General features: G+C 47.4%; 1 protein-coding gene across 1 annotated transcript; it reads right to left on the reverse strand.

Annotated features, from left to right (window-relative positions):
* Window positions 1-1041: 1041 nt before the first annotated feature.
* Tamm41 (TAM41 mitochondrial translocator assembly and maintenance homolog) lies at window positions 1042-38650 on the reverse strand. The gene is made up of 8 exons (XM_051155110.1): window positions 38426-38650; window positions 35797-35979; window positions 31659-31751; window positions 24765-24915; window positions 14339-14484; window positions 9425-9590; window positions 8086-8148; window positions 1042-1194 (listed from the first exon to the last, which is right to left on the reverse strand). The coding sequence occupies exons 1-8, from the start codon at window positions 38558-38560 to the stop codon at window positions 1118-1120; spliced, it is 1014 nt and encodes a 337-aa protein (XP_051011067.1). The 5' UTR covers window positions 38561-38650; the 3' UTR covers window positions 1042-1117.
* Between the last annotated feature and the right edge of the window lie 32954 nt (window positions 38651-71604).

Consider the following 71604-nt stretch of genomic DNA (forward strand, 5'->3'; position numbering starts at 1 on the left):
GGTTGCAATGAGATGGACTCTAAGGCAGAAGAAGACCTATGTTGTCAGAATCGAGGGTCCGAGCTGAAGCACTGAGCAGTGGAAACTGTGAGGTGGACAGAGAGGACACAAGGTTACAAAGACCCTGAGGTTTGATGGGACAGATAAGACATAAGGTTGGTGATGTAACCGCTTCCTGGTGTCCTTCCTCCTCCCAGCCTGCCAGCTGAGCAGGCAAGTGGCTCAGGTTTGAGCTGATGAAGCTGGCTCTGCTCTTTGGCCAGTTATTCACACCAGCACCGACAGAGAACTGCAGGGGCTGTGAATCTCTGAGTTCGAGGCCAGCCTGGTCTACAATGAGAGTTCCAAGACAGCCAGGGCTACACAGAGAAACCTTGTCTCAAGGGAAAAAAAAGTCTCTGTTTTCCCAGATGTGGATAGCACTTAAGCTGTAAGCAGTCTGCTATCAGGAGATGAGCCAGCCTTAGTGGGATGCCGACACAACAAGGGCAGAGAGAGGAGAGGAGAGGAGAGGAGAGGAGGGCAGGTGAATCAGTCGGTGTTACTGGGTTCCAGCAGGCAGAGTCTGCAAAAGGTTGTCTTGGGCTCTGCAACCAAAGTCATTCTTTCATATAAACAGGCAGCAAAACAAAACAACACAAACGTATGGGGGAGGGGCACTATGAAGAGAGCCCAGCGCATGCACCTGGGAGTCTTTCCAGGCTGCAAGTTCACAAGCACAGTGGCACTTGTCATGCCTCACTCTGTGTGTCCTCAAAGACAGAGCCTCTTACCCTACACGGACCACAAAGCACCCTCACAACTCTGTACATAGAGGACTTTTTTTGAGATGCAAAGTTCAAGTATAGTCAGGCATGGTAGCTCACACCTTTAATCCCAGCACTCAGGAGGTAGAGGTAGATGGCCCTCTGTGAGTTTGAGGCCAGCCAGGGCTACAAAGTGAGATCTTGTCTAATAAAAAAAAAAACCAAAAACCAAAACCCAAAAACAAACCCTGTTAAGTACGATGCAAACCTTGGTCTCTTCAATTTCAAGCAGTCGGAGTGACAAATAAAGCTCTATCAAAAAGCACGGAGCCATTTATTCATAGTCTACACATAACACAGAACCAGCCAAGTCAGGATGCTTTTCTCAGCCACCCTTTCCACATTTTGTTCAGTTTCCGTGAACTATAAACCACTGACTTCTTCACACCTGCAAGAGAAAAGAACCGTGCGTGAGACAATCTGAGCCCTGGCCGGTGGGCATGCAGCTGGAGGCCTAGTGCCACTGCTCAGAGGCTTGTCTTCAGTCGGGCTATGACGGGCTGACTGGGGCATTCTAGAAGACCTGTGGGTTGGAGGCTATTAAAGGCCAGAAGCAACGTGTTTCAGACTCTGAGGTGGGCCTCTGTTACGCAGTACCATGCTGCTCACTTGACTGGGCTTCCTGGGATAGCAAGTCTTTTGAGTTATGGGGTTCTGGCAGCCACTGAGTTTTTTTTTTTTTTTTTTTTCGACAGGGTTTCTCTGTGTAGCTGTTGTTGTCCTAGACTCCCTTTGTAGAACTAACAGCGATCCACCTGCCTCTGCCTCCTGAGTGCTGGGATTGAAGGCGTGTGCCACCACGCCTGGCCTGCCACTGAGTTTTATAGGTCTTTCCTAATGGAGGAGGCACAGCAGCTCGTGGCTTTCTGTGTGTCGCATGCCTGCCACCTGTCTGCCTACAACTAATGTTATTCCAACTGCTTCCTGCTTAGTGTACATGCCAGGTTGCTCTCTCATGCTTGGTTGCTCATCTCTCTCACAGAGCATTTAACCACCGCACAGTGCGTGTAGCAGATTCTCCTGCCTCCCTGCCTGGGCTGACAGCTCCCCCAGGACAGGGACTTTGTTCTAGTCACCCTATATCCCTTTCACCTGGTGCAGTGGCTGGTACACATCAGCACACAGTAGGTGCCTAGCTGAATCCTCTGACAACCGGCCCTCATAGCCCCCTCCCTTCATCCCACAAGATCCCAGAGAAGAGGCTCCGAGGCTTATGGGAAACACGAACAATGGGGTAAACAGAAAGCTAGCTCTTCGCCCTGCTGCGGATGGTATTAGGGATCGGACTTCCTTGTGCTGAAGGTGAGCTCTGGTTGGGGCTTGAGGGTGTGGCCTGAGGAACTGAAGTCTTTTTCTCTTTGAGCTGCACACCGTGGTCTGTGCTGTGGGTTAGAGGTGGCAGGAGTCATTCCAGGGAGCAGTCTTTTAAACTACCTGGCCCTGTTACTTGGATGCTGTCTGTCTGCTTAGAACCTGTGGGTACTGCAGGCAGTGACAGAGAGAAAGGCAGGGTTCTCAAAATCATTAGCAGACGGGCGTCTGGATGCATGCTCTCAGCTTGACATGATCTTATTGAGAAACTCGGGGTTTTTCACTGTCTCTACCCCTCTTAATTTTCTCCCTGGAGCAACAACTCTGGCCAGCCTCACCCACCTGAACACTAGGGCTGGAAGATCATTACATAAGGTGCAGTTTTCAGTTCCAGAGGAACCAATGAGAAGACAGAGCAGAAGTCAGGCAGTCAGTCACACATGCAAGGCTCATTGCAGCAAGCCCAGGCTGCTGAGTCATGGCTGGGAGCCGACTCACCTTCTGAAAGCTTAGTGACAAGCTCCTTGGAGCGTCAGGTAAATACTGATCGTGGCTGAGCAGCCCTGGGTGCCACACTCAGCTGCTTAGAGCATTAGAAACTTCCCTTGACTGAACAGAAAGACTGCAGCAGGGAACAGTGCTACAAAGAACACTGGGAAATGATTAAGAGGCCCCTGGATGGATGATGGTACAACAGTGACTCTCCCCTCTGGCCTCAGTTGCTCATCTGTAGGATGCTCGCCTAGGTAACAAAAGGTCCACAAGCCAGGCGTGGCTGTGAATCTGAGCTCCTCAAAGCTATGGGAATGTCTGCAGTGCAAGAGTTTATGTACCCTGCCATGCAGAAGGGCCGGGTTAGATTTTCACGGGCTCTGTCTGTAGCCATCTGACCCTGATGTGCGCAGTCCCACCAGGTTCTCACAGGAGCTGCGGTTTGCATCAGGTGAAGAAAGAACAAACAGAGTAATTTCAGCAAAGGTTTTAAAATTTTCAACCAACAATTTCCTACAACTGAAACAGACAGTGCTCTTCAAAGGACAGCGAGGGCTTCGGAGGCACGGGGACAGGTGGGGGAACCTGACTCCAGAAGTGATTCTATACAGAGTGCAGAGTGGCACCCCCAGGGCAGGAGTTGTTTGTGTTAGCTACAGCCAACAGGACTGCGGTCTAGGGGCTGGTGTAGTTCTGAGTGTCTGCTCAGCATGAAAGGGGCCCTGGTCTAATAAACAAAGACAGGCTGAAAGGAAGAAAAACAGCCATCTACACCACACATTGAATTCAGAAAGAAACCATTAGCGGACAGAATTGTCCCGCCAACACACCATAATTCTATATTCCCACCTTTGCTGAGGAAGTCAGTAGACCTCCAAACACTCACAGTGAGCTTCTATGTGGCCTGTCCACAAGGAAAAGCTCATCTGAGGCAGAGCTACAACTTAATTTGACAAGTTTTAGACTTAGTTGGGTATGGCAGTGCACACTTACTATCCTAAAATTCAGAGACCAAAGCCAGAAGAACAGGGTTCCCAGCAGCCTCAGCTACAGAGACCGTGTTAGAACTGAGGGAGGGAAGGAGAGAGGCAGGGAGGGAGAGAGAGAATGCTCAAGCTTGAGTGACAAACACATCATTAGAAAGATGATGTAAGACAAAAGTAACGATTGGCTCAACTGTGTTTCAGGAAAGGGCTGAGGAGCAATGAGGCATGCTGGGATATTTCTTTGGGACAAGACTAAACCTGTCTTGTTAATTCAGCTGACTCTTTTGAAGTTGGAGAGGGATCTGCCCCCAGAGCTAATGCTGATTGACTATAAAGACAGGTGGGGAAAATTAGACTCACTAGCCCCCCCAAGCCCCCCAGCACCTCAGAGGGTGGCCCCTCTGCCTCTGAGGCAGCACTCTGGGAACTGTGTCTCCCTTGTGCTTGCCTGCTTTACTCCTGTGTCCTGCACACTCCACTCTGGGCTCTTCTCTTGTCTGTGCAGCCTGGGCTTGGGCTGCAGGGGTCCCTCAGCTGGCTGGCTGGCTTTATCTCTATCTCTATCTGCTGGTCTCTCTGGCAACAGCTCTCCCTGTCTTCCTTGCATCCTTCAGTGGCTCCTCTCTGCCCCCAGGGAAGCTCTGCATCCCTTGAATGCTGAGTGCAGCATTGGGACCATCCTCGGTGCCGTTCTGGCTTATGTTTCTTTTTTTGTTTGTTTGTTTTTTGAGACAGGGTCTCTCTGTGTAGCCTTGGCTGTCCTAGACTCACTTTGCAGACTAAGCTGGCCTCAAACTCACATCGATCAACCTGTCTCTGCCTCCCGAGTCCTGGGATTAAAGGCGTGCGCCACCATGCCTGGCATCTGGCTTATGTTTCAGGCTGGTCACTGAGTCTCTCATTTCCTACCTTCTGGTCCTCACACCAGCTCACTCAGGCTGCTGTGGCTCAAAGTTTCCAGGCCAGGCAGAGACTCTATAAAGGGCTGCTGCTCAGACAAAGATAGATGGCTTAACTTGTCTTTTGTGAACAGAGATGTGATGCCCTCAACAGCAAAGCACTTTCTGCAAGGGCTAGGGAAATTGAAGAGAGCCCTGCGGCTCTGCTCTGCTAACAACAGAGTTGGAGACCAGCTCCTAAAGAAGAAGCTTCCACAGAAATGGGACAGAGCATTATCTGAGTTCAAACTAGAACATGCGTATATCTGACAGTGAGAAATGCAAAGGGAGGCCATGAAGATAGAGGGTCAGGCTGCTCAGGAACACACCACACTGCCATGCTTCTCAACACAGTCGGCAGGGTGTTTCCAGATGTCACACCATACACAGAGAGGCCAGGAGCAAGGTCACAAGACCCACAGACTGCAGGATCACCATTCTCTGCTGTTTCTGCTGCCTATGCACCCCAACAGTACAGTGCAGGAGGGAAGTGGGGTGGGGTGGGGTGGGGGGCTTGGAAGTGAAGCAAGTCCTTGCTGGGGAAGCAGCATAGAGCTCCCGGTGCAGAGCTCCACAGCCCTGCAGGAACCTGGGCGGCAGGTTCTGTCACCACTGCCCTCTGCTGGCAAATGGGAGAAATTAGTGGAGAAGGACCCAGGGCCTGTCTCAGGAGATGGTGCTGGGATTCACACTGATTTTTTTTTCCCACTTCTGTCTAGTCTTCACTATTCAAATAGAAAAGTAATTTTAGGTTTATTTGGGTGGGGCTCATGACAGTACTGTCATTCAGTTTTTACAGTCAGAGGCTGCTCCTCCAGTTAAGATATTGCCACAACTGAAGGTACTTTTATTAAAACCAGGCACATGATGGAACAGAGCCCTTCAGTTTCTCTGTTGTTTGGACCCAAAGGGCCACAAGGCTTTAAGTGACCAAAAGTTTAGTTTAACCCAATGAGAAGTGTAAAGCTTCTCATTGATTAAAGGAGGCCAATGAAGAAAATCAGGTTGGTTTTCCTACAATTTCCTACCCATGACTACAAAAAATTAAACATATGCACAAACTGACATTAACAGACAGAGATTCCGAGGCTAAGCCGGAGGATCCTCCTGGACTACACAGCAATATTCTGCCTCAAAACCCAAACAAGGGCTGCATGTGGCTCAGTCAGAGCACTCGCCTAGCATGGATGAAGCCCTGGATTTGGTCAGCACTAAAACCAGGTGTGGTGGTGCAAACCTGTTATCCCAGCACACGAGCGTGGAGACAGGAGGATTGAGAGTTCGAGGCTGGCCAGGGATATGTGATGCCCCGTCTTAAATATGATTATAAAAATCCTGACAGGATAACAGAACGCTGATACAGCCCTACCTATCTTTATTGCGTTGCAACAACACATCAGCTCAGAAACAATCCAGAATCCACTTCTGCCACCACGAAGCAAATCCCAGGCATTGTGTTATTATCCATAAGTATTTTAGCATGTCTTTCTGAAAGACTCAGATTTAAAAAGAAAACAGACCCAAATAATAGCGTTATCACAACTAAAAGCATTAAAATGTTCCTTCTAGCAGGGAAGCCCAGCTCAAGGAAACCAAAGGAGCAGCCAGCGCTGTGGGCACAACACAAGAGCCTGACTCACGCAAGCAAACCAACCAACACCCTCCCCCCCATGTCAGCCTTGCCAGACACCAGCAGGAGCAGCGGATAAAGGACTACCTTAGTTAGAAACACAAAGCTGCGCAGTGCTGAGTTGTGGGAGATCTTTTCTGCAGCTGACTTGGTGGTTAGTGCTGCTGAAACCTGGCCAGATCTTTCCACAGACCCAGGAGGGCAATGTTGCATGCTGCGAGCAGGGCAGTCTCACACCCAAGGAGCAGGTGCAGGGTGAAAGGTCACTCTGCATCATTTCCAGTAACATGTGTGTCTGTCTCCGTCCCCAGCTCAAGAGGCAGGAAGGCCAATGCCCACTTTCATATCCCGAGCAGCCAGCACAGGACAGATGTTCAACGCATGGGTCCGTGAACAAAGACAGAGCTACAAAAGGCATTTGCTTGATGATGCCAAGTGCTGGAAAGCGTGGGGAGAGAGGAGGTTCCCCACACCCTACTCATCAACAGAGTGACTTTAGTTGGCGACATCTAAGGCTATACTTGACGGGAGGGCTGGAAACAAAAAGTAAAGGAGCACGGTCCAGGAGAGTTACTCAGTGGGAAAGTGGTTGCAGTGTGTGTGATACCCAATACCCCAAACACACAGACGGACTTGCAGGGTCACAACTAAAGTTGAGAAACCTCCCAGAGAGCAGAGGAAAAGAGCATGAGGTAACACATATGAGACAAAAGGAGGAGCGAAACCCCTAGTCTAGGAGTGCTAGCATCTGGATAGAGGACTTTCAGAATGAAAACTTAAAAAAAAAAAAAAAAAAAAAAAAAAAAAAAAAAGGAAAAATGAAAGAATACTCTGGGTTTTCCCACTTAGAGAGATCAAACAGTCACGTCACAGCATGCCACCGGGACTCCACAGCCCGGGGAGAATGAAGACTCTGCAAGCTTCCAGAAAGAACACACACGATGGACTAAGGATCAAAATGGCTTTGAACTTCAACAGTAGTCCAGAAAGTGAGAAATTAATTGCAGTAATTATTTCAAAATTCTGTCCTCCCCCTACCCCTTGCTTAGAGACAGGGTCTTGTTATGAAGACAAGCATGGCCTTGAACTCGTGCTAGGATTATGGGTGTGCATCACCAAACCCTACAACCTCCAGGTTCGAAGGGAAATTATTTTTACTCTGTCCTAGATATTGACCACACGTGAGGGTAGGGAAAGGAGTTTCAAATACAGTCTCCAAATTAATTCTTTTTCAGGAACCTGCTCATCTAAATGACACTATGCACCAAGAGAGTGAAAGGCGTAGACAAAGAGGACCAGAAAGTCCCGACAGGGCAGAGGAAGACACAGCCTGGGCAGGGCGGGAAAAGCAGACCATGTGCCTTATCTCAGGGTTAAGTTTTCAATAGTGACTTAGCCCAAACTGCAAGTGTGGGAAGGAGGGAGCACATGAGCGGGCTGGCCTGGCAGGAGCATGGAGAGAGGGGAGGACGTGAGCGTGTGGCTAAAGCACTGCCTGCCAGTAGCACATAGGGAGCAGAAGAATGGCAACATAAATACATTACTCAGGAAACAGCAGTGAAAACAAAAATACCTTATTTACCAAGAGAAAGAAGGAGGTGTCTGTGAAAATGGGGCAAAGGGGAGGGAGCACCCGGCACTGCTGGTTTTGCAGTGCTTTGTAGGTGTGATTTCAATATAGAAAGTTGAGGAACAAACTCCACACAGGAGTTATTTGAGGAACTGAGAGGAGAGGCCAAGCATCCTGCTAGCGCGTCAGTTGGTGACTGAGCCTATGGTACTGCAGTGTTGGGGTGTATGGCTGTGAAGGGTCAGAACTGTACAAGGGAGATGCAGATGCAAAGCTTTGTGTTTCAAGCAACAGCATTGGTGCACTCCTGTCCGGCAGGTGCACCACAGGTGCCTGTTTCTGAAGCTCTTACCAGCAGTAAAAAGGCCTTTGGTGCTCTGACTGATGCTCGAAGGTCTGACGATTGATGAGACCCCTGCAAAACACAGAAACAGAAAGGGTACCAAGAGAAGCCCACCAGATAGAGGGCTGCCATCTTAGTGGTCTTAAAAACCTGGAACTAAACTTCCAGCTATTCAACAGAAGTAGTTGGAGGGTGCTGACCCTGTGGGAAGTGACACTGAAGAGCGTGTTGGAGCAGAGGCTGTCATCAGGCCCAGCAGTGTGAGCACTAGCAAAGGCCTGGACTGCTCGCAATGTGGCCTCCTTAAATCCAGAGGGGTGGTAGGTGACCCTCAAAGGTCACCGTAGGAATTTAAAGCTGCTTCTGTCTTCTACTTCTCAGTTCCAAGACGCAGGAAGATTTAAAGAGATCTTTCTTGTTTATCTAGCAGCAAAGCGTCTACCACAGAAGTAAACGAAGAGAGCATTTACCCTAAGACACAGGGCCCAGGCCTTCCCGACCCACCAACAGCCTGCCCTGGCTGCAGCGGAGCGAGCACACTCCAGCACACGGTGCAGCTTCCTGAGAGGGCCAGTGGAGCCACCCACCAAATTCCTCACGGCAAACTCCATTTCCAATGAACAAATATTTACTGAGGGAAATCGAGACAATGAATTCATCTGAGAGACAGGGTCACTTTCAGTTTTATAGTTATTTCTTCCCCTCCTGTCCTTTGCTACTCCAAAGAAGTGGGTCTCTCAAGAAAAGGTTGAGACTTTCTGTTGTTTTTAGAGACAGAGTCTTGCTTTGTGAGTTAACCTAGGATGATCCCGAGCTCACTTACGTAGCCCAAGCTGGCTTTAAACTACTAGCAAATCCCTTGCCCCAGCCTCCTGAGTGCTGGGAACATGGGTCTGCAGTGCCACACGGGGTTGGATCTTTTGATAAACATTAGGGAGGCCCTGGAGTGGATGTGGAGAAACACGACCTGAGGGCCCTGAGATGGTAGCTGGCTGGGCACAGCCTGGGACCAGTCAGAGAGAAGCTGGAGATGCCAGCAAAACAAAAATATCACTCTCTTTTCTTCTTCTCGGGCCACCACAAGGGACAGACACGTCTTTCAAATAATGTAGAAGTTAAGCTCTTAAAACCCAAATTGGCGTGGCTTCAGCCACTGGCCGTCGCTTTCCCATTGCTCGCTTCTGAGATTTGGAAAACCCTGAATTGTTCAAGCTTTTCTTCTCCCCAGACACAATCTCTCTCTTGGATCTCGTTAGGCAAGAAGGAAAAAAAATAATGTGTCTGAAGGACACAAAGGCTGCTTTTACCCACAGCCAGCCCTTGTGCAACACCAAACCCGTGCACACACCTAGCCGCACCACGTCAGCGCAGTCAGGGTCCTGAGCCACTTGCAGTAATGTCTCCTCCACATCCCTGTTTCTCCCAGGAGGGTCCATGATGTGATTGATTTGCTGCTGTAAGGTTCTGGGCAATGTCATCAGCTGAGTGAACAGTCCTTCTGGGCTTTTATCTATCTGGGAAAAAAAGAGAGGGATGACGTCTTTGTAAGCACCCTGAAGTCTAGACACAGTCAGACACATGGCTTCTATTTAAAAATCACATAAGCAAGAGTCTCATATTATGCAGGACTCCCATGTATACATCTGTACCTAAAAAAGGCTTTCCTTCCTCTGATGCATATACCACTTCTACATGAGATTTGAAGAAAAGTCTCTTTACATTTTATTTTATGTTTTGGTGTTTTGAATGAACGCATGTATGTGCACCGTGTGTGTGCCGAGAGCCCAGAATTGAGTATCAGACCCCTCAGAGTTAGAGTTATAGACAGTTTTGAGCCACTATGTGGGTGCTGGAAACTGAACCCAGGTCCTCTGCAAGAACAGCTCTTAAAGACTGAGCCACCTCGCCAGCTCCAGCAGAAACTTCTTTAGAGGGTCAGTTTCTGACTTGCAGTTTACAATGTCCTACTTAAGCCAGCAGCTAAAGGAGGCAGGGCTAAGCCAACGAGTCCAGATCCGATGCAGGGAGTCGGGTTCTCCTGCCCTCTGTGAATGCTGTGACCTGAATGTGTGCCCCTGCTCTGGGGGCCTCTTCCATACAATGCTGCACGTTACAAATGACTGCAGGGCTACACCGAGGCCAGTCTCACTCTAAGTCCTCTGGAACACAGAGAGTCAATTAGCAACTGACCAACATAACTTAGCTGTCATTACTTGCTCCATAGGACTGAGCTACTCAGCTGGTGCCGTTCTAATGTTGCCTAAGTACATTAAGTTGCTCAAGGACAAAGACATAAAGGAAACTGTTTATTGCCTGGAGATCACTGAAACAAAAGTTAGCCCACCGCTGAGACCAGACGAGCTCCCCAATACAGTGTATTTTGTTTCAAAGAATTAAAAAAAAAAAAAAAAAACATGGAAGCTACCTGCGAGGGATGCTGCCGACTCCATGCAGAAGCAGCAACTCTTGCCTCAGCAGCTCCTTCACAGTATTTTTCAAGTAAGGATCTGCCTTGAATTCTTTTAACCAATGTTTAGGTTTTAGGATGAAAGAAAAGAAGAGCTTCCAGGGCAGGTGAGATGGCTCAACAGCCTGGTGACCTGGTCCACTCCCAGGACCCATGCCAAGGCAGCAGCAAACCAACTCCACAAAGTCATGTGGGATCATGTAAGTTCAGGGCCACCCCAGCCTCCATAGTGAGTTCCCCAGGGCTACACGGTGAGCCCTGTCTGTAAACAGTAACAACAAACAGCACAGAACAGTCTTAGGAGGAGGGCCTTCATCCTACTTGTTGGCTCAGCGCCCTCTGAGAGCTGCCCTCAGGCGTGGACAGCTACCTGTATCCACTAAGTGGGGAAACGCAGGGTAAAGACCCAGCCTCCTGCCCGGAGCTCTATAGCACCCTCACAGAGCCAGAGGGAGCCACTGGGTGCAGATGCCCCAAACATGAAGACTGGCACTAGGAGTGTTCCAGTGAGCAAACTCCTCAGAGGCAAGTGTGAACTCACACTTTGAAGATGTAAGGTGTGGTGGCCATTCTGTGTGCCTTGAATAATCTGCAGTGCTCAGCCACTTGGTCATTTTGACGATGCAGTTAACACTTAGGTGAGTAGAGTATGAATAAGCTGATCCCCCCATCCTAGTAGGGAAGGCTCGTCTACCAGCTGAAGGATACAGGAGAAAAGCCCAAGGTCCTTTGAGGAAGGTGGTCTGCCTCTAGACTCAAGGCTGTAGCGCTTGCCTCTTCCCTGGGTCTCCAGCCTGCTAGCCTGCTCTACAGACTGGAATTCGCCTCACAGATCCATGAACTATAAACTGGTCTCTCTCCTACCCATTTCCATCACCCAAACTGTGCGATCTCTCTAGACAGCCCCAGCAAAGAAAGTGTTGATGGCCCTCATCCTGTCCCCAGGACGTCTGGCCTTTACAAGAACTAAGTGACTCCTAGTGGGTTACAGCACAGACTGCAAACCCCAGCAAGCCGAAATCCTGAGGCAGAATCTACATCCCTAGGTGCAGCAGATTATCTGAGAGTCTCATAGAGCCACAGCTGTGTGTGGGGCTATCAGCCTGGGGAGCAATGGACTGCTCTCCATCCCTGCTGGGAAAGAGGGTCAGAATCAGCTCAGAGTCAACAACAGTCAGTCCGGCGGCGGTGGTGGTGGCGGCGGTGGTGGTGGTGGTGGTGGCGGCGGCGGCGGCGCATGCCTTTCAATCCCAGCACTTGGGAAACAGAGGCAGGTGGATCTCTGTGAATTCGAGGCCAGCCTGGTCTACAAAGTGAGTACAGGAGAGCCATGGCCACAGAGAAACCCTGTCTTGAAAAACCAAACCAAAAGTAACAAGTTATACCTTGGGGCTTATCTCAAGGATGGGTTCGTGTTTACAACCCCTGTGATGAGATGTTTGAAGCAAACAGGAAACTTGGATGTCATGTTTGTCTACCATATCAAAGGCAGAACGTCCTTCCCTTCTTCTCTCTCTCTCTTTTTTATAATTAAATTTTAGTTATGTATGGGTATGGGTGCACATACCACATGGGCATGTGGCGGCCAGAGACAACTTGTGGAGGTGGCTCTCTCTTTCCACCATGTGGGCTCCTGGGGCTTAACTCTCTCTGGTCATCAGGCTTGGAAGATGTCTTTACCCACTGAACCATCCTGCCAGCCCAATCAATTAAATAGCATTAATGTCACCTGGTGAGCAATATAAGGTCGGAATAGCAACAAATGGTCTAACGAACCAAAGTCCTCAAGACCTGGCATTGCCTTGGCTCCTGAGTGCTTCCTCAAGGAGTCTAACACAGGTGTGGCTGGTCTTTTTTTATTTTGTGGGTTCTTTTTTCCACTCTTCATATTCCCCTAGTTTCACCCCCTAACACTAGATAGGAAAGAAACAAGGATAGAGGGGAGAGATGAATTAGGAAAAACCCCTAAATCTAACTTCTTTGTTTTTTGTTTTTTCTTTGACCACGGACTGTACTAGCAAATCGCAACCAACCTCACTAAATGACCAACAACCACTGGACCCTGCCTCTCGGGGCCTTCAAATTTATACACCCTCTGAAAAGTTCCCAGAGTTCTAAATGTCATACTATTTCAAAAATTATCTGCAGCTGTCAAAACCACACTTCTGCTCAAGAATGAGGCAAATCATAGTCACCTACTGCGGACAATCTGAAGCAGCCTTATATCCCTACACCTGGGATTAAAATGAAAACACATTCTTATAATATTTTTTTGTTTTTAAAGAAACTGAAATTCCAAACTGCCACTACACACAGGAACCTTTGACACAGCCATCTTACTGCTGCACTGCTCACCCTAGCCAGAAAACAGAACCAGCTGTGCTATTCACCCGCAGACGAATGGATGAAGAAAGTCTACTACAGGCTGGCATGTAGGCCCTGCACGCAAACAGCCCAGGTTCGAGCTCTAGCCCGATACAAGCAGGGCATGGTGGCACAAGCCTGAATTCTGGCACTCTAGAGAACTTAGGATCATCCTTGACTACATAGGGACTTGAAGAACAGCCTGAGCTGCCATTGACTGCCTAAAATAGTAAGAAAGAAAGAAAAGAAAAAAAAAAAAAAAAAAAAAAAAAAAAAAAAAGAAAGAAAATGTAGCACAGATATTCAATGGAACCATAAAGAAATATGAAAACATGGTAACTTCAGAAAAATGGACGGCTGGAAATAAGGCAGCCTCACTATGACGAGAGGCATCTTAAGGAAAGTGGAAGTAGAGAGGGTATTGGGAGTCCATGCGGTAAGAGGCAGAATGGTGGCTACAAAGTGGGTGAGGGTACTCAGAGCGTGCGGGTGTGAAAGAGAACAAAGTATAAGGACATGTGTATGCATGAAAATGCCAATGAAGAATGTTATGTTGTTAGCTTAAAAACTTAGCAGATAGAAGCTGAGTCTCGCAGCCAAACTTTGGGCAGAGCTCAGGGAGTCCTGTGGATGAGTGGGGGGATAGAAGGACCCGGAGCAGACAGGAGCACCACAAAAAGACCAACAGAGCCAACAAATCTGGGTCCAGGGGGGCCAGCGGAGACTGATACACCAAACAAGGACCACGTATGGACAGGGCCTAGGCTACCCACTCAGATGTAGCCGATGGGCAGCTCAGTCTCCATATGGTCCCCTGGTAAAGGGAGCAGGGGCTGACTCTGCCATGGACTCTGTTGCCTGCTCTTTGATCAGTGGGGCAGCCTTACCAGGCCACAGAGGAAGAGGATGCAGGCAGTTCTGATGAGACTTGATAGGCTGGGGTCAGTTGGTAGGGGAGAAGAGCTCCCCCTCTCGGAGGACTAGGAGAGGGAAATAGGGGGGAGGGGAGGGGGAAAGGGAGTGTGGGACTGGAAGGAGATTGGGGGGACTACAACTGGGATGTAAAGCGAGTAAAATTTTTAAAAAAATAAATAAAAGTTAAGAAGAAAAAAAATTAGCAACAGTAAAAAGACAGTTCCTGCCACCAGCCTCTGGCCCTGGCCTGCAATTCCAGCTTCCTGGAGGGCTGAGGCAGGAAGACTGCCAGGTTTAAGGGTTCTAGGGCACTGGAGTGAGTTCAGAACCATCTGGGGCAACTTAGAAAAACCCTGTCCCAAAATAAAAAGAACCAGCAGGGTTGGATGTAGCTCAGGGATAGGATACTTTTCTAGTGTGTGTGAGGCACAGGTTCAATTACGCCTACAACAGAAAACGTAAGTAAATACTAGCGCGTCCTTTGGTAGTGTAGGAATCAGGGCCGCGCACACTCACCTCCAGTTGGCCTTGCTGCATTTTATACACCACCTGGGGGTCGTCCTGTAATATGCTCCCGTAGAGCTCCCTGAAATGGGCTACGTTGGGCTTCACGATGTTCAACACTTTTGCTTTTTCCTCACCGATCACCATGCGAAAGTCACCTAGTTAAAACAACCAGGACCGTCAGTGTTCCTCCAAGAATCCACACCCTGACCCGTCAACAATGGTGGCTCACTGCTGGAGTGTGGCAGGATCCCTTAGCAGATCACATCTTTTCTTCTTTAAAATGGCCATCACGGTTTACGAGGAATTGGAGAGTTGGGGAGAAAGAGCCTTTGAAGTCACAAGACACTGTACAGTGTTAGCTAAAGCCCAGGCATCTCATCACACAAGGACACTGGCCCGACCATTGGAGGGATTTGCTTCTCCAGTAATGGAAACCTCGGCGCTGATGACAAGCATTACGAAAACCCGTGGCCAGTTGTTGACTATTTAGGTTCCCAGCACCCCTGGTAGTTCACAACCGACCACCTGTAACTCCTCTGACGCCATCTTCTGGCCTCTGAGGGCATTGCATACACACGATTCAAAGACCCACATGTAGGCAAAACACTTATTCACATAAAATAAATCTTTAAACAATTCAAGTAGGGAGAAATGAAGAATGTTAATGCTTGCTACAGGATGAATTGCGGGGGGGATGACAAAATAATTTCTCTGAAAGAAAAAGAGCAACTTCTATTTTGTTTACTTTTGGCCTTTGGAGTCAGGGCAACATAGAAGCCTAGGTTGGTCTCAAACTTGCTGCGTAACCCAATTTGTCCTTCAATTCCTGCTCCACTGGGGTTCTGGGCACACACCACCACATACACTGTAGCAACCTCTGCTGCAAATGAGAGGCGACTGCTCTGTCAATCCTAGAGGGAAGACTGGTACAATGGAGTGACTGAGTGAACGCAAGAGGCTGTTGTTATGTGCCGCACGGGTGGAGCACCTTCCTGGCTGGCACAGGCTGGACTCTCCGCTGAAGTGCCATGAGTGATGTACTGAAGCCCTCACTGGGCAGACGGATGCCACAGCTGCTGAGGAGGCCCCTGGGAGTAGGATGGTGAGAGAACTTGTCACTCAAAGGAGGTCACTTTGGGGTTGGTGGTGAAGAGTGCACTGTTGGTAATTATATCAGAACCTATGTTACCTTTGCCAATTCTTTTTTTTTTTTCTTTCTGGGAGTAGAAGGATTCTAAAAGGCTATGGCCTGCCATAGTGGAATTTCCTTGAGCAAACCTGTTGGCTTGTTGGGGAAAAGTAAAATCATGCAGCTGTCTACACTGGAATGAGTGTGGCATGTCTCCTTCCAGGCTCCTGTTGGGGAGTAGGGGTGTAGTCTCTACTGTGAGGAAAGGGAGTGGAAACTACCCTACCATGGCCTTTGGCGTGATTATGATTAGACAGGATCATCATGGTGGAGTCCCCAGGACTGGATGAGGGGCCTCATAGTCTACTGCACAGAAGATATACATAAACCTGCTCCATCCCATGTGTCATCTTGGCACACTGCCAGCAAGGTCACCAGATGAGGCCCTATGACCTTGGCCAGAACTGGGAACCAAAGCAAACATCCTTTCTTAGTAACTGCCTCGCCTATGGCACTGGGCAAACAGCAATACCAAAGAGACACTAAGGCCCAACAGCATGCACCGTGCACCATAGAGTGGAGTAAGACTCGCTGGCTTTTTAAGCATCAAAGGACCAACTTACATTATACAGTGATGGGCATGCAGCTGAGGAAGGTGAGCTTCAGAAAAGCAGCCTCCTACAGAGCCTGCGGAAGCTGGGGTTGGTGCAGACGGAGCCTGCCTGTGCGAGTCTAGAAGTTGCCTATGTTCGGCTGCATTTGCTTTTCCTCACTATTTACTATTTACTGTGAGTCACACAGTACACGCCGAGGGATTGCTAATGAGGGTGTCTCAATACTCCTGTTGACATCACAATTTGCTGAAGTCCTTCTGGAAATAAGTTAATCAATAAACCCATATCTGGAGAGCAAGCCTGGAGTGGAGAGTAGGAGATGGTGTCCTCTAGTGGCTGCCTAGCAAGCACTGGTGCCTGAGATCTCTTAGGTTGCACGTTAACATGCTACATGTAACATACAAAACAAAACATCCTGCTCATCAGGCCGAGGGAACAGCCCAGCCACTGAGTACTTGCCTAGCACACACAGGCCCTAGTGTGAGGGTTTAGGCTGGATCTCTCCCCTACACGGAAAGAAGCCCATGTGTTGAAGGTCTGGACTGTGAGGGTGCTAACTTGTCAATGGGTAGTTCCACTGATGAGCTCACACTTTAAATGGGCTATTCAAGAGGCACGCCTGCGGAGGGAATATTCTGTCTCTGGCGGCGTGTCCTCTCTCCCATTCCTGGTTGCCATGAAATGAATGGCTTTCCCTCACAGTGATGTCCTCCGACGCTGCTGCCTAACCATAGGCCTAAAAGCAACGAAGCAAGCTGACCACGGATGGAAGCCTCTGCAACCACGAGCCAAGATATGTCTCCTCATTTCTGCTCATTTTGTCTGATTAATCCCCACCCCGGCCCACCCAGTTCCAACAGTTCATTGCAGCATTACTTATAAGGAAACAGCTGTACACCGCGATGGCACGCCCGTGCTCTGCAGGTACATTACCACTAAAACGTAGTCATCTTACACAGCGCGATGGCAATGATTACACAATAATGGGCGGGAAAAATCTGACAAAAATATATAAAACGAGGGGCTGGTAAAGTGGCTCAGCCATTTGAGAGTGCTCGCTGCTCTTGTGTAGGGCAGGGTTTGGACTTCAGCACCCACTCAGTGGCTCACAACTGTCTACAACTCCAGTCCAAGAGGATCTGACATCCTCTTCTGGCCTCTACAGGCACCAGGCATGCATGTGCTACACACACACAAACATACAGGCAAAACACTCATACACATAAAATGAAAATTTAAAATCCTTTTAAAAAATATATACAAAATAAGGCAATGATACGACCTAAATTGAAGGATGGCAGCGGCAGAGTGCTTGCCTACAACCAGCAAGGCCTAGGCCTCTAGCCTTAGCACCACAAAGGCATGTAATGGTATTTCTCAATCATTTAATTATGTCCATGTGTGTGTGAATGCACCCATGCCATGGCATGTATGTGGAGGTTAGAGGCGTCCCTCTCTCCTCCTCCGAGCCGAGGCAGGGCTCTCTTGTTTCTGCCACACTGTGCGCACCAGGCGGGGAGGTCCCTGGGCTCCATCTCCCCCTTTACCAAGGAACACTGGGATTACAGATGTAAGACACTTCATCTGGCTCTTTCAGGGATGGACTCAGGTTGCCAGGTGCTTGAGGGAAGCCCCTTTACACACTAAGATCTCACCTGCCTGGTAACAGGCTTTTTGTGTGTACAAGCGTTACACATGCTCTCCCATTCCAAGTCTGACGGGTGAGGGGACTGGGATGCCCAGACATCTGCCTCTCCGTGCCAGGGTGCCCATGGCTGAGGCAGCGGCTTCCCTCTACTCTGTCATTTCCCTCTCTTCTGACACGGTGGTATATCTCAACATTTGAAAATGCATGGGACACATGGCTGAAATGACTTATCAAGTGTGAGTGGAATGGTGGCTGGATTAGTGTGCAATCCACGTGCCTTTTTATGTGTGGGTACATGCACAGACATGCATGTGAAGGCTGGTTGGCCACTGTCCTCTGTTGCTCTCTAATTTATTTACTGAGCAGGGTCTCCACTGGACCAGGAGCTTACCAATTCCAGGTCATCCTGCTAGGGGATGGGGGAGGGTCAGGGCAGACTACAACAGCCACCACACCTGCCTGCTCTTTACAAGGGTTCTGAGGATTCAAACTCTGGTCCTAACACTTGCTCAGCAAGCACTTTACCCACCAAGTCCTCTCCCCACCGTCTTTATGCTTTTATGACATTAAAACAACAACAGCAGCAGCAGCAGCAGCCGCCGCTGCCGCCACCATATAGGGGCTGAAAACATGTTTCAGTGGTTAGGAACACTGGCCGCATTTCCAGAAGGCCCAGGTCCCATTCCCAGAACCCACATGATGGCTTACGACCACCTGTAACAACAGCCTAGGGAATCCAGTGGCTTCTTCTGGCCTCCAAGGGCACTGCATGCATGAGGTACATAGACATATGTGTAGGCAAACACATAAAACATAAAAATAAATACAAAACAAGATAAAAATTTAACAGAAAATACAAAAGTGGCCTCTCGATCATTACAGGACTGAGACATCGGCTGACTCTGGGTCTGAAAAGACTAGCCTGGAGTATAAGACCAGCTCGGGTCATTTCTTCCCTTTCTGTAAACTCAAGTTCTTACGCGTGAGGCAGTAACTTTATAATGCAAGGGCTGGACTTGACCAAACTGCAGGAGCAAGCTAACCCAAACTCTCCCATGAAGTGATGGCTGAGATGAAAGGTCTCAGAAAACACTCTGGTCTCCAAGAACAAGGACTGGGCTTGTTCGGCTCTGGATCCTTGGCCACTTGGGAGGTAGGCCGTCTGGTGCAGGCAAGGTGCAGCCAGCCATCTGCGGAGCTACACTCTCCCACAGCAGTCCTGCAGCAGCAGCTCGAGCCCAAGGGAGGTGAGCAAACTGGTGGGTTACTCATCTCTTCAGGATGGGAGTGAATAAGACAAGGGCACAGCATCCACATCTGAAGGTTATGAAGGTTTCCTCCCTTCAGAAATCCCTCTGCAGCCAAACACAGGCACTGAGAGAAACAGACCTACTGCTTTTTATTTTGTGTCTCTGCTGATGGTTTTACCCCTTGGCTCTTCTACCCAGGGAGCTGTCAGGATAAGCAACAGAGGGAAAATCTGTCTCGGACTTGGGCAGGAGCCGAGCTTTGAGGCTTGGAAACCCCGTGTAGCTAGCTGGCCAGCACCGTGACTCAGACGTGCTGAACAAGGAGGACGGAGCAGCTGCACAGTGCAGAGTCTGGCTTTCAGGAGAGTGATGCCCCATGGGGATTTGAGTCAAGTTATTTAATCTTCCTGAGGTAGAAAGATCCCAAGTTCTAGGTTAGCCTGGGCTACAGTGAGGCTATAGTACCTCAAAAGACACACTCTCACAATCTCCATCTCTACTGGGTAGTTTATGTTAACTTGACACAAGCTAGGATTGTCTGAAGGAGAAAACCTCAATTGAGAAAGTGCCTCCATCAGATCTGGCTGTAGACAAGCCTCTAAGGCATTTTCTTAATTAGTGATGATGGGGGAGGGCCCAGCCCATTGTGGGTGGGGCCATCCTTGGGCTGGTGGCCCTGGGTTCTATAAGAAAGCAGGCTGAGCAAGACAGTAAGCAGCATCCTTCCGTGGCCTCTGCATCAGCTCCTGCTCCCAGCTTCCTGTCCAGTTTGAGTTCCTGTCCTGATGTCCCTGGATGATGAACAGTGATGTGGAAGTGTGAGCCTTTATATAAACCCTCTCCTCTCCAACTTGGTGTTTCCTCACAGCAATAGTAACTCTAACTAAGATACCACCTAAGCCAGCTTCCTGCTCTGTAAGATACCTCAACCACACCAGCCTCAGTTCTTTCAGGTTTAAGTTGGGAAACAGATGAAAGAACGTTTGTTAAGCAGTCAGCAGATACTGCCGGTAAGAAAGGGCAGTGGGTAGGCAACGCCCTTGGTCTTAAGTAACAGCTACTAGTTACCTTTGCCTTTTTACACTAACTGCAGTAGCAATGTCATTTCAGTACAATGAGTATTTGGGTAGCTACTAAGTACCAGAAGCTGCACTGGACCCTGGGGAGACACAGATGCTAGCTCTGTGCAGCAGGCAACGTGCAAAGGTTTCAGAGCAGGTCTGTATGTGGCAGTGTTTAAGGACTGCAGCTTGACCAGGATCTGCTTTGGCAGAAATGAAACATCTACTTTTCTAAGAAGTTTCTGAGCTCACACAGCAGACAATGCACTCACTTGAGGTGACAACTCAATATTTTTAGTATGTCTAAGAGCAACGAAATCAACCTAAGAACATTCTGTACTCTCGACACAAACCCTGAGCCATTAACAGTCACCCACCATCTCCGTCACCCCCTACATACCCCTGCCTCAGGCAGAGGCTGACAGGCTGTCTCTGCAGACTTACCTAACTGGCTACCCAGCTCAGGCTGGCCTGGGAATCACGATCCTCCTACGTTTGCCCTGTCATTCCTGGCTCTTCAAGTGCTGTCCTACTGAGCTCTGGTGCAGAGCATGCCGAGGGGCTGCTGACAGACACGCTTCCCCTTCACCTCAGACAAATGCAACATGGCTGAGCACAGGGAGGAGGAATGAAGAACCAGGCTCACTATACGGCTCAGGCCAGGACCTTTCGCCCATCCTCAGATGCAGTGAGCACCTACTGCGCAGGTATCAGGTATGAATGACAAGCATAGGAAGGGTCCAGTGTCTGCACAGTGTGTTGGACATAAACATACACACGTGATAAAAAGACATTTTTTGGGGGTGGGGTCTCATACTAGTGGTTGAAACAAAGGCTAAAGATAAACCAAAAAATTAAGATACATACCTGTATCCAACCAAAAAGCGAAACAGAACAGAAGCAGAGGAAGGTACTAGGGTGCCAGCACAGGTCAGAGGCCTGTCTGCCACCAGAGGGAGACCTGAGAAGACCCATGGCCATGCCTTTGCTGAAGGATCGACTTCTAGGCGCCCCTTAGCTCTGACTCAGCAGCCAGACCCCAGCACACAAATGTAGCTGGGACCCACAGTTTGTAATCCCAGAACTAAAAGACTCAGGCCCATGACAAAGTGATGGTGGGAGGAGACCTCCCAGGAGGCCACAAGTAGCTATGTGTACACCTGCAGCTCAGGCTGGGGTCCTGTCACCCAGTCCCAGCACCCATGACCCCGGCCAGGCCCTGGTGATGAGGTCCACACAAAGTGGGCCCTTTGCTGGCTCTCTGCAGAGCCCACCACTTGCAGGTCTCCTCTTAGCTCTGGCATTGAAGGCAGCCAGCTCTCTCTCACACAAGCACCTGGCAGTCTTGTCATCCCTAAAGAGCTAGAAAAACGGGGTCCATCAACCCTCTGGCCTAGGTGCTCGCCTAATATTGTCCAACACTTTCAACAAGCATTTGTGTAGAGCTTATGACTGACAGTTCAACACCAGCTTGGAGACAGACTCCAGGCAATCAGTGGCCCCTTTGCCCTTTCCTACCCAGTAATTTATACAAATGGACTTGCATGAACTATCAATAAAAATTATGAAGAGGGCTAAGTGTCAAGCACTGACTGGTGGCATAAACGACAGGGCCCTAGCCTGAGGAAGTCTATATAACCCACATAAATAATGAGAAGCAACAGCTATAGATGAGATAGTCAGTGTAGCTTTGTATTATCTCATCTTTATAATATACATATTTCTGTTTTCAAAAAAAAAAAGGAGGGGGGTCTTTGAAAGGATTAAGCACCCACAGAAAGGCTACCAGCTACTAGATAAAGGGTGTCGGGTTGCTAGTCTGTGTGGGCCTCAGTTCTTGCATCTGTAGAATGGTGCAATAACACAATACCCAAATGAAAAGTCATTGTTTGATTAGTTATCATCTCTGCAATCACTGGGGCTATTCCCATTGCATAACAATGCCATTTTCTCCTGCCGTAGGCACAGGCTCCAGGCACGCCAGCAGATTTCCTTCCAAACATCTCCTTGTCTGTTTCATGTGCTGGCATTTTTCTTTTATAAAGATTTGTGTTTGTTTTGTGTGTGTACATACATGTGTGAGTACAGGTGCCTTTGGCTGCAAGAAGAGGGTGCTGGGCCCCTGAAGCTGGAGTCATAGGTGGTTCTGTGTTCTGGGAATTACACTTGAGTCCTCTACAGAAGCAGGATGGGCTGAGTTGTCTTACTGACCCTGTACAGCAGAATTCTATCTCCAGCTTCTTAAGGCAGGGATATGGTCCAGTGAATGCTAGACCAGGATCCGTGCCAGAAACTGGTCATTTTAGTACTGTGAACCTACATAACAAAGCTCAAGGGGACCCTGTCATGCATTAGGAGGCTCTCTTCTGTCACTGCTCAGGACTACTTAATGGCTTGGCAGCTACCTCATCTTCCTAATTCTTCCTTACCTGCCATTTATGGGAATGCTGCCAGCAGAGTGGGCCTCAGTGCCACCCAAGCTGCACAGGCTTATTGCTATTCCTGCTAATACTGGCTGAGCTTGCCTTTGCCAGTAAGTACTGGCAGGAACCTGTCCAAGCACAGTGAACTGTCCCCCGCGCCCAGGAAAAACATTAAACTTCACAGCTTCCAACTTGGAAGACTATAAAATGGGGCAATTTAAATGCTGGAACGTTCTGAAAACTTGGGAGATTTGGATATTTGCCAAAGGGATAGAAACTGAGCAGTTCAAGGACAGTGGGTTCTCAGAAGCCCCAAAGACAGGAGGAAACCGAGCCCTTCAACACACTGCCCGGGGCGGTCCGTGGTGAGGTCTCCCTGTGTAGCCGGATCCTCCCTTTGCTCACTAGTTTAGTTCCAGAAGAAAAACCAGCTGCAAATTTGGGGCAGTTTGAAGGTTCACTTAAGAAAATGGGGGTGGGGTGGGGGATAGGGGCAGGGAAGGGATCGTGGTGCCCGCCTGTAATCCCAGGAGGTAGAGGCAGGTGGTATTGAGGTTAAAGGCCATCCTCAGCTACAAAGCAAGTTCAAGGCCAACTGCTGTTACAGGAGACCTGTCTCCAAAAAAATACATTTTTAAAAGGTCAAGACCTAGGGTTCAGTGTTGGAGTCTGTGTTCAAGAGGCAGGGGGCTCTGGGCTCTATTCTCAGGGGCAAAAAAGGAAAGAAAACAGTCCATCAATAGGTGAAAACTGTTATATAATTTCAGAAACTTCAGTCAAGGTTCAACATTTACAGATAAGTACTCCCAGAATCCACCCAGCATGACGGTGACATTTATTTTATGGGAATGATGGAGTGACTGCAATGCTATAGGCCAAACACAGGAGTCCCGTATCGGCCCACAGTCAGCCAGGCAGAGAGGATGGGGGCCCTTTTCCTTTCCAGCAGAGTTTAGAGGAGGAAACTGGGCTACTAAGAGGCTGTTCCGACTCACGCTCCCAGGCCTGTTCATGTGGTGTACAGCGAGACCACTCTGCCTCTGTGCTCTCAAGGGGGTGGGACATTGCCAGGTAAAGTGAGAGGCTGCCAAGGCAGAGCTGAGCCCATTTCCTTTCTCTCCAGCTACAATTATAGCTGTGCTGTGAGGGATGAGTTTTAGGAAGAAGACTGGAGAACGGGGCCTCTTAAGTCCCTCATGGCATCACATTTCTACGAAACCTTATCTGCACTGGGCTTCAGGGAATAGGCGCACCACTGCTGTGTGTTCAGAGTTCCTTGATGTAAACACTGGGAAATGGTATTTATTTAAGGGAGTCATTTTCAAGCCTTTTTCTCTTTTTGTGGTTGTGGGGACTGAACCCAGGGTCTTGCTTGTGTGACTCAAGTGCTCTGCCACTGGCTATACTCTCAGCCCTCAAACTAAAATATTATATATTTTAATTTATGCAGTGTGTGTGTGTGTGTGTGTGTGTGTGTGTGTGTGTGTAAGTCAGAGAACAACTCATCAGAATTGGTTCTCTTTTCATGATGTGGGTCTCATCAAGCTCCGTGGCACACACTCCTACTCACTGAGCCACCTGCTGGCTATAAACAACTCTTTTAAAGCATCATTTTTTTTAAAGATCTGTGTGTGCAAGTGGTGCTGGGATGGAACCAAAGCATGCTGGGGAAGCACCTTGCTGTCCCCTGTAAAGAACCCTACTGCGCTCAACAGGTGACTGTGATATCCCCTTGCAGTGAGGGTAAGACACAAGACTCTGTCCCCAGTGGCCCTCTTGACTTTACTGAGGGTTAGGGGGCTTTGCCAAGGTGGAAGGACGCATTGGTGGAAAGGAAAAGTAAATGAGTATTTAGGCAAATAGTACACAAATGATCCATGGTGGAGAAAGGAAAGCTGCACTGTCACTGGTACAGCGGAGTGGAGTGTGGAAAGAGTCCGAGGTGGCGGCCAAGTCAAGGATGGTGTGAGAGGCAGCAGCTTATGTGTGCAAGCTTCACACATGTAGACATGACACGAGCCAGAGAACACTGCTGGCATGAAGATAATCTTACTCTTAGGAAACACAAACTGGTGTGTGTGGCCTATCTGGGAGAACACAGTTCCAAAATAGGGGTGGGGTGGGGTGGGCAGATGGTGCATGCAGAGAACACCGCAGGCAGCAGTTCTCAAACTGTGATCCCTGGAGGAGCACTGGTCACCCACAAACTGGTTAGAGACGCATGTGCTTGGGCCACACCACAAATGTACTAACAGCTGTCTGGTACCGTAAACTCTCCCTGGGGATGGCCCGGGCATGTACCGTACAGACCTGAGTAGGAGAGCCCAGCAATCTCTATGAAGAGGTCTTCCTCGGAGAAGCTTTCTGGCAGCATGAGGCAGGCTGTGGTCACCGCGCTCTTCAGGTTTTTATCCAGGGCGGATCTAAGAGCTGTGTTCTCGTTCATGGACACGATCTTCACCTGGAAACAGCAGACTGTTCAGAAGCAGCACTGCAGAGGCAGGCGATACTTAAACAATGACTGTCCCCTCTGCCTGCCGTCAAACATAAGCCCAGTGACTCCCGGCCAACAAGAAACCCCAGAGTCTTCTGCGGAACATCAAAGTCAGAGAATTTGTGACACAGAAAATAGAAATCATCATTTCATGGAAAGCAAAATCAATATTCTTATTGTAAAAATTATTTCATGTGCGTGAGTGTTTTGCTTGGCTGTAAGTATGTGCAAAATGTGCGTGCTGTGCCTGCAGAGGCCAGAAGAGGGAGTCAGGTGCCCTGCAACTGGAGTTACATGTGGTTGTGAGGCCCAGAGTGGATGCTGGGAATGGAAGCCAGATCCTCCGCAAGAGCAGCCAGCGCTCTTAACCACTGAGCCATCTCTCCAGCCCCTAATGCTCTGAAATGAAGAGACTCACCATGGACTCTGGAAAGGGACAAGTGTCCTGGAGCAGTTACACTTTACAAATTTATAATTTCATTATTCTTTCACTGACTGTGACAGCAGAACATGGCGTTTTACTTTTTATTTAGAATTTACTCTCTTCTTGTCCATATGAAACCTGGGTAGTTATATTTCATTATATTATTGCCAGAAACATAGATTTATACTTGGCTAAGGGAAGAGAAACAAAATCAGCTATAAAAGAACAATCGTGAGGCTGGAGAGATGGTTCAGCAATTGGGAGCACTTGCTGCCCTTCTGAGGAACTGGGGTTCAGTTCCTGGCACCCGCATCAGGTGGCTCAGGGCGCCTGTACCTCCAGCTCCATAGGCTGACATTCACACATTTACATAAATAAAAATAATAAAGGGAATATTGACAAGCCACAGACTGGGTTTCGAAGTTGTCTAGAGTGAAGATGAGGCATTTACCACCCGTGTGAGCTGAGGACCAATTACTTACTTTGCAGGACTGAAGTCCAGATTCAGATCTGCCCAGAGTCATCACAAACCCACAGTAACCACTGCACTCCTATGCAGCAGGAGCTGCTCCTGACTCCAAGTGCACTGCTCTGAGACCCAGATTTAAAGCCTGCACTTCCCACTTCCATGACCATGAATCCCACAAGTTTGCTGGAAAGATGGAAAGAGACACTGCATACAAGTCCAGGCCGAAGCAGGCCTCTGGATTTCTTGTGCACAGTATGACTTCCACTGGTTCCCCCTTTCTAGAATTAACGGCAGTTTATTGAAAATAAGCCAAACCTACCTCCCTATCTTGTTCCCCCACCCGAGACACAGTTTCTCTGTGTATCCCTGGCTGTCCTGGACTCACTCTGTAGACCAGGCTGGCCTTGAACTCAAGCAATCTGCCTGCCTCTGCCTCCCAAGTGCCGGGATTAGAGTGTCTCACTGTGTAAACTTGGCTGGCCTGGAAATTGCTATGTAGACCAGGCTGGTCTCAAAATTCAGAGATCCTTCTGCCTCTGCCTCCCGAGGGCCAGATAAAGGTAGGTGCCATCATTCTTGGCTCTTTGACTTTGGAGATACAGTCTTGTCATATAGCCCAGGTTAGCCTAGAACTTGTGTTAATACTGCCCCCCTCTGACTCAAGCATTGAGATTACAGGTGTGTGCTACCCAAGGTGGGGGTATTTATAACGTGCAAGCCTCATGTAGAGCAGGTGAGGCAAAGCCACCTGACTCAACACCACCTCTTCCGCCCTCATGCAGAGGCGGTAACAGTTCCCAATTGAGCCTTTGGGGAACACTTGGTGAGTTTGGTATCGCTGCATTTGTGAGGAGGAATAAACAAGAGTCTAGGACAGCCAAAGGCTGAGTGATGAAGGGACAGCAAAAATGAGGGTGAAGCCTATGCTAGGCAAACCAAGTTCCATGTGTTTGGAGGTTTCCTTGTGGATTCGGTCAGGGATGAACTTCTCATTTTGATAGATGGTTATAACAAAAACTCACATTAAAAACTGCTATGTTACCTCTAGAAAACAAAAAACTGCCGTTTCCAGAGCTAAGGATGGATTAAGCCCGGGGTCTCCCACACGCCAGGCACCTTATCCCATAGCCCCCCATTTTCAGGCTCTAAAATAATCCCCTGCTCATCCCCTAACTCTCTTTACAATTTTACAGTTGTGTGTGTGCGTGTGTGTACATGCGCCCATGCGCACATCCATGGGTCCACACATGCCACAGTGCACGTGTGGAGTCAGAGGACAACTCGAGGGAGTCTGTTCTCTCCTTCTACCACATAGGTTTGAGGAATTAAACGTGTCCGGTACCCACTGAGCCATCTCACGGGCCTCTCGCTCCCTAGCTCGCTCAAACCTTGCGTTCCATATGAAATCACGGCTCCAGGAATACAACCCGAGAGAAAACAGACCAGGTCTAGTCAGCTCCTGATTTGTCCCATGGTGTCCTTGACATCCACGCTGCTATTCGTACCCTCATCTTAACAGCGTCTCGCTCTCTTTTGTGTACACTTGCGTGGCTTTTACAGAAACTCAGTGAAATCAGAAGCTATTTTGGGATGTAAATAACTAAATGATGCAAAGAAATGAATAACCTTGGGCGTCTTTTCCTGGTTAACAAAATCCCACTTGTTCCCTAAGAAGGCTGCCCCGCCTGTGTTGCCTGAGAGCCGTCTGCTTGCTATTTGAGAAAAGCGTCCTTACTCAAGGGGGAAACGTGCCAATCTGGTTCCCCAACGAAAGGTGAGCTAGGACCTTGTCTCCGAGGCGCTGTTACTTGTTGTTCAGAGTGAAAAGCCAGCAAAGGCTTGGGGCCCTGCCAGTGAGGCCTGGGAAAAGAAGGAAGTCCTCCGATTTGTGAATAGCTGTTTGTACCTACTGGGAATACTCCGACCTGGACTGCACAGACGGCATTAGCAATCCCAGCTGCAGAGGGGGAGGGCGATGCTTGAAGGGTCTTTCAAAGGGGAGATTTGTGAGTACCTTTCAAGCCAGGAAAAAAGAGAAGGTCACACGAGGGCCTCCAGTATAACATGGTGACAGGCAGAATGAACTTTTAGCCTCAAGGACGTCAGACCTGTGCAGTCCTGTGATGCTAGGCTCCCACTAGAATGTTCCCATCTCAACACCGAGGCAGGTGCCTGCTCTAAGCGGTCAGTGCTCAAAGTCATGAGGGCTGGAGCCTCATCTACCTGTTGGACTGTGGGCTATTAGGACAACTGATTAGGTGAGGGGGGGGTGTCCTAATTTTTATTCCTTCAGCATGCAGAGAGGAAACTTGGCTGCCTTCTGAGTCACTAGATGGATTGTTCAGTCTTTGTATTTCAAAGGTGAGATGCCCAAAGGCTAGCCCACGGTCAAGCAGAGCCAGGGGTAGTAAACCAGGCCTTCCACTCCCTAGTTTGAGTCTCTTGTACCATTGGGTTTTTCCTATCCTCAGAATGTAAACCATAAAGCTACCACACTGCAAATAACCACCTAAGGGTAAACATACTAAAAGCCACTTGATTTTATACTTTACATAGATGAATCATATGGCACATGAATTTTTTTCTCGATAAATCTGTTGTTTTAGTTACTTTTTCTTTCTTTTTTTTTTTTTTTTTTTTTGAGACAGTGTCTCACTGTGTAACCCTGGAGGGCTTGAATGCTAAGTAGACTAGGCTGGTCTGGAATTCAGAGATGCACCTGCCCCTCCCGCCTGAGAGCTGGGATTGAAAGCTTATACTACCACACCTAGCTCCTTTAAACACTTCAAATTCCATGATTCTTTACTGGAAAAATATTTGTTGTATGGTTTGGGATATAACTCAGTGTTGGCCTTCTGGGTTCTGTGGCCTGCACTATGCCTGAGTGCGCGTGCGCGCGTACATGCGTACATACACACACACACACACACACACACACATGCAGACACACACACACACACACACACACAGAGAGAGAGAGAGAGAGAGAGAGAGAGGGAGGGAGGGAGAGAGAGAGGAAGTGACTCAGAATTTAAAGCTGTCCAGGAAATAAAAATAGATATTCTTTTCAACCATGAGGCAAGCTGATAAGAACTTTTTATTTATTTATTTTTTTCTTGTATTTTTTTGAGACAGGGTATTGCTATGTAACCCTAGCTGTCCTGGAACTCAGAGATCCACCTGTGGCCACCCTCTCAATGCCCAGAAAAGTGTAAGAACCATTTAATTTACAGTCCATGCTTTCTAGAAACGCCCATCTTTCCAAATCCTTCACGCTCCTTTTGAACACCTGCTAGTGGGTGAGAAATCTCCTTCAAGTTTGCAAGACCCAGACACGTTGAAAGCTTTAGACTGTATGATCTGATATGCCGCCTTTCAAAACAGAAAGAGGAGGAGTTCACACATTGCAGAATTCTTTCTTGAGACATTTGTTCATTTTTTCTTGTAGAAGATACCACCACCCTACCAGCTTTGCTCAAGTGCCACAAGTATTTGCTGCCACCTACAGGTCAAAAGTTCGACTGTGGCTCATAGTGGGAGGAGGCTGGCAGATTTATTCTCACAGGAGTGGGAGCCAAAGGGAGAGGGGAGGGTGCCATCTTCAGTGATTTACTTCAAAATATTTATTCATTTTTAATGCATATGAGAAGTTTTCATTATGAACACACACCACACGTGTGCAGGGCCCAAAGAGGCCAGAAGAGGATGTCAGAGCCTTTGCACAGCTGTGGTCCCGAAGCCCAGGACACATGCTCAGCACCCAGGGGGCTCTAGGTTTAATTCCCAGCATAACAAACAATCCAAGGCCATTGAGTTCAATCTGTGACTCTAAGGCTAATTTAAAAATGTTCCTTAAAGGGCTGGAGAGTTGACTCCACAGTTGAGAGCACTGGCTGCTCTTTAAAAGAACTCAGGTCCGATTCCCAGCATCCACATGGTGTCTTACAACTTTCTATAACTCCAGTTCCAGGGGATCAGACGCCCTTTTCTGGCCTCTACAGGTACTGCATGCATGTGGTGCACAGACATACAAGTAGGTAAAACATTTACTTAAAATTAAAAAATAAATCTTGAAGTTTTAAAGTATTCCAGGCAAAATATAGTACAGAGACAATTACGTTTTGGTTCAATCTCCTTTTATGTAAAAAATTATGGACAGCCAAGAACGCTGGGAATAGCATTTTCTGAGTGTCTATAAATCACACACTTTGGAATGCCCATCCACAGATGGGCTCGGTCAGCAGTGTGGGCCATGCAGTTAGGTGAGAAGCAGGCATGTGAGGACTGGGCGTGTTGGGTTAAAAGCCCTGTTCTTTTGAGCATACAAGCCTGCTTCCAGCTTCCTACAGGGCAGGAATCACTATCCCTGTTCTACAGATGGGTCAGCTGAGATTTAGAGACAAAAACCAAACTGTGTAAATTAAGCAACCGGGAAACAAGTGACGGAACGGGGTGGGGCCTCAGGCTTCTCATTTCTCAGCCACTACTGTCCCATCCAGCTACAGAATTTGCAAAAATAAAAATAAAAACCACCCAAATCAAACTCCAGCAACCTTCAGGGGTCTGGGGATGTCACCCAGTGGCAGAGCACCTGTTGCTCACATGCTTTAGATCGGGCATGCTGGTGCACACATATAGTCCCAGCTACTCCAGGGAACATGGCAGGACCATGTCTCGAGGGAAAACAAAGCAAGAAACAGGAAGAAAGCTCGGGACGGAGAACGAGTATTTGCATGCTTTCATTTGCAGTCATTTCCTCGGTGTTGGGATTTGCTGGCTATAGGACCTTGAAATGATCTGACCATGAAACATAAAACTAGTTCTTATGAGTATTTATGGGACACTGTCAGTGTGCCTGCTGCTCACGGACATTTAAAAATGTTTCTCCTGGGACAGGGATGACGATCAGTCAGCTGCTCAGTCCGCATCAGGCCCTGGGTTCCTATCCCAGCACACACACACCCGCCCACCACACATGTTCTAGCTGAAGTAGAGACTACAGCACACAGGGAAGGCACCACTGTGTGTTTACTTTTAAGCATATACATGTGTGATATTCATATGCATGTGTAATAGGCACACATATGTGTCACACTGCTCCAAACACACCATTCTGGCTGGGTCGATGGGTGTGAGTGTTTAGCTGCATGTACGTGTGTGCATCATTTGTGTGCCTGGGGCTGAGGTTAGAAGATGGTTTTGGATTCCCTGGAACAGAAGTTACAGATGGCTGTGAGTACCCATGTGGGTGCTGGGAACTGAACTCCAGTCCTCCAGAAGAGCAGTGGGTGCTCTCCGGCGGCTGCTGTTAGACCTGAGTGTGAGTGATTAATTCCCAGCCTTTTCTGAGTTACTCAGTCTCCAGCCCCTCTCCTTCCTGGAATTGGCAGGCTGGCCTCTCAGCACATGCTGGATAACCAGCCATAGCCTGAAGCTAAGCGGGAGGCTCATCCGGAATCACCGGCCTGGGAGTGTGGCTCAGTGGTGACAGCCTGGCCCCTTCGTCCCATCCAGGAATTCCAAGGGTTTAGGAGCTCTCAACCAGGAGCTGGGACAAAGCCCACTACGCATCTTACATGCCTATTACATGCATGAAGATGTATGTGTACATGTTATGTATAACATCGCCTCTTACAGCACAGCATCACAGGGTGTCTCTTTACATGTGGGATGCTGAAGTTCATGGAGGGTAAGAGGACTCTACCTATATTTGTATTTCCTGCAATTCCATATCTATGAGCTCACAAAAATCAGTGAGGTCACGTTCAGAGACAAATGGTTGTGCCAACTGTGGTACCCTGAAGGGCACAGGCTCACCGGCTTTTGGAGGCGTCCGGCAATGTACAGGTTATTCCAGTTCAGGAGGTCGTCAATCAGAGCGCCAGTGCTGATAACTCCGTATTTGATAAGCTGTGAGAGAAGGCATGAGCATGACAAAGAGAAAACTACCAGGCTGCTGCTCCCACAGGTAGAAGTGAGGAACCTGCTAAGGTCTTGTCCAGGAACGGGACACTCATCTCCTAAGCAACTTAAAATACCTACCCTTCAAAATCCCACACCTTGCTGGGTGTTGGTGGCGCATGCCTTTTATTCCAGCACTCAGGAGGCAGAAGCAGGTGGATCTCTGAGTCTGAGGCCAATCTGGTCTACACAGTGAGTTCCAAGCCAGCCAGGGATACAGAGAGAAACCTTGTCTCAAAAAACATCACTACCACCACCACCAACAAAAAGGCCCTCAAACAAGGAAAACAAACAAACAAATAAAAAGAAAAACCCACATTTCCATCAAGACTGACCTGGCTCCCAAGGTACAGGAAGTGAGATGGCCAGTATTTTAATGCATAGGACTGTTAAAGGCAGAATGGCTCTTAGACACCATCTATTATCACTCCTCAATGCTAGATCCTTCCAGTTGCAGAAGTGATGATTTAGGTAATGTTCCTCATTTGAGAAATAAGAAACTGAGTGCCAGCGGCCAGTGAAAGGGCTCAGGAAGTAAGGCTGCATGCAGTCAATTCTGATGACTTGAGTTTGACCCTAGAGCCCATAAGATGGAAGAGATAACTGAATTCCACCAGCTGTCTTCTGACTGAAACACGTACATATGTGTACACACACACAATGTAAATCTTAAGAAATTCAGGTCCAGTGAGTCAATGATGTGTCACAGTGATAATACACCAGCAGACTGTGAGCTAGGTCCTGCTGCTGGCCACAGTAATGCATGCTCCCTAGGTCCTGCTGCTGGCCACAGTAGTGCATGCTCCCTAGGTCCTGCTGCTGGCCACAGTAGTGCATGCTCCCTAGGTCCTGCTGCTGGCCACACTAGTGCATGCTCCCTAGGTCCTGCTGCTGGCCACAGCAATGCATGCTCCCTAGGTCCTGCTGCTGGCCACAGTAATGCATGCTCCCTAGGTCCTGCTGCTGGCCACAGTAATGCATGCACCTAGGTCCTGAAGCTGGGCACAGTAATGCATGCTTACAGGCCTGTTATCCCAAAGCCTGGTGGAATGCTGGGCTGCTTGAATCCAGGAGTAGTTTGCAGCCAGCCTAGATGATAAAGTGTCTTAAATAACAGACAACTGTAGTAGAAAGTTTTGGTGTCTTTAAAAACTCAGTTATGTAAACATGTTTTTGTTTTAATCCCAGGTCTGGCTATGGGGCTGATTTAGATTGTCCATAGCAGCAAACTATTTGTCTCATTTGGGCTCTGAGAGGAGCTCCTTGTCAGCTGCAGATAGCTTTTTTCTGAGGACTCTGGGGATGGAATAAATGCTAGAGCCCAGAGAGCCTGAGGACTCTGAGAAAGAAGGAGGATGCTGGTGCTTCCCCACCCCCCCCCCCCTCACACCCCCCCCCCCCCCCCCCCCCCCCGGCTGCTCCTGGTTGCTGTTGATGCAGTTTGACAAGAAGATGGAGACGTCCTGAAACAAAGATTGCACCTGCCCCAAGGAACCCAACGGCCCTAACCAGCAGCAAGTGGCTAAAGAGAACTGTATCCTTTCCCCCAACCTTCTTTCTCTACTACATAGTGTTCAGATGTTGGAAGAGACTGGTATGGAGAAGGGAGGTAGAGGAATAAGAGACCTAAATTAAAATTAAAATAGGATAAAAAGATGCCAATAGACAATCAGACCCCAGAATTACAGCCTGGTCCTCTAACATTTTTTGCATTACTAAAATCAGAAATTCTTCCTCTCCCCCCCCCCCCCCTTTCTGAGACAGGGTTTCTCTGTGTAGCCTTTGCTGCCCTAGACTCACTTTGTAGTCCAGGCTGGCCTTGAACTCACAGAGATCCGCCTGCCTCTGTCTCCCGAGTGCTAGGATTATAGGCGTGCGCCACGATACCTGGTGTAGGTGTATAAATTCTTCTTCCATTAAAAGTTTTCACTGGCCTTCTCCCCACAGTGAATGTTAGTGTTGTTGCCGACTCTTTCAAATGGTGACAATTACAAATTAACATCCAAAGATGAAAACTCCCTTATCAGCACTAAGCACATGGCATTACAGATGAGGCAATTTCCACAACAATTTGTATAAACCTCCAATGTGGATTTCCCAGCTTACTAAGTCTTACAATTGTGTCAGCATCTCAGGCTGTAACTATTTGAAACGTAGCTAACAAATTTCAGTTAGAAAGTACAGCCCCTGTGGCACACAATCATGCACAGACATTTGGTCTTGAGGTTGTAATGTTGTTTGGAAATTACTAATCAAAGACAGGCTTGGCAGATTATTAGTTATGAAGAAAGAACCAAACTGCATGTCTGCACAAGAAAAGACGAAGTGTAATGCTGTGTTGCTTCAGACAAGGGGCAGCTAGGAGGCCTCATGGACACTGCAGGCCTGAAGTTCAGGGGCCGGTCATTACCTGCATGACCTTATGAAGTCCTGTCCCCTCTCTGAACTGAGGGTTCCTTCAGTGCATAGAGTAGGCAGGTGCGCAGAGGACCAGAAAAGCTAGTGCATATCTGGGTGTGGTGGTGCACACTTTTAATTTCAGCACTTGGGAGGCAGAGGCAGGCAGATCTCTGTGAGTTCATGGCTCTAGCCTGGTCTATAGGGTTAATTCCAGGACAGCCAGGGCTACACAGAGAAACCCCTGTTTCAAAAATCAAAACAAAGCAAAACAACAACAAAATAATAAAAATAGAAGAGAAAAGGCATGACCTTAGATTATGGCTGTATCACTGTGCAGCCTAGACCTGTGGCCAACTGTAGGCTCATTACCGGGGCGGGGCTTGTCAAATGTGTAGAACCTCAGGTTCCAACCTAGACCACCTGAGTCTGGACCTGCATTTAACACGATCCCTAGGAGAGACTCACACACCTGTAAAGGTTAGACTTCCCCAAGCAACTGGCATTAGTGTTGGCACAGGCAAACCCACAGGCCATCTCTGACCCCTATCTCCCACCTCCCCAGCAACCCTCTGAGAAACTAGGATGCTTTAGTTTAGTCTGACCCCTCCCCATGCTGGGGTAAGTGCTCTGTCACTAAGCTGTACCACCAGTGCCTGTGCCTGAAGTGTTCTGCATAGCAGGTAGGGTCCCTGACATAAGACAATCTATCTTGGGGGAAATCCAAGCGTCCTACCTGCCCTCCAACACGCAACTCTCAAATCCCACCCACCTGCTGACACCAAGAACTTCCCTTCCATCACATGACAGCACATGCACCCAGACACCTGACACCTTCTTCACTTCCTGTTTCTCCTCCTAGATGACATCACTCTCTCTCTACCCTGGTCCTCAGTGGTCCCACCATTACTCCATACTTCCCAGACTCCAAGTGTGAATCCCAACTCCGGCCCCACTAAAGCAGTGTGGCCAACAGAGGAAAACCTGAGAAGTAGGGGCTGGAGAGATGGCTCAGAGGTTAAGAGCACTGACTGCTCTTCCAGAGGTCCTGAATTCAATTCCCAGCAACCACATGGTGGCTCACAACCATCTATGATGTGATCTGGTGCCTTCTTCTGGCCTCCAGGTATAAAGTAGTCATATACAATAAGTAAATAAATAAATCTTAAACAAACAAACAAAAAACCTGAGAACTACTTGGCCAAAGGTCAAAGAGAAGATGACATCAAGTCACAGGCAGCCATGTTCTTATACACCAGTCACAGCCAAGGACAGGCGCATGCTCCAGGTGTGCCTGTGCCTGGGTTTAAAGCTGGACGAGTGGCGCACGCCTTTAATCCCAGCACTCTGTCAGTTCGAGGCCAGCCTGGTCTACAAAGTGAGTCCAGGACAGCCAAGGCTATACAGAGAAACCCTGTCTCAAAAACAAAAAAACAAAAAAACAAAAAACAAAAAAACCAAAAAACAAAAATAAAACAAAACAAAGAAAGCTGGACGAGGTGTGGCTGTTTCCTGAGAATGTGGACGCACATATTTCCCTGGGATTCTACCACCAAATCACAACCGCCCAGCGAAGGCCAAGCCCTGAAGGACTTACCTTCCCGTCACACATGATCAGTGGGTTGAAGTAGACCCCAGCACCATAATTACTCTGGACGGATGAGATGATCCTGGGCCCCAAGAGTTTGAGGAAGGAGTAGTGGCTCCAGTTCTTCTTCAGGTTCTTTGCGTGCCAGGCGACAGGGTCATCTACTGTGAACACTAAGTCTAACATGGGATTCTAGGAAGGGAAGGAACAAAGAGTTCAGCACTCCTTACTTAAGAGAAAACACCGAGGAAATAACAGAAAGTTCCATTAAGTGCTACAGTATCACATTTCATGGTCAGAAGAGCCAGAGCTGTCATCGGAAACCTGAGCAGGCCCCACAGAGCGATGCTAACTTGGCTTCCATCCATCCAAACAGCACCACCACACACTACACACTTACTGTGTGTCGTGGTGCCAGCACTCTGTCTGATCGCTGGACACACAATGAGTCACTTTGTGCCCAAAATGATCCCACAAGGCAAGGATGCTGTTCCAATTGTACAGGAAAGGGAATGAAGGGCCAGAGAAAGCGCTTTGCCCAAGGGTGTGGAGCCCAGGGAGACCTGAGGGGAGGTGCCTCAGTGGTTAAGAGCACCCGCTGCCCTTGCAGAAGACCAGGGTTTGATTCCCAGGCACCCACATGGTGGCTCACAACCACCTCTGACTCCAGTTCCAGGGCATCGATGCCTCCTTCTGATTTCTGCGGCCACTAGGCATGTTATGTGGTCCACGTACATTCATGCAGGTAAAAATACTCATGTCCATAAAATATTTTTAAAAATAGCTTAAGAAATCATTAAGGAAAGAAAAAAAAAATAGCTATGATGGGTTTCAGGGCAGAGAGCTCAAGAGCCTACCACGAAAGATGGACACATTAGGCCTAAGTTGACTCGACGCAGGAACACGCAATGCACTCAGAGCCAAGTGGATCTAGCCAAGGAAGAGGAATGATTTTTTTTTCCTTAGGTGTGACATTTGCGAGTTCTGAAGAATGTGAGAGAGGACCGCCGCAGGGAGGAGCAGGGCAAAAGGCAGTCGGTTTAGAGGACACGGCTCCCCACAGGTCGGTCAGCCAGGCGCGCTCCAGGACCTGCAGTCTGATGCCGGTGTAACAAACATACTCACGGAGCACTGAGTGAGATCAGGGTGATCTTCCCATCCTAAAGAACTTCCTTGAGGAGCCGAATGGAGGGAGGAGAGATTATGAGAAAACCAAATGGCGTTCTTGGCTAAGGCACTGGCTGAGCGGGAGAATACACCAGACTTGTCGGTGTGAAGGCAGAGAAGAGAAATGAAGGATCCTTCAGCTCAAAGGAAAACCTCACTGAAAACTCACAAGGTGGCTCGGAGGAGGCCAAGGAGGCTGTGGTCTTCCCAGGATAATCTCAAACCATTGGTAATAGTAGTTAAGATTTGGAGGTAACATGAATAGCGCGCGCGCACGTGTGTGTGTGTGTGTGTGTGTGTGTGTGTGTGTGTGTGTGTGTGTGTGTGTGTGTAGAGATGCATGGATCCGTGTTTGCAGGCTGGAGGACGCTGGTTGATGCTCTCAGGTGTCATCTGCCCTGTTTTGGTTTGTTTCTTTCTTTCTGAGACCGGGTCTCTTACTGGCCTGGAGCTTGCCACAAATGCTGGGAGCCCGTAAGCCCCAGGGACCCACCTGTCTTCTCTAGCTTGCTAAGGCTGGGATTACAAATGTGTACCACAATGCCAGGCTGATGGACAATTGTAATTATGATCGTATCTATGAAGTAAGTGGAACAGAACAGCCCACAATTTCTCATATGCTCACGATCCATACTTCCTTACATGCAGCCAAGTTTGAGAAAGCAGGTGGGATACAGAAGACAGTTAAGCAAACACCAGGCAGTGAACGTTAACAGGGAGACAGATCTGACCAGGAGCTGGACGCCCTACTGCCGTCTGTACACTGAATTCTGCAGACCATGTTGAGACCTGTACTGCTGTTTTCAGTCAAGTCTGGAGTAACAGGGCTCAAGTTCCAACTTAGACTCCCGTTAAATGTGTTGAGGAGCTGAGTAAGTGCAGCGCCCCTGCCCAGCCTCTACGCCAGCCAGCCCATCAGCTTCTTGAAGTCCAAGAATCATTCTGTGTTTTCTTCTTATCTTTAGATGTGATTTTTCAAACTTGGCTTTTCCTTAGTGTCACTGTGAGAGTCCTAAGCCAATGAAATCAATCTCTGTAGAGAAAACCAGTCTTTGAATTTCTAAAAAAGCTCTGGAAAACTCCAATGACGATAGTTGAAAACACTTAAGTAGGGACTGCTACTTTGTTTTCCCCTCCCCACCCACGTGGTACAAGGAGAGAAACAACTCCTTCAAGTCGTCCTATGACCTTCAAGTGTGTACAGTGGCGCGTGTGCACTTGCCACATATATACTTGCTGGGCGTGGCAGCAGGAGCCTTTAAAGCCAGCCCTGTGTGTGAGTTCCAGCCAACCCTGACCTGGAAAAACGGACAAATTCAGCTCACACCTTAGGGACACTTTGGAAGAATGGACATTTTATTAGTTGGCTCTTGGCGTGTCGGGGCTCCGCGGGGATGGAAGGGACACGAGCACCAGTGAGGGTGACCAGGTACCAGGCCTGCGGCGGGAAGACAGGGGGCCTGGGACTCACCTGCTGGTGTGCACTGGGTCCGGCCTGGCGGTACACCGCGGAGCCGTAGGCGAAGGCCAGGCTCAGGTCCTCCGGGAAGTGAGCCAGGATCCGGCGCAGGCCCACGCCCGAGCTCTGCAGCGCCTGCAGCGCCATGGGCGGGAGGGCCCGCCGGTAGGACAGAGGGAGCAGCGCTGAACCCTCGCTCCCAACTCTCGGTCATGCGGACCGCGCTTCCGCCCCGGCCCCGCCCCCGCCCCTCCACGCACTCGCGCTTCAGAGCAGGCGGCTGGCGGCCTGCGGGGAGGCCGAGGCTCCGTGGCGCCCCCTGGCGGGAGGAGGAGCACGCTGCAGGTCCATCCTGAGACTGCTAACCTGCTATGGAGCCTTGCAAATCCTTTGTAACACTCAAACCATGCATATATGGCATAAGGGTTTTGTTTGTTTGTTTGTTTGTTTTTGAGACAGGGTTTCTCTGCGAAGCCCTGGCTGTCCTGGAACTCGCTCTATAGGTCAGGCTGGCCTTGAAGATTTTTATTTATTTATTTAAAAAATTTTTTTGAGATAAGATCTCACTGTGCAACTGGCCTGGAATTTTCTCTGTAGATCAAGCTGGCCTCAAACTCCCAGTCATCCACCTGCCTATGTTGCCCAAGGGCTTGGATGAAGACACGAGCCACCACATTCACAACATTGTGCATCTCTAGCGCTAAGTTGTAGATTTTTCGAAGATTTGGGAAAACAAAAACTGTAAAACATGCCGGCCTTGCCACCAGGAGATTGTGATTGTTAGAAACTGGCCATGGTTTCTTCATGTTAAAAGTCTGATAATAGACAAAATGTTCCATGAAAGGGAACAGATTGTACAAACATTCCCTCATCTTGTATTCAGGGTTAGGAGCAGAGAAGAGTCCTTGCATCTTTGAGGATGCATGCCTTTTCTGGGGAAAAAAAAAAAAAAAACGGGATCCTGAGGTAGAAGGTTTCTTAGAGTTCTTTACACAGTGAGAGAAACTTGCTCAAGATGGCAGGAGCCCTCAGGACGTGGATGCGCTCCCAGACTCTTGGGAGCTGTGCTTTCTTCTCTAACTTGCACTGCCTCTCAGAGGTCAGCGCGGCCACCTGCGTGCAGCCCCAGCTCCTTGTGGGGCGAAGGCAGGAGGGAGGTGCGTTCTAGGCAAACTTTGGCTACGTAGTGAGTTTGAGATTGGACTGAGATACTCGGAAAGCTCCTACTCTCCTAGGAAAACAACAACCACAAACTATTAGGGCTGGATGGTGTGGCTCAGTGCCAGGGAGACTGCAGAGCATGCACAGAGCCCTGGCTTCCATCCCAAGCACAGCAAACGACAACATACCGTGGCCCGAGCCATGGCTCAGTGCTAAGTTCCCAGCACCCACATGGTGGCTCACAACTATCTCTAACTCCAGTTCCAGGGGATCTGATGCTTTCATCTGAGCTCCAAAGACAACCAGACACGCATGTGACATGCCTCCAGTGTTCTCCAGAAAAGGCATGTACATTAAAGGGCCCCTTAATATGAAGGTGATCACTCATACACATAAAATATTTTTAAAAATACCTTAAAATAATAACCAAGCCCTTAGTAAGGGGCCATGGGGAGGGTCCAGCTAGAAAAGTGCATAGCTGTAGCAAGTGTGAAGACCTCAGCTTGGATCACCAGAACCATGTGAAGCCAGAGATGGGGGCCAAAGTTTGTAATCCCTGAGCTCCTATGGTGAGATGGGAGGCAGCAACAGGAGAAAGCTTTAGGGTTGACTAGCCTGTGGTAAACACTGGAGGACAGGAAGAGACCCTGTCTCAAGCCTGCACTGGAGGTTGTCCTCTGAGCTTCATATGTGTGCTTTGGCACTTCTGCGTGCATGAATGTACACACACACACACACACACACACACACACACACACACACACACACACACACACACCATAAAAAGGATGAATAATAACATCACCTCCGTCTCACAGGTGATGCTCAGGAGAGAGCGACCCCCCTGAGCGCACATTCAGGTCTGGCCACACATCAAGGTCTCTCTCATTCGAGTCCATCCTCGAAGGGTTTTTGAGCAGGGACCCAGTGGGGTCAAATAACCTGGGAGGAGAAGAGGCAGAGAAACTGAAGATCAAGCTCTTGTATCGCAACAGTGTCACCATGAACTAAATAAAAAAACAGCCAGGCCCGGCAGGGCGGAGGATGGAGGCAGGACCGGCTCCTGTTGATTCAATCGGAAAGATGGCCGCTTGGATTCTCGCCCTCCACACTGCACTGAGGTCGGTGCTGAGAATTTTGCAGTGAATGGATTAGAGCCTCCTGCTGTGCAGGAGCCCAGGGTCTGTGGCAGACAGACAGTTCAACAACAACAACAACAACAACAACAACAACAACAACAACAACGTAATGCAGACGGCGCCCCCTGCTGGGGATCGTACTATCCTTCCAGTAAGGGGACATGGATCAGATCTGCGCCAGCAGAGAAAGAAATGTGGGTCACAAAGCCCAGTCTTGAATGGCTTGGGAGGCATTTGGCAGGGATGGGACATCAGCTGGGTGGAAACCGGGAGCGGAATTTCAGGAGAGCAACACGGAGAGGGAGTCTGGAGATGAGAGGAGGAAGGCAGAGTGAAGACTCAGGGCTCCAGGCTCCCTGTGTAGCAACAGCGTTTTGATTCGTTCTCGTGAATCCGTATTCTTGCGCAGGCAGACTGCTTGGAGCTGAGGTGCACTCACCGTGGAAGTACACACGCCCTTTCCGCCTAGAGACCGAATGACCCAGGTTACCAGCCCCATCTTAGCTTCTTTCTCCCGTGAGGAAAGAACTCAGCATTCCTCCCACTCCTTCGCTGGCAAGGGTAATGCATGCTCATAAAAATGTAAAATATGTCTCTCGTCCCCCCTGAGGTAACCACTGGTAATCTTCCATGCATATTCTTCCGGATAGTCTTATGAATATATTAACATTAAAAACATTTTTAAATGGAATTGGACGATATATATTTGCTTCTCAATTTGCTTTTTTCACCACCTCACATATCAAGGGCGTCTTCGTTAGAGTATATGGATTTATTTCATTCTGTTTACTAGCAAAGAGTTACTCTAAAGTGTGGCTATTCCATATTGATGGGCATAGATTCTTCCTCTTTTTTTCCCTTTTTTGCAAACATAGGGCCTTGCATACACTAGCCAATACTCTAACGCTGAGCCAACCCCACAGGCTCAATTTCTAGTTTTCACACATGAAAATGGTGCTACAGTGAATATATTTTTGCCTAGCCCTTTAAAAATGCTTTTCCGTTTATGTGTGTGCATACATATGCTATGTCATACCCGTGGAGGTCAGAGGTCAATTGGGAGGAATCAGTTCTCTCCTTTACCCATGTGGATTCCAGGATTGGACCTAGGTCACAAGGCTGGTTGGCACGTGCTCTTATCTTCTGGGCCATCTCTCCAGCACTCTGGCTATTTCTTTTTGTACATGCACAAGTATGGTATTGATATAACATTGATTCCCAGGACTGGCAGGATGACTCAGCAGGCAAAGGTGTTAGCTATGAAAGCTAAGCAGCCTGAATTCAAGTCCTAGAACCTTCAGAAGGATGGAGAGAGAGAGAGAACAACTCTACAAATGTTGCCCTTTAATCTTCACACACACAGGCTGCAGCACGTGCACCCCCAAATGCATAGCAAACACACACACACACACACACACACACACACACACACACACACAAATAATTTCTAAAAAGCTTGCTGGGTCAAAGTGTCAGTACATTGCTAACCCCCCTTGGAGAAGACACATGAATTCTCACAGCCACCAACAGAGCTCTCAGCCCCTGACAGGAACAAAAAGGCTATAATGCGTCACCATTTTTTCTCCCCTACCGGCCTTTACATCTAATTATCAGTAATTTTCATTTTCACAACACACTCCCTCCTGCTAACACAAAACCACCAGCTGGAAAGTCCCGCCCACTCCTGTGTGACTTTTTTTTTTTGCCTCTGCCCAGGAAGAGGCAGAGGCAGAAGCAGAGCAGCAGAGAGCACATTTGTATTCTTCTGCAGAAATCCCACTGCTCCCTTCAGCTCATCCGCTCTCTTTTAAATTACTGTGGTTCACTGCATTAGGCGCTATTAAAAAGCCCTCGTGCTCCATCTAACAGCTCTAAGGTTCTGATGGAACGCTCATGCCAACGAAATAAAAATGTTTGAGATCCATTTCCAAAGATAAATGCCACTTGATTTCAGTGAATGCTGGGCCTCACTAGCTGGCTTATCTAGCAGGTGCCTCAGTGTTCCTTAACAAGGATGTTGCCAGGCTAGGCTTTGCCGAGAAGATTCTCCCAGGCTGTGTGGTAGAGCTCTCTGTAATGCCTGCAGCTTGCAGGCCTTGGGTTTTCTTTTCATTGGTGTTTTAAAAGAACAGGAAAAATGACTGGTGAAACATTCGGGTTCTATTACTGTTTTATTTCTTTTTCTGTGGCATTGGGATTGGAATCCAAGGGCCTCGTGCCCTGGGTTCTGGTGCCCCCTGAGATCTGGGGTCCGAGGCTTTTACATTTGAAGCATTTGTTTAGCCATTTGCTGACAAAAGCAGAGAGGGGTCTTGATCTGTCTTTCTTTTTCTTTTAAAATAAAGGTGTATACTCTAACCGTAAAAAAGCATGTGTGTGTCTTCATGTATGTGTACACAATACGCATCCGAGTGCCCTTGGACCCCCCAGAACTGGAACGATAGGCGGTGTGAGCCGTCTGATGTGGGCGCTGGGATCCGAACCTGGGTCTACTGGAGGAGTAGCGTGTACTCGTAACCACTGAGCCGGTTCTCCAGCCCTTAAATGTGTATCCTTTAAAAAAAAAAAAAAAAAAAAGTTGTTTTACGTGTGGTGTTTTGCCTGCATGTGTGTACCATGTGACTGCTAGGGAATCCAAGGAAGCCAGAGGAGGGCATCAGATCCCCCGGAACTAGAGTTAACAGACGCTATGAGCCACCGTGTAGGTGCTAGGAACTGAGCCCAAGCCTTCTGCAAGAGCAGCCAATGCCCCTGTCCCTGCCTTCCCATCTGTCCCACTGACTTGTCGCTGCGAGGCCAGATGGAGAGAGTGGATTTCTGGCTCTGCAGTGCTGGGAATCAAACCCAGAGCCCGAGGCATCCTAAGAAACGGCTCAGCCACTGAAGTGTGGCTCCACCTGATTGTATTTTAAAACAGCTTTCATTTCTGGTCAGGAGCCCTGCGCTACCACCTAACCTCAAGATTTAATAATAGCTGTGTGAGCTTGACCAAGAAAACTTAGACTTTCTGTGCCCCACTCCCCACCCCCTTACCTTTTATCCCTGGTTTGTAAAGTGGGGATAAACACCTACCTCAGAGGCCTGGGTAAATCAAATACCATCTAGAAAGAACATAGCTGGGCGCCTGCCTGTAGGCAGCATCAAATACTCTCCATCTTCCACAGTTCTCTCAGTGCTGAGGACCAAACGCAGGTCCTCCGCTACAGTATGCAAGCACCCCACTCCTGAGTTACACCCCAATTCCTGAATCCTTAAGAGATAGTGTATGAAAGGAATTTGATGTAAGCTTGTGGCACTTATAGATGCTACTGCTTCAGACAGTTTAATGTGTGTGTGTGTGTGTGTGTGTGTGTGTGTGTGTGTGTCCTTTTTTTTTTTTTTTTTTTTTTTTTTTTTGAGACAGAATTTCTCTGTGTAGCCTTGACTATCCTAGACTCGCTTTATAGACCAGGCTAGCCTCGAACTCACAGCGATCCGCCTGCCTCTGCCTCCCAAGTGCTGGGATTAAGGGCGCGCACCACCACCGCCCGGCTTGTGTGTGTGTGTTTAAAGCGGGTCTCCATTCATGTTCTTCCATTAAGCTGCATTCCTCAGCCCTGTAAAAGGAAATTTACGCCTGTCTACATTAGAAAACTGCAGAAGTGGTAGAGACATTTCTGTGTGACACTTCCATGACTGCTTTTGCTTTGGAAGGATGTTTTTGCATGAACAGCTGGGGGTGGGGGATGGGGAGAAGAGGGTTGACACTTGCAGCCCAGACAGAGCTGGACTGTATCCGGGAGACGTTACGTGTGTTAATACACTCTACAGGCTGAGCTGTTGTAGAGAGCTTAGTTGTGTGAGGACCTGGGTTTCATCCCTGAGAACTGAGCCAAACGACAACAAAAAAAAAGGTAACCCTTGCTGGCTGCTCCCCTCCTTTCCCTGACCTTCCCAACAGCCTAAAAGCTACACGACTTTTCCTCTGTAAACTCTGGCAGGAAGCTCAGCCATCTTGTCCCTCTGTGAGACTCATACTGGATATATGTGGCTCATGATTAAACAGGGAATCAAAGCCTGTGCATTCTTTTTGCTGTTTTTTTTTTTTTTTTAATTGTTGAGTGTCAATTTATTTCACGGACTGAAATCATTAAAATTTTGGAGGGAAAAGAGTAAAACTGACAATTTCTCTACATGTGTGACTCATGACTTGGCAAGAGACTCTGTGCTTTCATTTGCATATGTGTGCGTGATATATACATACATATATATATATAGTTGTCATGACAACTAAACTGACGGCTCGGGATGTGCAGTGGGCCCTGTGGGTGTGATTCTTGTTATTCCGTATTGCCCCTGATCTTCTGTCCTTAAAAATGGCCTAAAGTTTGGGAGACTATAACATGGCAAAGATTTGGTCCTAAGAGAAAGAACTAACTGCTACATACAAAGTCCATCCGCATACACGAGAACTGTGATCTACCAGATCTGTAGTCTGTCCCAAAGTAGCTTTACCTGAACTACTACTCGATGTTTTAGAAAAAATTCCGAAGTCACCTGAAATTTGGAAATGCTGGGTTAAATAGAGAAAAACGGGTAGCTTTGCCACGGAGTTCTCAGAGGACTGCACTGTCAGGAAGCACCTGGGACCTTCACGAAGAAAATGGAGCAGGCATCGCATTGCAGTTTCCAAGACTGGCTTTCCTCCTGTCTCCCTCCCTCACTTCGCTCCTTTCTTATCATCTGGGGTCTTATTCTGTGGCATCAAATTAGGTTGGTGCCAGTCACTCCCTTGTCACAGAACTATCTCAGTGTCCCAAACTAATCAAGGCCATTTTGCACAAACTTCTTTCGCCTGAAGGCAGTGGAGCATCCTGTGGCGCGGAGAGAAATTGGATAGCTTCCCCCGGCACATTAATTACTACCGTTAGAGAACAAAATGACAAGAGTTTGTTTTTAAAGTTCTTAATCAGCTTTATTGTTTCATTCTAGCACCGGGTAATACTTCATTCTGTAAAACAGGGTCAGTGTGGCCGTGAGCCAGACAGAGAAATGTGTGCACAATGACTGCACAAGAAACAAATGTACTGGTCATTTCAAAATCAGTTCTGGGTCAGGCAGGGACAGGGAGCAATAACTGGTTCGCAATAGGTAACTTCAGGCTCCATTTCTGTGTGACAAGTAAGGCAGAGAGAATTTTGTCACGGCAGTTGGAGCTGGCACGCTTGGGAAGTGGCCTGTTGTCTCTCTCTTCTGTCTTTTCAGGCAGTAAACAGCTTTCAGTCAGTGATGGGCATCTTTAAAAACAAGTGACTCCATTTTTAGCTTTGGCTTATCAGGAACCCTATCCAAAACAATGCCCCTTGTCGTTTTCCCTCAGCACTCATATCTAACCGCCCAAGAGTATGTTTGTGATCCTTTCCCTTGGTACCCTACTGCTTCGGACATCACTGGGGTCTCTTCATGGACAGAGGGATGATGAAGACGTCCTAGAACCAGTGCACAAGCACCCGGCAGGGGAAGCTAATTTACTCCTTATCTGTGATTTTTAACACAGCATTCCTAAGATCCTTGGAAAATTCTGAGATATTTGAGCCTCGTTTACTACTCAGAAAGAGCCTTTCAGGCTCACCAGCTAAATGACCCAGAATTGGGGAGCTCTGGCCTCAGTGAGTGATGCTACCGCAATGAAAAAGTGAGGAGTGATTGAGGTAGACACCTGATGTCAACTTCAGGCCTCCACACGCATGTGCATATATGTACACCTACACACCTACCTGCACTCAACCAAGCACACAGGCACGAGCACGTGTACACACACCAAAACAGGACAAAAGGGCTCCCTTTTGGTAATGCCTAAGAGACTGTAGGTAGGAATCTTGGATAGGCTCTGGATGAGGCTACCCCAGGAAAGACCACATGACTGAAGGGTTGGAGCTCTCAGCCGCATCCCTCTGGGCCAGATCTACAAAGGTGACACAGAGGCAGGAGAATCAGTGCCATTAAAACTCTGACAGAGGGGGACATGCCTAGGAGTGCACAGAAGCTCCAAGTCCTCTCCTTGTTCTCGTCCTTTGGCCCTCCTCGTCTCACCATTCTATTTTCTCCACATCCGGTTTCCTCCTCGCATTTTAGTCTCAGGTATTTCTATTGACTTGTATTCAAGTCAGGGGCCCCCTGCCCCCCAACCCTCCACCCCCACCACATCCACAGTATAGTGAGGCCCATCAAATGCATTCCTTTTCCTTGTTTGCTGCACCACATAGTTTTTCTCGAACTTCCTTTTGATTCTCAGAGTTTCCACCACTGCACTCATATGACCCCACCTCTTCTTGCGCATGCGCACCATTTCCCAATAAAGCCCTTGGCACACGAATGAAAAGCACTTCAAGCTTCCTACGTGGCAATTCTACCCATCACACCTGCATCTGCATCCTTTCTCTCTCCCTCTCACCTTCTGTCCCCTCTTGCTCCTGTGTGTGTGTGTGTGTGTGTGTGTGTGTGTGTGTGTGTGTGTGTGTGAGAGAGAGAGAGAGAGAGAGAGAGAGAGAGAGAGAGAGAGAGAGAGAGAGAGCGCATTGCACACTACAGCATATGACTAGAGCTCAGATGCCAACCTCAGGTACCCATTTTTGCCTTTCCCTTTGTTTGAGGCAGGGTCTCTGCTTTGCCACTGCACACACCAGTGTAGCTGGTAAAAGTTTCCAGGGATTCCCACCTCTCTACCTCCCATCTCACCATAGAAGCCTTGGGGATATGGACACATCACCATATTCAGCTTCTTGTGAGTTTGAGGGTCCAAAATGAGATCCTTGCTCAGGCAGGGCTTTCTTTACAGAGCCACCCCCACTCCACCCCCACAGCCTAAACTGTTGCTTTTTTTTTTTTTTTTTTGCATTTTAGCATGCCTTGTAATAATTTGCTGAAGGTGGTGCATGAGTGTCAGAAAATGGAAGCTGAAATATGCTTTTTTTTTTTTTTTAAAGATGAGGTATTACTATGTAGCCTTGGCTGGCTTGGAACTATGTAGCTGAGACTGGCCTTGAACTCACAGAGATCCATCTGCATCAGCCTTCCAAGTACCAAGTAAGTCGTTCTTTAGAGTGAGGTTTCTATGTTGACCTGGCTGTGGTTTGGGCTTTTTAGTGTTTGCTAGAGCGTGTGCTGCAGCTTCTCATTCCTCTAAAGTCCTTTCTCTGTCTGCAGTCCTCCATGGCTATTCCTCCTCAGAGTCTGTGTCTTTCCAGTGTTTGTGGGTGTCATCTGCTGTTAGAGGACTGGGGCACAGCTGGCAAGCCGGGACCTGTAGGGAGAGCGTTATCATAGCTCAGTCTTAGCCCTGAGAACAAAGCTTGTGCGGCCTCTAGTGTTTCTCCCTGCATGCTGGAAGGCTAGGGGGCGCCAGAGTCAGGGCAATGCCCTTTCTGCAGATAGACCGAGACTCTGAAAGACCCCCGCGTGTGGTGCTTGGGAGAGAGAAATGCTCTGGGGTCCTCTATGGTGGTTGCTTCTCTTTTCCCCTTCTCAGATCAGAACAAGAGTGTTAGGCTCTAACTATGTTTGTGTGTGTTCATATTCCATGGTACCATGGTATGCACATTCTCTCTCTCTCTCTCTCTCTCTCTCTCTCTCTCTCTCTCTCTCTCTCTCTCTCTCTCCTCCCTCCCCTTCTCTCTCCCTCTCTCCCTCTCTCTCTGTCTCTGTCCCTCTCTCTCCCTCCCTCTCTCTCTGTGTCTCTGTCTCTCTCTCTCCCTCCCTCTCTCTCTCTCTCTTTCTCATGCACGCTGCACACACATACAATAGTCTGTATCATACAGACTATGATAGTTTGGTGCGCTTCATGGACACAACCAACTCTGAGACTGTGCCCCCTAGGGGGTTCTTCACTGAGAAGCTAGTCCAAGCTCACCATTCAGTAATTCATCAAAGTTACCGTTTAACATGATCCTATAGTCTTCTGATTCCAGAAGCTTCTATTTCAAGCAGGTGGATCTCAGGCATGTTTCTCTGGATTTGTGTGTGCCCCAAGATCTCAGAGAGCAGGGTTTTTTGTTTTGTTTTGTTTTGTTTTTGTTTTTGCTTTTTTTTTTTTTTTTGACTCAGTTCTCTTGTGGGGAAACACCATGTTTTTCAAGCTGCCCAGTCTTTTCTTGTATGAATGGCAGCTGTGGCATCCAAGCTTTCTATCTGCTGGAGCCAAAGCAGGAATCCTCACTTGTAATTTCAGCCTATAGATTCTGTACCTGGTATGCTAGATTAATGCCCAAGCTATTTTTAGCTCTAGTAAATAGCACGCATTCACAAATTTTCATTTTCAATTGTTCACTGCTGTTTAAAAATATTTTTATTTTTGTATATTTATTTTATAGCCTATAGCCTTGTTAAACTTTTTATTAGTTCCAGAAGTTACTATAGATTACTTTCAGTTTCTCTTCATGGAAAACCATGCTGTCTGAGGCAATGAACAATACAATTTCTTCCATCCCAGTATCTTTGATTTCTATTTCTTTTCTTGTTTTGTTGCATTCGCTGATCTCCACTTGAATGGTGAAAGTATTTTTTTGTTTGTCCTGTCATTCCTTCATCAGTTGTGTGACATCAAGGACGGGCTATAGGCTACTTTCTTTTTTTTTTTTTTTTATGTTATTGGGTTGAGGATACTGAACATTCTGGTCATGAATGAATGACTATTGTTATTTTCTTACATTTTCCCCCACATACATGTATTGTGGTTTCTACTCATTCCAAATCCAAAGTTCCTTTTGATGTCATCTCCCCCTGCCCCCCATTTGAAGATGTTGCTTGAAGCGCTTCCTTTAGACCAAGCCTGCTGGTCATGAGTTCCTCTTCAAGTTCTTCTGTTTGAGATTGTCTTCATTTCCGAGGAGTTTTATTTATTTATTTATTTATTTGTTTGGTTTTTTTTTCTGCATATAGAATTCTGGGTTGACAGTTCTTTTAGTGCTATAGATATTACAAAACCTTGGCCCCACAACAACTCTGGCTATCTTTATTGAACATGCCATCATTTCTTCATCTGTAAGAGATGGCAGAAAGTAAGGCATACAAAGGGATACAAATCATCTCTGCTCTTGCTCGGGTTGCTTTGAGAAGTGTATTGACTTGGCTGCTACCTGTAACAGATCTGGTCTCTGAAAGCTTCAAGTCACAAGTCAGGTAGACTTCACGTATACAACAGGGCTTTCGTTCCTTTTCGCTCTCGCCTCTAGGTGCCGCCATTCTCTAGTTTGGCCAGAGATGGTTGCCAGTGGCAACTGTAGCAGAAGCTTCCTTCCTCGGGTCCACTAGGTTGCTCCTTCCTGGATTATCTGTAGCTGGATTTGGTCACATGATCACCCCTGGACCAATGAGAAGAACAGACACTGATTGGCTTGAACCTGGGTTTTGGTGGCACGGCTGGTAAGGTGATCATCTTAGTCGGAGGGACCCTCTTTTAGAACTGAGGATGGGCCACCATTCCACTCCTGGGGAAGAAGAGAAATCCATTAGGCAGACACAGAAGGAGAAAGGAACGATGGTGAGCGTGTACTCTGAGTTGATGTGGTGGAGATAACGCTTTGTGGTTACCTGGCTTCCTTCTTCTTGGGCACCTAGGAAGACTGTATCCCAGCGAGGCTTGGGTCTGGCCACTTTTCATGTTCTTTCCCAGTACTCTGTCTTTCAATCTTGAGGACTAGCCAGACTGCACTGGACAGTGATGTATGCCAGTGATAAGTTTGCATGGCGTCAATCCACTGGGCTTGGAGAGTTCGTTCCTGTAGCGCGCCACACCCTGTCTGCATCAGCGCAGCTTGGCAGTAGTCTCAGCATGTGGTCCTCAAGGCAGCACCACCAGAGGTCCTTACCTGGGGCTTTGCTCAGTGCACGTTCTCGTGTTTCCTCCAGCCTGTCACACAGCATCTCTGGTGGCCCAGCTCACTGTGCTTTAACAAGCCCTCTGAGAGCCACTGACTTCGGGAGTCACAGCCCTGAGAACAGCCCTCTGCCTCAGCTGCTGCGTGGGAGGAGCTTTTCTCCAGCGTCTGCTGGTTGTAATAGGACTCCAAATGGCATTGTGATGACTCAGGTACTCTGAGTCCAGGTGTGAAACCCTTCCCTCCTCCTCAAGCTGTGGTGGCAGTGGCCGCAGCTCCCACGGCTGTACCTTTCTTTGCTGGTTCTCCACCACTTCCCCAGTGAGCCCAGAGGCTCACAGGCCGCTCCTGTCTCTTACAGCAGCTTGTTACGTAAGCACTGCAGATTCATCCCTTCCTTCTCCTAAGAAATTATAACTAATAACATGTGGGTCCACCCTGAAGTCACATAATCCAAGTCCACAGGGGGGAAAAAACCCAATGTTCTTTATTGTTCTGGGTAGCCCTTCGAACGGCAAGAGACTGTTTTAATAGGTTGTGTTTGGAAGTATTTAAAGTGATTAGAGGGCATTTTACAACTATGCTTTAAGGCCACAAGTTTCCTGAGTCTCAGGACTTGATCCATGAGTCTTCCATAGTTTTCACTTTTTTTTCCCCCTTTAGTCATGTTTTAAGTCCAGGGATGAGCGTGCTAGGGATGGAATCTTAGGCCTTTTACATGTTTAGGGCTGGGCATGCTGGGAGTGAAATCCCAGGCGTTTCTAACGCTTTACTCTACTGAGCTAGTGCCAGACCCTGTTTATTTGGAATGACATGGGTAAGTTTAGGCAACTATAAAATCCATTTATGACCGTTTCCATTTTAACATCATAACTCAGGGGCATTAAGGAAACTCACAATGGGATTCAGCCATCACCGTCAATTGCCAAAACCAACATCATCTTAAACTGTGATTCTTTTTTTTTTGTTTGTTTGTTTTTTGAGACAGGGTTTCTCTGTGTAGCCTTGGCTGTCCTGGACTTGCTTTGTAGACCAGGCTGGCCTTGAACTCACAGCAATCCACCTGCCTCTGCCTCCCGAGTGCTAGGATTAAAGGCGTGTGTCACGACTGCCTGGCCTTAAACTGTGATTCTTTATCCATTGGCTATGCATGTCTTGGCCTCTCTCCCCCAGCCCTGGCAACTGTCTACTTGACCAGTGTTGTGACATTAGATGCTGTCACACATGGAGTCATTCAGCATTTATCTTTTAATTTTTTTTCTGATTCACTTATTTTACCTAGCACAATGTTCTTAAGGTTCATCCATGTCATGGTCCATGCCAGAATCGCTTTCCCCCCCTCCCCAGGCTTTCGGTGCAGGTATGTTTTATATGCTGGGTGCAGCTGTGTGCAGGTGCATGGGAAAGTGGCCACATTCACATGGAGGCCTGATGTTGATGTTGGGAATCACCCTCTATCACGGTTGCTTTATTCAATTGTTCACTTTATAGTCTCTAGTCAAACCCAGATCTGGTTGTTGTAGGTAGTCTTGCTAGCCAGCTTGTCCTGGGAATCCTCTGTCTCCCCCTCCTGAGGCTGGAATTACATGTGGCCCCCACTCTCACAGCATGGGCTCTAGAATCCAAATTTGGGACCTCATGTTTGAGTAGCAAGTACTTTCACTGCTGAACCATTTCCCCAGCCCCTCTCTTTTTTTTTTTTTTTTTTTTTTTTTTTTTGAGTATGAGACAAGTGAGAAGGCTTAGGAGGTAAAGTTGTTTCCAAGTCTGACAACCTGAATTCAATCCCTGGATTCCCCATGGTAGGAGAGAAACGTTTCCTTCAAATTGGCGTCTGGGATCTGGAGAGAAGGCTCAGAGGTTAAGAGCACTGGCTGCTCTTCCAGAGGTCCAGAAGTTCAATACCTAGCAACCACATGGTGGCTCACAACCATCTTTAATGAAATATGATGTCCTCTTCTGGCCTACAGGTGTACATGAAAATAGAGCACTCATACATAAATAAGTAAATCTTAAAATAATAATGAGAATAATAAAATATTTTTTAAAATTGGTGTCTGACCTTTCTACATGTGTATCATGCTGTGTGTGCATGTGCTAGGATAATAAATAAATAAATATGTCATAAAGAGGACAGAGTAACATTTTCTTGTCTGAACAGACAACTTACAGCCCTTCAATAGGTAGAATCACTTCAACGTTTTAGGCACCATGAACAGCGCTGCTATGAAGGTAGGTGTACAGACAGACATCCTTTCATGGTCCTGCTTTGAGTTCCGGGAAGTGAAGTTGACAGATCAGAAGGAAATTCTGTTTCATTTCTCTTTTTTGTTGTTTTGAGACAATGTCTCATATAGCCCAGTGTCTTCATTCTTTCCTGTTGCTGTGATTAAAAAATAACGACAACAACAACCGGGAACCTCATACAAAAGCCATCTGGAGGAGAAAGGGTTTGGTTTAGCTCATGGTTTCAAGAGCACAGTCCGTCATGGTGGGGGCGTCAAGGCAGCAGGAGCTTGAAGCAGATAATGACACACACTTCACAGTACAAAAGCAGAGAGGGATGAATGCACGCTGCTGCTCAGCTCCTTTTCTCTGCATGTGCAGTCTAAGACCTCAGCCAGGTGAATGGCGCCACCCTGCTGCTCGGCTCCTTTTCTCTGTGTGTACAGTCTAAGACCTCAGCCAGGTGAATGGCGCCACCCACAGTGGGAGTGGGAGGTGTCTTCCCACCTCCATTAATGGATTCTAGACAGACCTCGCCCCCCAAGGCAATCCTTGAGGTCCATCCACCAGATGATTCTAGAATCTGTCAGGCTGGCAATTCACTCTAAGCATCATACCCAGACAACATTAACTATGTAGCTGAGAATAGTCTTTAACTTCTGATCTTCCTGATTCTGTCTCCAGAGTGTTGGCATTACTGATCTGTACCACCCCGTGGCAATCTCGTGGTTTTGACCTGTGTTTCCCTGATGGAGAAGGGCTTTTAATTTTGAGTGGGCATTTTCATCTCTTCAGTTCTAGTCTTCGAGCCATTTTAGCCAATTTTTTTTTGTGTACTGAATACTGGACACATGTGAATTTCTTCTTGTCCTCGCACCATTTGTTGAAAGGATGACCAGTTCTTCATTGAATTATCCTGACAAAAATCAATTGTCCACTTGAGGTTTTATTCTGTGCAATCAATTCTCCTCCATTGACCTATACTTGGAGCCTTAGGTTAATCTATGCTGCTTTGCTTCACTGTAGATCTGTCTGTTGCACAGCATCTGTATTTCTGCATGAATTTTCAGACCAGCTTTCCAGTGTCTGAATGGAAGTCAGCCTGAGTTTTGAAAGGGATTGCCCTGAGTCCTTAGATCAATTCAGGGAACTCTGCTGGTTAGAGTCTAGTCGCTACCATGCTTGAGACAAGTACCGTGACCCCGAGGCAGTCCTCCTGAGGCCCCAGAGGTAATTTCTGAGGCGAGTGCAGGCATAATAGAAGTTAATTAGGAGAAGGATAGAGGCTCTGTGAACCTGATGCAGATCCACCAGCTTCTAACAGGGCCTAAGAGGAGTGAGGCTGCAGGACTGAGAGGTGAGGCTTGTAGAGACAGGAGTGCAATAGAGAGACAGAAGAAGGGGAAGGAGAAGGGAAGAGATTTAAGTTTGAAGAAAGGAGGAGAGATGAGATGGGGAGCAGAGGTAAGAGAGTGGAGTCACCATCCTGGTCTCTGGAGCCAAGAATCCATTTATGGCTGTGTCCCCATGTGCCCCTGCTGTGTCAGAGGAGACCAGGGCACTGCAGGCCAGCTCAGAACACGCGTCCTCAAGCACTCTAAGTGCATGCACCTTTCTCCAGAGAGCAGTGATGGGAATGGTTGCCATGGGTACCTTCAGGACAGGATCCAGGCAGTCCTCACTGTGTTTGCTTGTGTGGAAGTGCAGGGGCCTTAACTCAGCCTCCATTTGTGGGATTCTAGGTCTCCAAACCTGGCGCAGGTTTGGAAGAAGGCACAGGATTGGGCTGTGCCTGGAAGCCTTGTGCTAAGTCTCCAGAGCATCCTATTTTCTTTCCTCATGCAGTACACATCTGTCGTCTGTGCTGCCTTCGTCGACCTGCTCTCTGGATCACTCCCTTTTGGGCAGCATTCCAAGTATAAAAACCACCCCCCCCCACCTGGCTTCTGGCGATGCTGGCCACCACCTGGCCTCCACTGTTCGCCCCTGACACCATCAGCTGTGGCTACATGGAAGAGCTGTCACTGAGTTTTTGTTTTGTGGGACAGGGTCTTGCTATGGAGCCTAGCCTGGCCTCAAATTCCAGTGACCACGTGATCCACCGGCCTCAGCTTACTACGTTGTTTCTGCAATGCTACCATGCCTAGGTTTTCCTGCTGAAGACACAAGCTGAAAGACTTTATCCCTGGGTCTTGTTACTGTACCAGCTCCTTTGAGTCCTCTGCTTGCCAAGAGCAGATATTAGAACTTGTCAGCTTCTATAGTACTGTAAGCCAGTTCTTTTTTTTTTTTTTTTTTTTTTTTTGTAAGCCAGTTCCTGGTGTGTGTATTCTGTTGGCTCTTTTTCTCTGCAGACTCAGACACATAATCTTCTTTGATTATTAAGGAATAATAATAACCTTGCTTGTATATGTATGGTAGGTATATGAGCATGCATACATACATGTTCACATGTGTATGTGCTTATGTGTACATTAATGTGCATGCACATGGAGAACAGATGTTAATGTTGGGTGTCTTTTTTGCTCACTCTCCACCTTGTATTTTGAGGCAGGTCTCTCACTTGAACCTGGTTGGTCTAACTAGCAAGCTTGCTCTCAGTGATCCTGATTTTCCGTCTTCCAAGCACTGGGGTTCCAGTGTGGCCACAACGGCTGCCTGGTATTTCTTTAAGTGCCGGAGACCACTGAGCCATCTTTCTGATCCTCTTTTGAATGCTCTCATCTTCTCCTCTGAAGCCTTTCTTGGCAACAACAACTTTACTTAGCACAAATCATTGTTTCTCCCATGCTTTTGAGAATAAACATATTGTAGACTTTGTTCCATTCCTGGGTGTTCTTTCCAGAGTGTTAATTCTTGTTTCTTCGAAGTGTGCTTGGATATTCCTAAACTGTCCAGAATCTAGCCTTACTTTTTTTTAACTCCACAGGCCCTCTAAACAGACATCCTTTGTATCCTTTTCTGTTTGTGTCTGAATATGGACACTCACTGTCCAGGTCTCTCTCTGGGGGTATAATCTTTCTCCTCCCCAAGCCCAGGAGGGGAGGAGGATCAGGTCCTGAGGGACAGCCCTTGTCCTGTTGGGGAGAAGTCCTCTGTTCTTGTCAAGCAAGGGCTGGCTGGGACTAGGCAGAGGCTGCTGCTGCTGGCTCAGAGCTTCTCAGGCAAATACTCCAGACCAGATGTCCCCAGATCAAGTGTCAGGTCCTTTTTTTTTTTTTTTTTTTTCTTCTTCTCCCTAGGCAGGGCCGGTCCCTGGCATATGGATTTGCTTTGATTGGATATTTCATGTTCTCTGGAGCTTGGCCCTTCTGAGTATGAAGTCCAGGATCTTGCCTGGACTCTCTGTCCACCTGATCCAGATGGCAGCCTGGAGGAGGGTCCTTTGACTTTCACAGGAAGTTGATGTCAGTTTTCTACTCAGCAGCTTTTCATATTCTCTGTCTCTCTGTCTCTGTCTCTCTCTTCTCTCTTCTCCTCTCTCTCCTCTCTCTCTCCCCTCTTCCTCTCTCTCTCTCTCTCTCTCTCTCTCTCTCTCTCTCTCTCTCTCTCTCTCCCTCTCTCTCTCTCCTCCCTCTCTCTATGGGGTTATTCTTTGGTTTGGTTTTGGAGACAGGGTCTCACACTGTTGTCCAGGCTGCCTTTAAATTCCTGGCCACAAGCATCCTTTGCCTGAACCTCTGGAGTAGCTAGAACAGCAGGCGTAACAGGAACATTGTTTAGTAAGTGTCTGCCCCAGGTTCAACTGTGGCCCCTCTAACACAAATCCATCTCAGATATCTGAGGGTGAGGGTGGAAATGGAGGTGATGCAGATACAATTCAAGGTTTTCAACATAAGGCCATAATCCAGATGAGCATTCTTGCCAGTGAGAGATGTCTTTCCTCATGAGAGAAGGGAGAAGGAAGGTGTGAGACCCAGAGGACATGGGAAACAATACCAAATGAAGGTGGACTCAGCCATAGGGTCTGAAGCCCCAGGCTCCCTCAGGAGCCATGAGGAGAGAGGCACTGAGCAGACGCTGCCTCAGATCTCCTAGTACAGGCTCAGTGACACCCTGACATTGGACTTCTGCTTTTTGGGACATTTTTCTGCTCTCATAAGCTGCCAAGTTTGTGATAATTTATTATGGCAGTCAGGAAACTAACCCTTCATCTAATTGTATTGTCTCTATGGCAACAAGTTGCCTGCACATCTCCCATGCCTTGTATGGCATGCCAGCAAATGCATCCTGTCCACACTCGTGCCCTGCCCCAAGTCCCCACAGGCTGGCATGTAACACTCAAAACAGGCTCATCTCATGCTTGTGCCTAACTGTCCTCACCTTTTGGCTAGTCATCTAGATCCAAGTCCCCCTTTCCTGCCTATCAGACCGCCCTGGACACTAATGGTCACCAACCAGGCTCTCTGAACAGCGGCTGAGATGGAGTTGCCATGTGGGATATTGATCAGGGATGAACAGCTGCGGAGGGAGAGGCCTAGGAAGGGAGGGACAAACTATGATGCAGACCAGACAGCCTTGGCCGATGCCCGCAGGGCTTTGCTGCACCGACTGGAGCAGGCTGGCCCTTAGCTCAGTCTTTGGTGTGGGTTTGCCTCTGAGCAGACCCTGCAGGAGCTGGCAGCAGGGACAAGCCCCTCTTTGAAGGGGCATCTGGGCAGCTCATCTCTGAGCTCACTACATCAGCATAGAGGCAAATGGAAACACCCTCATGACAAACGAGGAAACGGAGGATAAATGGCCCACCTCCCTTTTCAAAACACAAATGTTGGAGAAAGAGCTAATGCTGAAAGCATATGTGTTAACTTAGGAATTTTCATAACTTACACCTCACTGGTTCGCATCATGGAACTGATGTTGCAGACAGTTGTGAGACACCATGTAGCTGTTGGGGAATTGTACCTGGGTCCTCTAGAAGGACAGTCAGTGCTCTTAACCAATTAGCCTTCTCTCCAGCCCTCACTGGTTCTTTCTTACACTGACCCTGAAGGTATCTGTTACTTTACTGGTGTGTGTGTGTGTGTGTGTGTGTGTGTGTGTGCTGAGTGTAGAACCCAGGGCTTCTCAGTTGCTAACAAATGCTCTACCACCAATCTATGCATCCCTCCCTTCAGTAGTCAGAGTGTGAACCAGGTCTGTGTGGTGTTATAACCCCAAGGAAATCAGTGTCTTTGTGAATTTTCTAGTACTCAGCAGAAACAACTGAAAGGGGAGAGGCCTTATTTTGGCTCCCAGTTCAGACACCTCAATTCCTTGCTTGGCCCTAAGAACTTAGGCAGAAAATTGTGGCAGCAGGAATGTGGGCAGAAGATTTTTTTTCCTCATGGAAAACAGGAAGGAGAATGAGAGAGAGAGAGAGAGAGAGAGAGAGAGAGAGAGAGAGAGAGAGAGAGAGAGAGAGAGAAAGAGACAAGATGTCCCATGAACCAGCCCTAGTGACTTGTTCCTCTAGCCAGGCCCCACCTCCTAACCAGCCGGAACCAACCCTCCAAAAGGTTCAGCATCTGGAGACATAGGACATTTTACGTTCAAATCACAACAGCCGAGAAGGGAGGATTGGCTCTAATGCCCAGAGAGTCGGTAATTTACAGAAGAGCAGCATGCATTAGCAAGAGCTCAGCTGTTATGTAATGAAGGGCAGTGTGTGTTTCTAGTCTCTATTTAGAACAACACAACTGCAGGCAAACCTTGAGCCTGAGGCTTCACCTGGCAGCTTTTCAGGAAGGCCCTCGAGTTTCAATCCTCTACAGGCAGTGCAGTATGCTGCACCACATGACAGGAAAACAAGATTAGCTTTTTGTGAGGGGAAAAAAAGTTATAAAAGTTGCTTTAAAAAACACTGACAGGTTGCTATAAGAGAATTCAGATGCTGAAGTAAAAAAAAAAAATAATGCCTCAAACTACTAGAAATAATATTTTCTAATTATTAAATATCTTACTTTCCTGTTGCAGTGCTAAAACATCCTGATAGAATCAAAGTAAGGCACAAAGGGGTCTTGTTTTTTGTTTTTTGTTTTGTTTTTTTTTTTTTTTGCTATGTGTTGTTTTGACTCACTGTTGGAGGTTGCTGTCCACCATGGCAGGAAATCACAGCAACAGGAGCTGGACATCCACAGTCAGAGTTGAATGCAACTGCTTAGTGAGCCCTCCCTCTTCTACAGAGGCCAGGATTCCTGCCCCGGGAATGGTCCCACCCACAGTAAAGGCGGATCTTCAGTCATTTAACCTCATCAGGTAACCCCTCACGGGCTTGCCTATCAGCCCATCTCCCAGGTGATGCTACAGCTGACAATGAACAGGAACCATCACACAAACTGTGTTGATTATACAAAACCACATTTTAGCAAGGAGAGGAAAATTATAATCACTTCCAGCCTTGCCACACAGAGATACTCCTTGCTAATATTTTGATGCTGAGCCTTCTAGCATGTCTCTAGTGGATATGTAACTATTAACACAGACAGCATACTTACAAGATGTGTGTGCGCTTGTGTGGCCGGGTAGGCTTTGTATGCTTTATGGCTTTGATTTTAGCAATATGAGATTGTAATGTACAGATTGGCTCTTAAAACAGCAATGTTTTCTTTCTGATTAAAAAGCAACACATGTTCATGAAGAGATCTGGAAGATGTAGAAAGCAGAACGAAGAGAATAAGTCACAGGCGATGCTGCTTTCCACAACATTGACTGTTTTATAAGCCAAATTTTTAAAAATGCTAGGGCTAAAAGGGAGCCTTGAATCTAATTTATGAGACTTCAGTGTTCCCCCTAGCAGTGCTGGGGATTAATCCCAGGGTCCTGCACCCACTAGGTAAATGCTCTGCCACCGAGAAACACCCTCCTAGGCTCAGACCTCTGGGCGGAATTCTTCCAAGCTCATCCTCCCCTCTTTCACACGAGAGAGGGAAAATGTCTGTAATTTTCCAAAGGCAATTTCACTTCAGACAGCAGACAAAGAGAGAGAAAGGGAAAGAAAGGAAAGTGTAGGCTGCTCTCTCTTCAAGTCTTCTGTGCCCCAGAAAGCACAGGCAAGAGCATGGTGAGTTTGTAATGGCATCAGAAATGAAACCAACAGAATCTTAGGTGATCTGTCATTTCTGATTCCATCTGAGGAGCTGGGCACTAATTTAAAAAAATGTATGCCTTGCCTGTACACAAATGACTTCTAGGAATGAGCCAGGATTGTCTTGGAAGGGAGAGAGGGTAAGAAACTGGCCACAGGCAAGCAAATGGGAGGTGACAAGGACAATTAGGAGGCTGGGCTTTGACTGGCCACACTGATGGACACGGAGACCAAGGAGCATTTTCTGTATCCATCCATCCATCCATCCATCCTCTCACATACCCACCCATTCTTCCCAAAAGCCAACAAGTATGCTCTTATTTTTATTTTTCAATTTCAACAACTTATTTATTGTTTTCAGATACCCTCTCAACTCAGTGTGGCCTTGACCCAAACGCAGCTGAGGCTCCTGATCCTCCTGCCTCTGCTTCCTGGGTGCTGGCCCTAAAAGCATACGTCACCATGCCCAGATTTATTTTATTTTATTTTTTAGAATAGATTAGTCTCCTTTTAAATATTTATCTTTATTTTATGTGTATGTATGAGCATTTGTTTACATGTGTGTATGTGTACCTTGTGGGAGTCTGGTGCCTGTGGAGGTCAAAAGACAGTTGTTGGATCCCCTGGAACTGGAGTTACAAATGGTTGTAAGCGGCTATGTGGGCGCTTGAAATCAAACCTGGGTCTTCTGCAAAAGTAGCTGATGCATTTAACCGTGAAGCCATCTCTACAGCCCTTTATTTTATACTTATTTATTTATTTAAGTTTTTTTTTTTTTTTTTTTTTTTTTTTTTTGCTTTTTCAAGACACGGTTTCTCTGTGTAGCCTTGGCTGTCCTGGACTCACTTTGTAGACCAGTCTGGCCTTGAACTCACAGCAATCCACCTGCCTCTGCCTCCCAAGTGTTGGGATTAAAGGCGTGCGCCACCGCACCCGGCTTATTTAGATTTTTCAAGACAGGGTTTCTCTGTGTAGCCTTGGTCGCTCTCTAGACCAGGCTGTCTTTGAACTTAACAGAGATCTGCCCACCTCTGCCTCCCAAGTTCTGAGGTTAAAGGCATGCTCCACTACTGCCTGGCTCCTGTTTTATTTTTATTTAATTGTTTATTTATTTACTTTTTGAGACAGGGTCTCATGTAGTGGACATGGCACAGCCACTGGCCTTGAACCCCAAGGATGTTCTAATATTTAATAATGACGTTCTGCTACACAGGAGTGATGAAGCAGCAGTCTTCTTGCTCGAGGGGGCGTTGTGAGGCCACTCTGTGCATCATTGCCTATTGTGAACTGTACAGTAAAACGCCTGTGCAGCTGTGCCATTGGTTGAAGGAGGGAAACAGGTAAATAAGTCTCTATGCACAACACTGATGTTAAGCCAGAAAAGAGCACAGAAGCACAGAGGGCTCAAGCACTGAGCATGAAGGTCAATTTTGAATGACATGTCCTGGAGGAAGTTGTCTCTAAGTTAAGCCTTGTGGATGAAGAGGAATTAATTGGTCAGGGGGAGGTGTCTGGTGAAAGAGTTCCAAGCAGAGGAAGTAGTGTTTCAAATGCTCAGGAGTTGAGAGAAATCTTGGTTTACCCAGAGATCTGTGAAGGGTCGATGTGGTTGGAAGGAGGCGGGAGGGGCAGGAGAGGACTATGACAGATGAGTCTAATGATGTCATATCATACGGGGCCTGCCAACTAAGAAGTACGACTTTCACCCTGCAGCTGACGAGGACAGACTGAAAGGCCTTGAAGGAAGCCTGTGATGTGGTGGGATGCGCCGGCTGCTGCGGAGAACAGACAGAAAGCAAGTGGCTTGGTTTGGACACTGGGCAGTAATGCAAGGACTAGGTTCAAGTGACCCCGAACAAGGTCTTTGTTGCAGGTTTGGAAGTGCAGTCGATTGGAGGATGTGGGTGTGGTACGCTCAGGATCTCCTGTGGACATGAAGACAACACACAGAGTTCTGATGCTGGGTATGGGTGTCCTTATACACCGTGTGAAGTGTGAGAGGAATGACCTGGACAAAACTTCCAGCAAACACTGGCACTTAGGGGACAGGTGGAGGTCAAGGACAGTAGAGCAACTCTTCCTGTGGCTTCCCTGGTGGTCGAGTTGGACCCTGGCCAGTGTGGAAGAGGGCCCGGTGGGTCCACAAATGCTCCAGACACGCATCTCTGCATCTCCTGCTACTGACAGATAGAGAGACTATGCTGGGTAGCTTCTTGTCAGCTTCAAGATGAGATCATCCATTAAGAGGGGACCTTCATTGAGAGAATACCTCCATCAAATTTGCCCGCAGGCAAGCCTGAGGGGTATTTTCCTGACTGATGGTTACTAAGAAAGGGCCTGCCCCACTGTGGGCAGTGTTGTTCTGGGCAGGCGGTCCTGAGTTGTATTAAGAAAGCAAACAGGGGAAACTGTGGGGGAATGAAACAGTAAGCAGCATTCCTCAGTGGTCTCTGCTTCAGTTCCCTGCCTTGACGTCCCTTTATGATGAACTATAACTATAAGCTGAAATAAACCCTTTCCTCCCCAGGTTGCTCTCGGTCATAGTGTTTATCACATCAATAGGGCCCTAACTTGGCCAGGACTCACCAGATGTTCACGAGGATTTAATGAACAGGGAGAAGAGATCAAATGAGTGAATTTCAGAGTATAACCCTGATACAAGACTTTAAAAGCAATGTAACTGTTCTGACACCACAGCTCAAAACATCCTGTTCTGTACAATACAGTCCCCCTAGTGATTAAGTATCTCTGTGTTGGAAAAGCCTCTTTAAAAATACAACAAAGGGGCTGGAGAGACAGCTTAGAGATAAAGAGAACATGCTCTGCTCTTACAGAGGACCTGACTTCAATTCCGAGGCATCCACATCAGGCAGCTCACAACTGCCTGTACCTTTAGTGCCAGGAATTTGGTGGACACTCACCCACAGATACAAATACACATGCAGAAGTAAAAATAAAATAAATTTTGAAAAGGAAAAAAAAAAAAAAAAAGAATACAAGCAAGAACAAGTACACTGTAGGAAAAGCTTTATACACATGTAGACATACTTTTAAAAGTTATTTTATTGGGTTTTTATATCTACCACTCTTCTCCACTCCAATACCTTCCAACTGCCCCCCCCAAACACTAAGTAGGCAAGAAAGAAAAAAGGATAGAGGGGAAAGGGGATGCATATTTCTTTAGATTACTTCTTGCTGATTAGAGGCATTGAGTTCCTTGGGAGCAAATTTGATCTTCACCGACAGGATGCTCAGTTTCTTCTACTCTTTGCACATGAACACTTGGCACAGTCTCCACAGGCCCTCTCAGGGCTCTCCAGTTTATACCCTCTTTAGCACCCCCAGAATTAAACTATTTACATCTGGCAAAATCATGTCCTTCCCAGAGCACAAGACAATCATAGTTAACGACTAGGGGCAATCTGAAACAGGCCCATATCCTAGGGTTAAAACAAAAACACAGTCACACAACATAGCTGGGGTTTTTAAAGAAACCAAATTCTCACTACACACACACACATACACACACACACACACACACACACACACACACACACACACACACTGGAAGAGGGAGCAGAAAAAATGTAAGAGTCCGAGGATCAGAGGATGGGGCAGAGGGCTGTAAAATGCTGTATTCTGGACATGGCATGGCCACTGCGCTCACACACTCCCTGCAGCTATGGTTCCCTGCACAGGATCAAGCCAATCAACAGTCCAGCATGCATGGGAGAAGGGCTTATGAGGTCTAACATTGGGTTAGCTATAGTCAAGATACATTGTACGCATGTATGAGATTTTTAAAGAATCAAATTGCAAAGTCTTTAAAAAGTATCAAGGCCATGCCTCATGGGCTATGGGAATGGCATGCATTGCTATTTTCAACGCATGCTAATGTATGGTCTTCTGGGTAAACGTGTCTGAGGCTCTAGGATCCAGTCTTAGCACTGGAAAAAAACCCAAAACAACACCAATACCATTTGAAAACAAACAAAGGGGAGAAAGCATAAACCAAGACACAAAATTAGTTTCTTTAGTATGTAAATAACCCTCAGAAAACGGATCAACTCGCCAAAAGTACCAAAAATGTTTAATGAAAATATGCAGAAATCATGAACCAACGACCCACCGACAAGACGCTCCCACATGTTACAAGTTATGGCTTATAAATAATTAAAACACCTTAAAATTTGGTAAGAGTTTTCGCTTAGCCAAGTTGGTAATGCATTTTCAAAACTTTGGAAATATACATACCCTTTGACCCAGACGTTCTATTTCTCATGGCCTGTGTTAAGGAAGTACTCAGAGATGTACAAGCAATATATAACTAAAAAAATATTCATTGCAGCATAATTTTAATTGCAATGAATTGGTCACAAGGATTGCAGCAAGGTGACAGAGTGTTAATGGGTTTTTTCCCTGCTATTTTCTACCTTCTACAGTAAAGATAATAATTCTCCAATTCAGAAAACAAACAAAGGCTGCTTTTTGGAAAGGTGGCAGGGGGGGGGGAATCCTTAACTACAAATATCTTTTGGAGGGCTGCCACTGTTCAATATTTTCCAGAGCTTTCTCTTCAGCAGTACTCAGATTGAGTTTCTAAAGCACACGGGAAATTGGTCTCATTACTCTGAAGTCGCCCGCTTCATTTTACATAAATACAGCTGTGATTCAGGTCCATCGCCCACCTTACTCATCTGCCTCTATACCAAACGACTCCAGGGTTTTGTCGCGGCGGAAAACATGCTCAAAGGATGAACATTTCCCTTTGCTCGCTGCAGAAGCGGGAGAGAACACTGCCTAGTTTTAGGTATACATATAATCTGCTCAGCAGTGCTCAGCATATGGAGTTCAATAAATAGTAGTGGTTGTTATTATCATTCGCTTATTTGGTTTTATTTATTTCTGCAGTTGTCTAGGAAGCCAGATTGCTGGGTCCAGATGGGTGAATTCTCCAGCCAATGCTTTTGCTAAGATATTAACTCATTCCATCAGCTATTCTCGGTGGACACTCTAACTTCTACTTTAAAATGTCAAGCTTCCAGGACCCCAAGAAGCAAATGAATATTTTCAGTGAAATGTCTTAGCAACACCCTCGGGCTTTGAAGAGTGGACACCCACTGTTATCGCTCCAGGCACCTTAAATTATGGTGTTTAAGAAAACAATGTTGAGTGTGGAGCTGAGCATTGGCCTGCCCTCCACCGCCCTCTAGGGGTGAGGAGGGGAAGTGCTGCATCTTCTGCTTGGTTTTACCTTTTGGAGAAGGTTGAGCATTGTAAAGGGTCATCTGGGGGGTGGGGGGGTGGGGGGGAGGAACCAGAGCTTGTCTTCCTCAGTGAGTCTGCAAGGAGATGCCCAGCTTTGGCATGCAGCAGACCCCTGTGGCAATGCCTGCTCTAGCTCTGCCTGCATGACCTTAAGTAGTCATTTTCCACCTCTCCAAGTTATTTTCATCTGTCTAAAGAGGGGTGGGCACGATGGTGATTCCATGGGATTGTTACATAATAACTTAAGATAGCACAGGATTACCACCAAAAACAAGGCCAGGAACGCTGCAGGTGCTCCACATATGGTGCCTCTACTAAAAGATGCCAAGCATATGATTAGGCCATATTCTAGAAGGTTTTAAAGGGATTGAAAATAGAACTAGATGGAGAACCCTCTTGGTCTCTTCTTCCTTTGAAACTTTGTACTGCTTTGCTTTCCCTGCATGAATCCTATGGCAGGGATGACTTTCCCAGAGGAGACAGAGCAGGAAAGAGAGGTCAGTGGAAGACCAGAGCAGCACTTCATTGTCAAAAGAACAAAAAACAAACAAACAAACAAACAAACAAACAAACAAAACCAGAGTGAGACTCTGGACAAAAGGAGCCAAGAACACCAAACACTTCATTTTGTATACCCAGTCTGATTGTGGGTATGGATGAGCACGCTGAAAAGGAATCCGTGGCCCCATTGGAGCGTGGGCACCATGATCAACTAGTAATGCCTGCTTTGGTTTCAGGACAGGTGACTGGTGGCACATACACCACAAATTTGCTTTCTACATCTTGATGAAAAGCTGTTCCCTTATTTGTGGAGCAGCACTGGTTTGCTTAGGACTGGCTTAGGACAAGGTAAGAATTGGTATCAGAAGTGCTTAGAACATTTTAGAGCAATCTGACAGTAATCTTTCGTCTATTTAATAAAATATCGGAGCTTTTATTTCAGGTCTTTAAATTTTTCTCCTAGTAATTCATTTTTTATTGTATTTTATGAAAGTTTCTGTTCATGACAGCTTGGGGAAATTGTTCCTCACTAGGGACATTAAGGAGTATTATCTGAGACCTTGAGTAGGAAAGACAAGGGGAGTCCTTTTGGTTCCACAGGGCCACCAAAGCTGACGAACACTGGAGACAGTAAAGTCCTAAGAGATGGGTACTGTTTGGATGGCTGCAAACTTCCTCAGAAAACTTTTGCATTTAGTAACTTTGGGTGATGCAAAGCTTAGGAGTTCTGACTGTTTTGTCTTAGGGAATGGCCAATAAACTGAATATTCTCCCATTGCTGTTTGTATTTTGTCACCCCAAAGGTTGGCTGCTTAGGAAAAAGTGAGGCAGCTAAAAAAAAAAAAAAAGTAAGCTTTCACAGATAGGCTTAGAGTTGGAATTGAATAGTCACTCTTGGAGATGAGACTCGAAGGAGAGTAGGGCCTACTTTTGTTCACAGCATCACCTGAGTGGACTCTGAGATGCACCACTGCACACTCCACACAGGTGCCTGGGGGGGCAGCCCCCTTCTGTCTCCACTGTGGACTATTAAAGGTAACGGTCCTTGTGTTTCAACCATCCAATTACACTGTAGACTTTCAGAAACTGTTTTTTCTAGCAGTCTGAACAGTTGAGGGCATGACAGTTCCTGGTAAATTATTTATATTGAAGCCATAAAAAAGAAACCATGGGAGGGGAATGCAGAGCAAAGATGAGGGCTTAGGAAAAGATTTCAGCAGTGTAGGCAGACAATGCACAGGAGGGGTGGGTGGGTGGATGACAGCCCTGCCCTTTACCTGGCAGCTCCTTATACTCCAACCAGAAGCCAGAACATTGCTGCAGCTGAGAGACCGCACAGTTTCTTCCAGAAGCTTCATTCTTAGGCAGAGTTCTCTGAGATAGAATTGGTAGAGGCCACAGAGTGGAGCTATCCAGAGCCTGGGAGAGAGTCACACACACCTGGTTTCCAATCTCGGATCCAGGGCTGAGTATGGGGGGGGGGGCGAAGCACTTGCCTAGTATGCGTGAAGTCCTGGGCACAGTCCCCAGCACTGCTGCCAGAAAAGCATTCAATCTCGGCTCCATTAGATATTAGCTGTAAGCTGCCTTCCTTTCTGGTTCACGGTTTCCTCATCTATCGTAAGGGGATAATAGTAAGACCTCTTCCTAGGGTACCCAGGAACTAAGCTGATAAATTCTGTAGGACAAATTCTAATGAGGGGAGCATGAGAGAAAGATGAACTTGATTAAATATATAGCCATCTTGTCTACTTACCTTATATTTGCAGTCCCCCCCCACCCCCCCGACACACACACACACACATACATTATATGTATATCCAAGTGGCTGGGTAGGTGGTGCACACTTTTTATTTATTTATTTATTTATTTATTTATTTATTTATTTACTTATTTATTTCCAGACAGGATTTCTCTGTGTAGCCCTGGCTGAACTGGAACTCACTTTGTAGACCAGGCTGGCGTCGAACTCACAGGGATCCTCCTGCCTCTGTTTCCTGAGTGGTAGAATTAAAGATGTGTGCCACTATACCTGGTTTGGTACACACTTTTAATCCCAGCATTCATGAGACATAAGCAGGCAGATCTCTGTGAGTTTGAGGCCAGCCTGGACTACATGAGTTCAGGACAGCCAGAACTACATAGAGAGAGCCTGTCTCAAAAACAAAACAAAATAAAACACAAGGGAAAAAAATCAAACAAAAAACCCAAACCCAACCAACCAACCAAATCAAAACTGCTTTGTTGTCTGCATTCAAAAGCACCTTGGCTGGCTTCAGTTTACGTGCATGTGAGTGGAGGTTCAGATGAGGATCTCGGTTCACTAGAGCACAGAGGGCCCTTGTAAGCAAGAAACTATCTTGAGGCAAGATGGCACTCCGCTGTGTTAGATGGCTTCTATTACAGCAACAAGCACGTAAACCAACTTAAAGTTGTCTTATAGTCAGTGTTCTATTGCTGTGAATGGCAACTCTTATAAAGGAAAACATTTAATTGGGGCTGGCTTCCATTCAGAGGTTTAGTCCGTTACTGTCATGGTGGGAAGCATGATTGTACACAGGAAGACATGGTGTTGTAGAGGGTAGCTGAGAGTTCTACATCTGGAAACTGGTAGCAGGAAGAGAGAGAGAGAGAGAGAGAGAGACAGAGAGAGAGAGAGAGAGAGAGAGACAGACAGACAGACAGACAGACAGACAGACAGACAGACACTGGGCCTGGCTTGAGCTTTTGAACCCCAAAGCCCACCCCTAGTGACACACTTCCTCCAACAAGGCCACACCTCCTAGTCTCTGTCCAGTAGCTGCACTCCCGAATGACCAAGCATTCAAATGTATGAGCCTATGGGGGCCGTTTCTATTCAAACCACCACACGAGGGAAGGTTTACTTTGGCTCCTGGCTGTGAAGAAGCTACACTGTATGGAAGAGTAGGAGTGGACAAAGCTCCTCACCTTGTGGCACTTGTGTATCAAAGAGAGAAGAGGTGGCCAGGGCCCTAATAGCTCCTTTAAAAGCATGTCCTATGACCTCACTTCTTCCCACCACAACCCTTCTAAAGGTTTCACTGTCTCTAGGTAGCATCATGGTTTGTCACTAAGCTTTTACAACATGGAACTTTGGGAAACATTCAAGGTCCAGGCTATGGCTCAATAAAGCTGTGGACGAACTCTTTTCTGTTAAAAACTGGGATTAAGAGAGTGAAAAGGCTGCACATTAGGTAAGGGAGCTGTCATTCATATGACCATTGAAGGATTTGCATCCAGAACACTGGGAGAATTTCTGCAAATAAATAAGAGAAAGACGGAGGAGGAAGAGGAGGAGAAGAAGAAAAGGAAGAGGAGGAGGAGGAGGAGGAGGAGGAGGAAGATTAAGAGGAGATTTAAATAGGAACCTTATCAAGAAGATGTCAAAATGGATAAGCACTCTAAGAAGGCATTCAGTTTCATTAGTTCTGGCAAAGCGTAATTTAAAATGAGTCTGAGTACCAGGGCACAACTCAGCGGTACCGCACTTGTCCAACACAGAGGAAGACTTGGGTTTGATGTCCAGCACAAAAACAACAAAATGTTTACTCTCCAAATCAAGAAATGATAGAACTACACACCTGCCTGTATAAACAGGCCTAAGCATCAGTAAGGACACAGAGCATCTCTCTTTCTCTCTCTCTCTCTCTCTCTCTCTCTCTCTCTCTCTCTCTCTCTCCTCTCTCTCTCTTCCTTTGTCCTCATCCTCCCTTCCTTTTGCCTTATTTCCAGTGTTAAGGATTAGATCCTGGAACTTGTGCATGCTACTGCTGAGCTACAGTTCCAACCCCAGAACTCTTATATTTGCTAATGGAAAGGAATTTGGTAGTGGCTACCAAAATGGAACATACATAGTACATTCCTAGGCATATGCCCAACAGAAAAAAAACCCTACATGTATTGATGATAACATAAATGCAGTGATATTCACAGCAATACTATTTGAAGTGATCACGAGGAAGTGGTCCAAAAGTCTACCTGAGCGGAGTGGGAAATTGCGAGCTACTGAAGTCATGTAATACTAGCCAGAAAGAGAAAACAGGGTGCTGTTGCTATCTGGAACATCCCGACTGGCTTGGAAGAGGAAATCAGGAAGGCTTAGTGAGAACTGACTTGTTTTTCTTTTGTTTTGGTGCTGGAGAGCACACCCATGGCTTTGTGCATGCTGGAGTCTAGCTAAGTGTTCTTGTCCTGGGCCACAACTAAGCGTTTGCTTGTAAATTTACAGAGTAGCTGGGTCCCAAGCCCAAATGGATGGATGCAAACCAACAGACGGACCTGGAATCTACCACAGTATCCAGGCATTCCCTAGCTTATTAGCTAGCTCTAAACCTCAGGGAAGAGGTTTTCTCATTAGCTTGCAAAGATTAAAAAAAAAAAAAAAAAAAAAAAAAAAAAGCACAGCTTCTCCACAGCCAAGAGCCTTGCTTCACTAACCTGTTGCTTATCTGAAATCCTGACCTGAAGCCTGCTTCCAGCTCTGAGCTTGCTGTGCTTCTCACCGGGACATGCTGAGGGTGGGCCACCAAAGGGCAGAGGCGGGACTGCTGCTCTAGGTCTTCACTGGCTGATGGGTCTGGAAAGATCTCACTTGTCCTCCTCCTGGCATCTGCCATTCAGCTTTTTTCTCATTATGGAAAGAGACCTTTTGTCCTCCCCTGCTGGGGCTTTCCAGCTTCTGAGCTCAGCTAGGGCCATGAAGACCAGACTGGACCAGAGTCACCTCGATGGAGGTCACTGAGCCATGAGTGCCCTGGGGTGGAGGCATAAAATAAGAACTAGGGACATAACCGCTCTAGACTCTTGACAATAAAAACCTGCCAGTTGGTTCAAAATGTCACTGGGTCCTGGGTCCTTTTTTTTTTTTTAATGTAGGAAATGAAATGGCTGTGCTTGTGCCCACTTCAGCGAGACTCTTTCAAATAGAAGGTTTGTCCCTGCAGCTCCCTGGGGCAAATTCAAAGAGTGGAAAGCTCCATGCTAAACTAAAGGCTGAGAACAGCCTCCCCCTCTCAGGTACAGGCACCCTTCAAAGCTTCTGATGTTCATTAGCTTGTAGCCCGGACCCTCCAGCCGTCTTTAAGCCAGTGTCTTTTATGGCTGCAGAGCTGAAACTGAAAGGGTTGCAGATCTCTGTTTCTCCTGCACTCAGCAGGGGAAACCTCCATGCTTCATAGTTAGAGAAAGGCTTTGTCTGTTTAAAGGCCAAAGCAGGTGGTGATATACAGGCTCAACTATACAGGAGATAGAGAAATACAGAAAATAGAAAGAGGGTGAAGGTGAGCACCTTGTTTGACCCACTGCTGCAGTGTGGGCCAGCAGTGTGACCTTGAGTCCCCGCTCCCTGCTGTGAACCCCTTCCATTCAGAAGGCCTGCTGGATCCACTTTGTCGGGTTGTAGAGAGAGAGTGCGTAGCGAGCTCTTAGTGCTACTCCTAGCGCAGGCTGCGACTTAGACAACGGGCTGCTGTGGTGGCTCCTGTTGACTACAGTGTAGGCAGACTTGAGTCTCCTAAGAGACAAAGCTCTGAGCCTGTCTGGCACGGAGCTTCTAGGATGGTTTGCATTCTTCGGGAAGACCCACCCTAAATGTGTCCAGCACCATTCTGCCGGCTGGGCTCCTAGGCTGAGCAGAGCGGCAACTTTTCTCTCTCTCTCTGTCACTGTGGGTGCAAAGTGCCAGCCACATGCTCCTATCCCCACAACTTCTCACCACAATGGGCTCTACCCCAAACTGCTAGTCAAAGAACCCTCCCTTCCTTAGGTTGCTTTTGTGAGGCATTTTATCACAGCAATTAAAAAAAGTAATTGATAAAATTACTTTCCTTTTGTGTGTGTGGGGGGGGGAGGGGGAGGGCAGCGGCTGAACCATAGCACGAGTTCTATCACTGAACTGCACCCTGGCTTTGGGTGCGGCTTTTATTTGCATCCTGTGGTCTCTCATGGGTTCTGAAATTA

Source organism: Acomys russatus, chromosome 13, assembly GCF_903995435.1.
Source record: "Acomys russatus chromosome 13, mAcoRus1.1, whole genome shotgun sequence".
In the NCBI taxonomy this organism is placed as follows: Eukaryota; Metazoa; Chordata; class Mammalia; order Rodentia; family Muridae; genus Acomys; species Acomys russatus.

Coding starts and splice junctions, on each gene's coding strand:
- Tamm41 (XM_051155110.1), bottom strand. CDS start 38,560: ATGGCGCTGCAGGCGCTGCAGAGCTCGGGCGTGGGCCTGCGCCGGATC. Junction 9,591..14,338: donor TGCAGCAAGGCCAACTGGAG/GTGAGTGTGCGC, acceptor TTTTTTTCCCAG/ATAGATAAAAGCCCAGAAGG. Junction 1,195..8,085: donor CAAAGGCCTTTTTACTGCTG/GTAAGAGCTTCA, acceptor TTTCTCTTGCAG/GTGTGAAGAAGTCAGTGGTT.